We start from the raw sequence: 72089 nt of genomic DNA on the forward strand, positions 1-72089 counted from the left end.
TTACATTGGCTAGGATTTAAGTTTAGCTTTCTTGTTTTTAACCATATGTAAATATTATTTAAAGATAGTTGTAATGAAGTATTTGACTGACTAAAGATTTTAGCATCATATGCAAATAAGCTTAACTCACTTTTAATATCAATGTTTGAACAAATATCATAAATATAAGTTAAAAAAAGAAGGGGACCAACTACACCACCTTGTGGTACTCCACTGTAGATTCTTAAAGAGTCAGAAAGCGTATTATTGATGAGTACTCTTTGTGATCTATTATTCAAAAAGTTATCAAACCTATCAATTAAGTTTTCATATAGCCCATACTAATAGAAATTTTTAATAATCTTTTGTGTTATACTGAATGAAAGGCTTTTTGAATATCCGTATAAACTACTTTAGTAAGTTCATTTTTGAGATAAGGAACTAACCAAGAATGTAAGCATGTTAACAGTTGAATGGTTGATGAGCGGTTTGGGACAAAACAAAACTGAATGTTAGTTAATAACTGTTTATCAAAGATGTAAATTAGAGTTTTACAGATACAATATGTTCATAAATTCTTGAAAAGCCACTTGTTAGAGATATTGGTCTGTAATTCAACGCATCGTGTTTATTACCTTTCTTGCGCACTGGAATAATAAAAGATGTTTGCCATAGTTTAGGAACATCAGATAGTTCTAGAGAGCAATTAAATAACAATGATAGTGGAAAAATTATTGATTAGATAACATGCTTGATATAATAGGGTGGAATGTTTTCTGGCGTTCTAATGATTATTTTAGGTGGTTAATTGAACTTTTAATGTCTTCAAAGGTTATGAAAAAGTTTTGCATTTTACTACAATTCTTTTGGGGTAACTTAAAAACTGGTAACTCTCATCTTTTTTAAAAACTTTTTGAAAATTTATGTTAAAAAGTTTGACTATTTCAAAATCTGAGGTTACTGTTTTGTTTTTATCATTATCATATAAGAGATGTATGGAATTATTTAACTTAAGTTTAGATTTCACGTAGCTATAAAACTTTTTTGAATTCAAGTTTTTGCAGAATTTGTTTTCATATTCAAAGTTGTATTTTTTAACAGCTAATTGATATTCTTAAGACTTGTTTTTGTATTTTATCAAACGTGATTTGTTTGTCTTATTTTTTTTTCTGTATAGATTCGCTTTTTCTTTTAATAACTTTTTAATATGAGATGGATACTTTTTACTTTTGTTATTCTTAGAATGAATTGGAACAAAACGTTTAATTGAGATTTTGATTAAGCCAATGAATTGATCATAGAAATGCTAGAGATTTTCTAAATTTTTAAATAAAGAGGTCCCACTACTTTTTGACAGGAAATCATTGATGCTTTCAAAATCTGCTTTTTTATAGTCATATGAGACTTTTTTAGCAATAGGTACTATTTTATTTTCATTTTTAATTTTTAGTGAAAGCAAGTTATGGTCACAGGTGTTTGTTAATGGAAAATTAGTTGAGTGTGATATGATTTTATCTAGACCAAAATGATTGCAAATTATGAGATCGAGAATGTTACCATTCTTATGGGTTGGACTTTTAATTACTTGGGTTAAAAAATTGTCTGTACAAAAATTAAGTAAACACTCATGGGGTTTATTGAAATCTGTGCTAGGAATTCTCCAATCTATGTTTGGCATATTAAAATCACCAAGAACATAAAAAGTACACTCTTTTGGAAAACCATTTTAATTTTTCCAATTTAATTTTGAACAGTCAGTGCGCATCTCGCAGACAGTGGAGGAAGGTAGACACAACAAAATCTTAGTTTTATCTTTTCTTAAATTACATCTACACATAGGTATTCAAAATTGATGTTGCTAGTAGAGATAGAATCGTTTTTAACTTTAATAGCTTTAAGCGAATTTTTGAAAATGATAGCAACACCTCCACCCCTACTAGACCTACCATTTCGGTAAATGTTATAGTTAGAAAGACACACTGTGGCATCGTTGACCTAATTAGTCAACCATGTTACAGTCAAAAAAAAAATCAATATTGTTCAAACTTACATAGTTCTCTTAAATATAAAATTTATTTTAAACAGATCTTATATTAGCGTAACCAACTTTTAAATAGCTGTTGTTACAATTTATATAGGAAAACTCGTTAGCGTTAAGATTTATGCCTATCAGTTAATAAATTTATATCTGTTAACTCACGATTTCCTCAACAAATCCCGGATATCATGGGATCGGTAACGAAAGGGCTGTTTTGTTAATTCAACTATCTTGTTGTTCCTTATAACATATTTTATGTTCAACTTTTTCTCATCAGCGATGGCTTTCTTATTTTAACTTCTTTTCTCAATGCTCTGAATGCTTCAATTTCCAAGAAAGTTTTGTCAGGATTAATGTAGATTTTAGATTTTGTCAGGGTTAAATATTATGACATTTAAAGCCTTTTTTTTCAGTTTTTGTTCATTTTCAGCCTCTATTTTTTCTGCTATTAAATTTAATTTGGTACTAATGTTTGTGATAATTTCTGTTGGTTCACTTTTCTGCAAAGCATCAGCATATTTTGAGAATTTAGTTTCAAACTTGTCAAATTTAGAAGAAAATTCAGACTTAAATTCTGAGAAACTTTTTTGTAATTCTGTAATTATATTTTCTATATTGTCTAGTCTTTTACTGCTGAATTTATCTTTTTGAGTCTGATCAATGTTATTTTCAATTATTTTACCTTTTTTATTATAATCTTCCTTCAATTTAAGCATCTCAGCTTGAAAACAACTAAATTCATTGTCTTTCTTATTTCCAATAGCAATCAGTTTTTCTTTCAGCTGTTTTCCAATTTTAATGACTCAACCAATGCTTTGATTTTAGCTTCAACAGACATTTCCTTTTTTATATCACATACATGCGTTATATCGTTTTATACATGCGTTATAGCTATAAACTTTTTTACAAGCTTGATTATTTTAAGATTATTTTTCGGAAAAGTCACACTACCATAAACTTTTGTTTAAAATACTAAGTTGAAGATTTATTTAAGACAAGAAATTTTCAGTTTAAATTTTTCTACATTCTGTGTATGTATGGATATATGTATTGCTTATATAAATAATATATTACCCTCTACTATTTTTAGTTTATTTACTATATTTACTTTTTTGTATATTATATCATTTGATAGATTATCTTAGAGGAAAAGAAATGGATATATGTGTAAAGTATAATTCAGAATAACTATTAGAAAAAAATAACAGTTATTCAAGCTTTAATAAAAACTTATTAAACTCGACAACTAGATAAAATATGAATTTAAATTAAAAATGTTTGAAACAAACTTTTTCTACGAAAAAAAAGACCTTTGAACGAAAATAGCTTATCTACAATCAGAAGTGCAAAACATCAACCTGACCGCTATATTGTCAAATTAGATTTTATTGTATATATCTGAAAAATATAGATTATGAAAGTTAACTCTTACCATTATAAAGTGGGAATACTATTTATTTTATACCAAAAATTTAATTGTTTAGTTTTGGACTGGTTCAACTACAAAATTTAAACATAAGTCACTCATTAAAAAAAGGTTTATTAATTGATTTCATTTAGCGCAACATCAGAATAATCTTGCTATTTATTTTATTACTCTTATTATCACTAGTTTATAACTTGTAGTACAGGTGGGGAAACTTATTTAGTCGATAGACCATATTAACCAGAAAAATGTTTTGCAGACTGATTATTTCTAATAACAAACTTCAGCTGACCGCGTCATATACTAAACATTTTACATCAAACGTTTTCTCTAAATTTATACGCAAGTTTTCTTGAAATAATCATTAAAAAGTACAATCCTACTTTATATAGAAATTTTGTTACTTTCACAACTTCTATAATAAGCAGGGATGAAGCTAGTTCAAAAATTTACGAATCTAAATAATACAAAAAAAAAAGGGGCAACGCATGATTACACAACAAGGGGTACAGAGCAGTGGCGTAGCGTGGTATTTTAGTTAGGAGTGCGCTAACTTTATTCTCCAAAAATCCCCTAAATTAAAACTTTTTCAATTAATATAATTGAAATAAATTTATTGAGTAAGATAAGTTTGAAGTAACTGTTTGTTACTTTAAAGTTTTAAAGTTAAAAGTATACTTTTTAAATTCAATTTATCTGATAGTATATGTTTAAAATAAAAATCACAAATAAAGTTTATTTCTCATAGGCCGACACGCTTTTTCTTTTATGTTTATATAAATAAAAATGAGAAAACTAGCAGTATTCTTAACATTTATTGTCAGATAAAAATAAACTTGTAAAATTGTTTAACTTTCCTTGAAGCGTGACGTATTTTTGTAAACTTTTTGTAGAAAAATCTGTCATAAGGTTATACTACTGCGGTGCACTACATTAATTGCGTGCTTTTTAAGTCTAAATTCTTACGAAGTTCATGAAGTTATAAAACTTTTCCTTATTGATGTTTTCATCAACACTTTCGGTTGCGCACCGAATCAGTATATTGTTTAATTTTCCTAACTTGTCACTAATTTGTATTCAAAATTTCGTTTAACTTTTTGAATACTAGATAAACATAGTTGAAAAAAGGAAAATTAAGCAGAAAAAAATAAACAACAAAGGATAAAGTATTACATTCTTTTTTTTTACTTCTTTTTTTGGGTGGCACGCATGCGCTAGTGTCCCTCCCCACGCTACGCCCCTGGTACAGAGTAATTTACGTTTTCTTAATATTTATAACTACTATTTTTCAAACTAAAGCTACTCTGATCCTGCTCGAATTTCCCCTACTTTAGTTGCACCTGCTTAAGTTGTCCCTGCTCTAGTTACTCCTGCTCGAGTTGCCTCTCGTCAAGTTGTCCTTGCTTGAATTTCTCCTGCTTGAGTTGCCCCTGCTCGAATTCAATTTGTTACTACTTGTCCTATTGTTCTCGCATTGTAGTGAATTATAATTATTCAAGATCGTGATTTTTAATTCACACTCTTTTGCATAAAAAAACAAGTAGCTTTCCCCAAACGCTTACTGTAATGCTAACCTATTATCTAACCCATAGTCTTACTTTAACCGTACTCTAACAGTTTTTCCAAAAAAATCTTGTAAATGGAGCTGTTAATTTTTATCCACTAGTAGTGCTGCAAACTTGGTTAACATTTTGAAGTCTTCCTAATTGTTAAATTTTATTGTAACAAAAACAATTTTCTACATACGTTTTAAAAATAAATGTAGGATTATAAACTATTTAATTGTGACAATTAATTTAGTCGAGTTGTTCATTATAAAAATGTGTTAAAAATATTTTTGTTTAATTTTTTATAAACTGTGTTTAAACAAGTTCTTAAATTAAGTATAACGATACTGAATTGAATTTTAAATTGGGAATTTTTCGATGAAGTACTGAATGAATGTGGATGCTGAAACTATATTTAAGACATTTTTTTTCTAAGAAACTTTACTAGTTTTTTTCTTTATTTCTATTTCAAAATATATATTAAGAAATACTCACGGTCATTAAACATAACTTATTGTGTTTCATAGTCTACCTTAATAACTAAGCATACAAAAATTAAAAATACTTAATAAAATTAACTTTCAACTGTTAAAAATTAATTACATTAAATAATGAAATAATAGGTTTAACTCTTTTGGAATTATTTTAGTAGGTTAAATTAAATAAAACAGAAAATAATACATATATGTTTAACAAAATGTAGCAAAAAAAACATGATATCTTTAACACTGAGTAAAATAAATTAAAAACATTTTAATTTACATACTTTAATAAAAACACGTTTATTAGAGTATTTTTGAATCTTTGAGTTCTTTTTTCAACTTTAGATGATGATTTGTAATCCACATTCGATATACAATTAAAAGAAAAAAAAAACAATTATAGAAAATAACGAGAACATGAAAAAAAAAAAGTGTTCAAAAAGGAAAACAAACTATAAAGACAAAATAAACAAATGTAAGTTACTATTTATTTTCAAATAAAATAAACTATATAAAGAAATTTTTCTAAAGTTTTGGTACATTATCTTTATTGTTATTAATTAAAGCTCACAAATAACAAGCAGTTAATGCAACATCTGAATTAGGAAGTTCTACACCTTCTTGGATTTCTAATGTATCGAGGTTAAGAACCTCTGTGGTACTCGTTTTTGACAACATATTACCATATTCAACTGAACCTCCGAGAATCATTATATTATTGTTAACTTTGCAAGCAGAAAACCGACTCCTAGCATGTTTGAGTCCGACGTTCAAAATGTCCACCTTCCCGGCTGACACATCGATTCTTTCAATAATGTCGGTATAACCACCTATAATTTCACCACCAAGCACGTAGATAAACTGTTTGTAGGCAACAGCTTGATGGCGACTTCTTCCAATATTCAACTTAAAGTCTAAAGTCTTCCATTCTTCAGTGGTTCCATCGAATACTTCAATTGAATTCAAATATCCATCTATTGGGTTGTGTCCGCCAATGCAGAAAATCTCGCCTTTGAAGTTAACTAAAGCGTTCCCGTATATTTTGGTATTCAAACTGCCAACATTTCTTATTGCTTTAGCTTTTGTGTCGAACACAAAACAGTTGTTAGTTGTTCCATATTTGCCATCATAGCCACCTGCTATTAGTAGGGAATCTTCTCTAAAAACACTTATACCGAAATCATGACGAGACATTGCGGGTAAAAATAAAGACTTTCTCATTGAACTTACTATATTGGATACTTTAGTAACTACGTTAAATTCTTCAATAGTACTATTTTTGTAGCCTCCCACCAAGAAGACGGAATTTCCAATAACTGCACAGCCGTGGGACTTTCTTTCACTCGGAAGGTTTTGTAATTTCGTCCACTTCTTGGTTGAAAGGGATAATGAGTAACATGATGTTCGGTTGTAGTGCCCTCCAAACAACATTAAAGTATCTGTTTGTAATTAACATAATTATAATACGCTTTCGTATGTAATCTGAAGTTGTTTGAAAAATAGATAAATGTATTAAAAAAAGGTATTGTTTATTGGTTCTGTACTAAAGTAGTAAAAGTAAGAATAATAATGTTTCACTATAGGTCTTTATAAGATTTTAATTTTTTGATGACTCATGTTAAAAGTTTAAAATGTATTTTATTTTACTGCGTTGAATATTCTTTAGATTTTATGTATAGTTAGTTTCAAAACCGTTTTATGTAGTTTTATAGTTTAATTGTTATTGCAAGTTTATTGTCCATGTGATTGACCTAGGCATAAGAACCTAAATTATTTATTTTAAAAAATTTTATTAATTAAGTTTCATTAAAACTTTATGAGCACGATAAAAAACATAACTTTAACAAAATCCGCGTTTTACTCTTTATTTATATATAAAATCAAACGATAAGCTTAAATTGCAGCGAACTTAACATACTTATAAGTTTTTATTTAAAATTATTTTTATACATACTTTTAAGAATTAAGAATACGCTTATTTTTTTAATTAATAAATAAATGACTTTATTGACAAGTAAAAGACAAAAAATAGTACTTTTTAAGATCAATTAATTTTGTAAACTCAAAATTGATTTGATTAAGCAAATTCTTGTTATTTATGTAAAGTATATTTTGCTGCAACTACAAACAGAACTAGTATATAATTTTCTTCAAAATTAGTTTAAAAAGTATTTCTAATAAACTTTTAATGAAATAAATTAGAATATGGAAAAAAAAAATATAATAAATAATTTATATCTTTTAATTAAAATTTCAACAGTTAGTACAATAACAATAGATAAGTAAAACAAAAATAATTAACGTCAAACACTTATTGATTCCATAATAAACTATAAATTACAAATTTTAAATAACCTTGTAGCATATCTGATATAGACATGATCTGATATAAACTGAGAGAATTAGCGAAAAATGAGTTGTTAAACCACTATATATACTACGCATGAGTGATCACGTTAATTTTCTTAGCCTTGTAACGTACAATAAAGTCATTTTTATGTTTAAATAGTTTTCGTTCTTTCTTATTATACTTATTTCTTGTATTTACGTGTTATTAAGTTTTTGATTGTGTTTTTATATTTTATATTGTGAGTTCGATTAATAAATAATTTGTTGTATCGTTGTATCGTTGTATATTCTTATTTTGTTAGTACTTACTTGACCAGTCATTCGCTATTTTATTACAGGTAAGTAGCGCGTACTATAAGTACTAAGGTGTTAAAGAAAGTGGTCAAAATGACCACCCGCTCAAGGTCAGGCAACGAGCCTGACCTTGCTTACATTTTAGATGATAAGTCACGACCGCCGGCTCCGTCTAAGAGTAGCGCAGTAGGGCCAGGCGATCGTCACAGTGGCGTCCTCGGGTCTGTTGAACCCATTATTATAAAAAATAATAGTACCCTAGATATTCGGCGGAATTGCGAATCAGGTATGCAAGCGATCAATGAAGCCTCTGCATACCCACAAAGATTTCATTGCAAGGGAACCCAGGAACGAAAGCAAACAATAACGCTTCTTCGTATCCACAAAACATGTATGATTTATATACAGCAAGCGTATATAATTCGCACTTTTCGCTTTATCAAAGAAACGCTGCTGAAAGTACACAAGTTAGTCCGCATCTTAGAAATTAGCAATACGTTATAGAAAACCTTAGCCAAAGCGAATTAGAAATAAAGATTGCGGAAATAAAAGAAAATCGTCGCATGAACGCTTTACGAAACAAGTTACGTGCGCTAAAGACAGAATCATTGTCATATGATAACAATATTTATAATTTAGAAAACGGCGGTCGATGTGTTGAAACTGAACAAGATCGATTTCGCTGTAAAATTGTCGAAAATGCGAAGTTGTTCACTCAGCTTCGACATATTTCGGAACCACGCGCGGAGTTAGAACTCTTAGAATTGCGCTGTAATTCGTTTCATATCGATAGTGATCGCGAGAATCTAGAATTACTAATTAAAATTTGGCCTCGAAATGATATTATTGATTTTCGTGAGACCAATATTGAAAGTCAGTTTAATTATACTATTATAAAAAACTATCTTATTAGCAAAAAATCGAGACTGCCACATATACTCCGATTTAAACAGAGTACCTTAAAGCAGGCGATTTTCCAGTCAGATAAGGGCCTAGTTGAACAGTTGTCTAAGGCTGATAAAGAAAACACAATTAATATTTTATGTTAGTCTTATGTCCAATTGAACTAAAAAAAAGTTAAAGAAGCTTTCACGCTTAAGTTAGAATTTTTTTTAGTTATAATTGAACTGATTTACTCTGGATCTCACTCAGAGATTCTAGAAAATGATTAAGAATTTCGATATATTTAAGAATCGCAAAACTTTAATAAAATGCGACAATAACAATAAAAATACGCAAGTGCAGCAGTCATTGCGTCGCTCATATAGACATAATCAAAGTAATCAATTTTATTACGATCAACAAAACGGTTACAACAATCAAAACGCGCAATATGATAGTAATGTAAATATCAAGGCTCCGTAGCGAATAATAACATGGGGTTCGACAACGTTTAGCCGAACCAAATGTATTGTCAGAACGTGATGTCACCGAACGGTCAAGTTTTAAACCATAATCCCGTTCAGGTTAATGATAGATATAATAATTCAGGGTATACCTACGGTCCAAGTAATTTCCAGGGATAAGGGCCCCCATTTAATCAAGTTTTTCATAATCAAAGGCCTACGTTTAGTAATCAACCCAACCTGTCAAGTCAAGGGCATCTTCAAAATTTTTTAAAATTAGCCCCTCCTCCCGACAGTTAGAGGTAGGGAGGGGAGGGGAGAGCCACCTCTTGTTAAGACAGTCAGACGTGTATTTAAAACATCTAAGGAAACTGATCTCAACTTAGCGTCACCCGCGTTAACACAGCCTCCTAGCGGCGATATTCACAATCATTGGTCTCCTCTAAAATCGGAAAACGAATTAACAGAGTCAGAAATTTTTAGCAGGACAGACGATGTTCAGGTTGATGCTGAACAACAGTCGACGTATTTCGCCCCGGCTGAAGATAGTAACGAGGTTGAAGCCTATCGTGACGTCATAACAAAGCAACTTTTGACCGCGGATAGGCTAACCGTGCCGACTGTAAAATCTGTTAATATGACAAGTGCAAAAATACATATAGTCAATAACGAACTAGAAAAACAACGTTTCAGAGAACCGTTTCAATATTCTAAATTTATTAACAATACAGATTATATCAGCCCAACAGTGTAGTTACGCTTTAAGTTCTTCACTAGTAAACAATAATTCGTGCAAAAATAAAGCGTTTAAAAGTATACGTCATCTTAAGCGTTACCAGCATAGCAGCGATACATTATTTACAATGAGCTAGTGAATAAAATAAGCCATCCTTATAAATTGAGTAAAACACAAGTTAACGAGTAATTACGCTGACGAACTGAGCGATGACTAATTCTACAAAGCAATTAAACTATTATCAGCGGCACTTTAGTTTTAGCGTTGAGCAATAAAACTAGTTTAGTATATGTTTAGCTATGCGCAGCGAAAAAAAACTCACGTTAAAAGGTCGTGTACTCAAAACCTGCGATTTATCAAACAACGTGTTGATGTTTTTTTTAAATAAAATAGTTTTATATACAAATAACAAGTTTAATATTTTAGCGAAATTAACAGATTTTTTTTCTTAAATGAAGGGTCACGTTTTAATAATAATTTTGAATAAATATTTGTTATTTTCTTTGTTTGTATTTTGTTCTACATTTTTTAAAAATTAGTGTGTTTTCGTTTAAAATTCTTACAAAGTTTTATTTTTTAAAACTTGTATACATTTATATATCATTATTTTGTAGTATTTTTAAAATGCTTAAGTCTAGACTTGTCTTGAATTTTTAACTTGTTATAAATTCTAGTTGTTGTAAGCAGTAAGTTTTCTTTTAAAATGCAAATGGTTAACTATGTTTTTGTTTTAACTCATAGTGAGAAAATACATCTGTTACCTATTTTGAGTATTATTATGTTGAATAATAAATGAAGGAGTAAATTGTTAATTCTGTTCTTGAAATAATTTTTGTCGTTGAGTTTGAAATATTTTATTGTTTACTTTTAAGTTGTTTTGAGAATATTTTTATCTAAAATTATCGAAAGGTGTTGTTGTTTGAAAATCAATACAAAACAATTGATTTTATAAACTGTTAGAAAAAATAATTGTTTTAATTTGTTTTTTTTTTCTCCCAAAACAAAGTTACCAATTGTGTAAACATTAATTGTTATTAATTTTTTTTGTATTGTAATATTATTTTAAAAAAGATAAAGTTGTTTCTACTTAAAATTTTAATTTTTAAAATTATGTAAGGTATATAATGTATGTATTATCAGCTTTTCTTGCTTTACTATTCTGAATAACGCATTTTCATTTCAATTTTTTTTTATTTAAAACTTTAAAAAATTGCAAATTAATGTCAATCATTGTACGTTAACTGCTTTTTGTTAATAACATCACTAAACAACAGCTTTTTTAATAACAGTAAACTAAAATGTTTTTTTTAAACAATTACAAGGTCTAAAAAAATTGTCATTCTCAGTTAAGTAAAACGTTGTTTTCTTAATTGCTTAAAGTTAACGGCGTAAATAATGTAAAGTTGTATTCATGTTTCACCTCAAAACAAAAACAAATCGTAATTTGTACTTTTCTCAGTAAAATACTGAGCATGTTTTCCATATAACTAATTTCCTTGTGAAAATCTATTAACGACAGGCTAATGGTTTTTTTTTTTTTTTTTTCTTTCGCCATTATTTTTATAAATAGAACGTCGTTAACTAGCGTTTATGTTTAGAAAAAAATATAAAAATTTCACTAGATGATAGTCACGACCGCCGGCTCTGTCTAAGATTAGCGCAGTAGGGCCAGGCGATCGTCACAACCTATTAAACCTTCAAGTGTTTAAAAAAATATTTGTTTTTTAATTGATATACTGAGTAAGTTCTGTGCACATGAAAATTGTTTATATGAAACAAAGTGTAATTGAGAATAATAATAAGTGAATTAAAACTTGCAAGAAAACGTAAATAAACAAAATTTAATTAGTGAAACTAGTAAAATGCTTTTAACAATTTATCTAACTGTTATCTAAAATATTTTGATAATACCACCAAAACTTGGTTTGCTTTAAAAATCGCTGTGATTTAGATTTTTTAGTTATATTAGTTCTTTTTTTTTGCGTTCAGTTTGTTACAAACAATTACTTGACAATCTAACTGCAAAAATAAACTAAGAAAACACACAGTTTAGTTTACAAAAACTTTAACCCTTTACATGTACTAAGCGTTCTTTATAAGAAATAAAGGTAGTTTTTTATAATACTGTACGTATCTCGAGATAATACTTTTACGACATTAAAAAATCTTGGATGTAAAATTACACATTATTTGTTTTATCATAGTAAAGAAGACTGCGCAAGTACGCAAACTAGGTGCGAGTTCAATTTTAATATAAAACGAATACGTTATTTGTAAATTAATTTATAAAAATATACGAAAAATGCACCATACAGTGTTTTTCTAGTTTTACAATAGCTACTAATATCTACGCAATGTAAAAAAAAAACTTAAAATGATCAAACAAATTTTATAATAATAAAAGAGTATAAGTGTAAACAGATTCGTAGATATTGTACTGTACCAGTGTAGTATAATTATTTTATTCCTAATTTTTACAATTGCAAAATAACTTTTATTTTTACCTTTTTCTGAGTTTTGCTGTCCATTTCTCAATTGATTAATTTCTGCTACCAATCGTTCATTATCTGTTTATTTTAGTTATATATTCAAATAAAAAATAATATAACAAGAGGTTAGAACTTAGTTCACATCAAAATAGTTATACTTAAAAGAAATAGAAGTTAAACAAAATATTACATCAAACTTTTTAATAAATTCTTAACGAAAATTACTTTTATTTGGAATATAAAGTTCAGCTGGGGTATATTTGTTTGTTCAAAAAATTTAGACAACCAATGAAATCAATAAAAATTGACAGTTTGTGCTCCCAATATAGTTTAACTTTTAAATTTTATTTTATTTTACTTTTAAATACCATTAGTTTTCGTAACTGGAACCTAAGTTTAAAACTAAAACTTAAACTATACAAAAATAACTCAAACTGGATTGTATATCAACTTATTTATACTTAAAAAAAATGTTTGCTAGTGAGCAACCACTTTTGAATTTGATCAGTATTTTTAGGTACTAATTTGGCAAATAATTTTTGATATACGAGTTTTGTAGTACATATTTAGCTTAAAAATAATTTACACATATAAGTAATACACACAACTTATTAAAACACACAAAATAACATAACGGTAATATGTTTTCTTTAAAATTATTCTAAGAGTTTTTAAGTCAAATCTTTGTCTCATAACTATAATAGTAATTCTTATTTATAAAGATAATGTTTTCTGAATACATTTTTTATCGAAAACTTTTTATTATTTTTATAGTGTTTTATTGTTGTAATAATAACAAAAACGGTTATACGATATGTCTAAAACTTTTTAAAAGGTAGTCCAAAAAATAAAATAAGCAATTTAACTAGGTGAAAAATAGTTGTTAGTTAAAACTAAAACTAAATTAAGGCAATTTTATACTAATTTTATAAACATATATGTTTAAAAAATCATTTCTAATTTGATTAAATTTAAATAAGTATGACAAGTGTACACATGTTTATAGAGACTAATGTTTTTTATATTAGTTTATAAACAGAAGTTAACAATAATTCGGCAATAGAAACAAAAAATATTCGATTAACCTTTGCTTTGTTCTTCGTTTAATTTTTGCTGTTCTATTCTTAACTGTTTGATTTCTGCCACCAACTGTTCATTAACTGTTTAGAATATTTAAAAATTTATTTTCACTTTACTGTGAATTATTATCTTTTTTCTAAATACTTTAGCGTATAAGCATAATAAAAAGCTATAAATTTCATATTTATAAAAAATAAAGATAACTGTTGTGTACTCTTCTTAGAGTTAGGACTCTTCTAATCTTAACTTTACTCATATGTTATTAATTATTAAATACCATAGTTTAACAATTTTTTTGTAAATAACTTGACTCATTTTGTTCGTTGACATTAAATATTTTTTGTAAGACAATACGTTGCAATATTTGAAAAAAGCTTAAATAAAATTAGAAAAGCATTTTATGAAAAGTGTTAATGCTCAATTTAAATGAACTTTTCAGGCAAGGTTAAAAGCAGAAATAAAAATAATAAAAGGTGACGATGAAATTTTTTAAATAGTTTAAAATTTAATTTATTCAAGAATAATATTGTAGAATGGTATAAGATAATATAAAGGTTCAAATTTAGTTTTTTTTAGTATTTTACTACCATCAATATTTATATTGTCCAATTCAAATCCTAATAAATATAATATTATTAAATAAGAAGTAATAATTTTAGTGAAATTTTTAAATACCTTTTGTAAGTTCGGAACATACAATTTTCAAGCTTTGGTTTTCTTCAAAAGCATTCGATTTTTCATTCATAAGATTTTCAATATCTACAGTGTTTAATGTAAATTAAATTATAGCACGTTTTTGTTACATGAAAAAAATTGTTTAATTTAATGTTTTAGTAATTCTATAAAATAAGTTAGCTAATCGAGAATTAAAATCCTTATTGAAAGTAACTGAAATTAAACTTTGAAAAACTTTGGTTAAAGCTTCAGGGTGTTAGATTTAGTAGTAATTTTATAAAAAATAACTTTACTACTTTTCTAATTGTACCCTCATTTATTAAGCGTTTTGAGTATCAAGTAAGGTAGTTTTCTTTAGATTAATGATTAAGATTAGATCAGGGATTGAAACAAATTTCAATCAGATAAACTTTCGTTTTTTTGATGTAAAAAGTAGCTTTGCACTATAATAAAATATAACTAATCTTTCACAGTCATCTGATTTTTTTATGAACTTATCATGGTTATATATTTTAAATACTGCTGAAATTTTCACAACAGTTTACTGGATTATATTTTTTTTACTAGTACTTAATAAAAAAGTCTACTTTAATAAAGTAAAAGTATTTTAAAAATTTAATATGTTATACATAAACGTAAAACTAAACTAATTAAATTACATCAAATTACCAAAAAAAAAACTGAAAATATATTTTTGTTCAGCAGGACACTTTTACGAGCTCGCAGGCAGCAGATTTATTTTTCGCGGGCCGCAATCCGTTCAAAGAAAAAGCATGCTCGCGGGCCGGAAATTTACTCTTTTTGGTTTAAGCAGTTAATTTTTTTTTGAAGTTTAAAAATATCATATTTTTTAAAGCTTATTTTTAATTTTCCTAACTGAAAAAGTAAGTAAGCTATATTCTTAGTTTTTATTCAATTTAAATTTTTAAATTACCTCAGCGAGAAACCACTTTTTTTAGTTTAGCAATAACAACAACGAATATATTGACTTAAACTATCTTGTTAAAATTATAACTTTTTTTTGCTATTTAAAACAAACTTTTTTAAAGTTTGTTCAAATAAATAATTATTTATATCATTTGAATTTTGTTTATCATTTAGTTTTATTATTAAAATATTTGTAGTTGTGCTTTAAGTTTAGAAAACATAAATTATAAACTTATTTTAATAGTAATTTATTTTCAATTTATTTGTTTACACAAAAGTATACATTTCTTTATTAAGTTGTTCATTATTTTCAGTCAGTTTTTTTGTTTCTATTTTTGATAGTTTAGTTTAAGTTAGTGTTTGATATTACTAATTTGTACATATATTAAAAAATTAAAAACTTAAAAAATATAAAACTACTTTTTATAAATCTTAATTGCAATATTAAAAATGTTTTTATGCAAATTAAGTACATTACAACAAAACTTTATAACATATATATAACTGTTCAAAATATAGTTTTAATTGTTTGCTAACAAAAGATCCTAGTAAAGTAACTTCACTGGAATATAAATAAAAACAAATTATACAGTAATCTTCCTTTACTAGGAAGTACTACCCAGTTGAAGTGTGTTGATTCGTTGACACACAGAAACATATGTTGGTAGAATAAAGGAAGATTACTGTATAGTTTGTTTTTATAACATATATATATATATATATATATATATGTATATACACATATATTATAAACAGTTTGAGTTTGGTACCTTAATTTTTGCATAAACAAGTTTGTATTTTAAAGCACTGTAAATTAATTACTTGCATTTAGTTAATTATGAATTTATTTCACTATTTCGTTTCGTAATCGTTTTATATTTTTTAATAATGCATATTTAATAAAAAACTTTACAATTTTGATAGTTGAAATTTTAAATATGGACTCATTAACTGACTATAAACATTACATTTAAGGCAAATTAAAAGATTATAAGAATTTCAAGTATAATGACTTACGACTCTTTTGCATGTTTAATAGTTAAATATCTTAAACTTCAAAGTTAAGTTTTATAATTTTACTAGTGATCAGGTTTATTTATTTTTTAGTTTTTACCTTTTTCATTTCTCATATTTTTTCCAACTTTTTTAATTTATCTATAAGTTTTTCATTGTTAATATTCATAAAGTCAGTATGTAAAAAAATAAAAAAAATTTAAAACAATTAAATAGGTTAATCATCAGTATGTAATTTTATACTAAAAAGTTGGTCGTAAGTTTTTCCTATATATATAATTTTGATATTCATCAAAATTAAGACCACGTGAAAAGGCACAAAAAATAACAATTAACTAACTAATCTGAAAGTCTTAAAAGTTTTTAAAGTTTTTGCCTAAAATTTTTTATATTAAACTATTTATTGTAACTTATTTAGTATAATTACAGTTTTGTATATCAGTATTTCTTGAAATTAATAAAAAAATTATTATATTCTTAACAGTATAGTAAATAAATAGCATAAAAAAATTTGAAATATTATTTTTAGTTTGGTTGTAGCGATTTTTGTTCGATAATATTTGTAAACTACGTATTAAACTTAAATCTAGAAATCTAGACTACAACAAAGCTCGTTTTTTATTATCAAAAAAATAACTATTTACAAGAATTTTATTACAAATTTGCTTTTTTTTTTATTGTTTGCCTAGATTATGTTTTTTAAACAGTAACTTATGTATTTGATAAAAAAACTAATGAATATTAACCTTTCTTCAAAGTATCTTTTAATTTTTCAGTCCCTGTTTTCAATAAGATATTATCCGCAGTAAGTTTTTTGTTTTCATCAGTTAGTTTGCGGTTGTCTTCATCTATTTTTCTTTTTTCTAATGTTATTTGTTTATTTTCATCAGCTAATTTTCTCATTTCTGTTTTAAATGACATTTTTGGTTTATATATTTCTTTTTTTCTCAGAAGTAAATCTACTCAAAGCATTTTTATTTTCGTCTAGTAAACCGTTACTGTTAAATTTTCTGTTAAAAATCTATTATAATACTTTAATAGTTTACCATTATAAATATTTCTTGAATATTTTAAATTTTTATATTTAAAGATATAAACTAAGACTCAACAACTTTTATTGCTTTTTTTACATAGTTATTCAGTTTTTTCGAGAAAAATTTTAACTAAAAGCTTGAACAATACTGCAAAAACTGTTTAAATTACTTTTTGTTATGATTTTTTATTAAAGAAGGTTTTTTTTTTACAATAGATAAGTTTTACAAAAGCTCCATGATATTTGTAATTTAATTTCAAAATGTTCATCTAGTGTAAAGGAATACCTAACAGTATAAAATTAACTTATTGTACACGTTATTTTGCATTTTCAAAAATTAAGTTATGACATCTAACTTTACAGTCATTTAAAAAAAGTAAAAATAAACAGGTTAATTTTTGAACATGTGAAAAACTTATTAATTATATTTTTTTCAACAATACTAAACATTATAATTATTTTTTACTAAACTTTAAATAAAATTAACGTCGAAAGTTATAGATTATTCAACAAACACTAAAAGTTTTAGTTTGTTGAATTTTATCCTAGTTTTATTAAAACATCTTATAAAAGTAAAAAACAGGAAAAAGGATGAATATAATATGATGATTTTTCTTCTTAAAAAAAATTAATAATTTTGCAAAACATGTTGATTATCAATCGAAACTGTATATATCTTTTTTTTGATACAGTACTTTTTCTAAAACAAAACTACTTTTGAAATAATACACAATAAAAGTTACCTACAAAATATATTGTTTAGTTATAAAATTTTAGTAGTAAATCACCTCTTAGAATTTAAGTGAAATAAAACTTTCAGAACAAATATTTTTTTAAACAAATAAACACAAACAGTAAAAGATTTCATTATAATTTAGTAGCTGTTTATAAACTTTTTTTTCAACAGTTATCTTATAAGTATTACTTTTGGAATACAACTCGATAATCGGAAGTTTTTTTCATACTCCAGGTCTTTAAAACAAAATTTTTGAATGTTTTTTTTTTGATCTCTCAATAAACAACGATAATTTAGATTGATTTCAGATTTGTTGTTCAACATACATAGTTTATGATTTTAGGAGAAAAAAAATCTTGAAAATGATTTAGGTTCGTTTAGTTATGACATATTAAATTTATACACTTATAAAAATATTATTCGATCTACATAGTTTAGTTCAAGTGTCGGAAACTGCAATACGTAAACTTACATTATACGTCAACTTTTATAGAAACATTGACCTGCGACTTATAAAAGGGCGGTTGAGTTTTAAGAAAACTAACTGTTAAAATAATTCTTTTTAATAATTCTGGTTTTATAATACACTTTTATAAATACGATTGCTAACTTACTTTAAAAAAAAACAATATTTTTTAATTAAAGGAATACATACAAACATGCCGCATATAATTAGGAAACTAGTCAAACTAACAAAAATATAACATTTTACCTACTTCCAATTCCAACTTACAGTATTTTATCTAAAACTTAGCAAAAAAAATAAATCATAACAAAATCCTAAGCAATGTATCTTTTTATATAAAAATATATCTAGCCATTAAATATATCTAATTAAATGATAAGCCTTACCAAATTATATATAAATACAATGTAAAATGCAAAACTAAAAGAAAATAGAACTAAAGCCCGCATTTATTACAATTTAAGACCACCAAAAATGATTTTCCACACAAACTAAATTGTAGACTTTAAAACCCATCCCAACGAATTCACCACAGCTAAACTTGACACAATAATAAGCTGAAAAATTAAACTAATGTAAAAACACAGATAGCGTTATAAACTGATTCAATAAACTAAAAATCACCCTTAAAATCCGATTTATAAAGTTCGATATCACTAAACTTTACCCATCCATAAACTTAGTGGATTAATTAAATTTTGCATAAAAATTCACACCAATCGCAGGTAAACCCAAAAATTAATATTACATTCATGAAAATCAACAATCTTTTACGAAAATAAAACACTGGAAAAAAAAAACAGAACTGACCTTTTTAACGTTAGCATGGGATCTTACAATAAATCCGAAGTGTGCGACATAACAGAAAGATTTATGCTAAACTAAATTAAAAAAATTGACATCTTCAACAACGAAGAATATGGCCTTTATAGGGATGATGGCCTCACAGTTATACAAACAAATTCGCTGAGAACCGCAGAAAATACAGCAAAACCACTACATATAATTTTTAATAAATGGGATTTTAAGATAACGATAGACGTAGGCTTATTTGAAACAGACTTCCTACAGATAAAGTTAAACCTAACCAACAAAACATGCATCCCATTTAGAAAAGAAAATTCGAATATCCTAATTGTGAGTAAATAATCAAACCACTCCAGTCAAATATTATAACAATTTTCCTAACTATTTAACGAAAGACTAAACAACATATCAAGTATAACCAAAAATCATTTAAACAATCGGCCCTCAAGTTTCTCAACCACAAATTCAACTTTATATACCGAAATGAAATTTAACCACAAAAAAGCAAAGAAAAAAAAATTACTTTAACTCGAATTTTTCCCTAACTGTAGCCACTAAAATAGGCAAGGAGTTATACAAAATAGTTGAAAAAGACTTTGACGCAAACCGTCCTTATCAAAAAATTTTTAACAGGAATACATTTAAAACTTTATACAGCTGCATAGTAAATTTCAAAAGAACACTTCTTAAACACAACAATAAAATATTAAACAATCTAAACTTCAAAAAGCAAGTAAAATCTGCAACTGCAGAAAACTAATTCCTTCAGACAATACAATCTACCGAGCTACAATAAAACCAAACAACATAACAAAATTTTACGTTGGTTCGAAAAGCACAACATTCAAAAATAGATACAGTAATCATAAGGTAGGTTTTAATAATAAATTTAATAAACATGATACTGAGTTATCAAACTACTTATGAGAACGAAAAGAAACAAACAAAGACTATAGATTAAAATGTGAAATACTGTGCAGAACTAAAACGAAATCGAAAAACAACAAAATATGTAATTTGTGTAGCCTAAAAACCTACAAATTTGAAAAAAATTAAAAAGAGTCATCACTAAATTAAAGAAAAGAAAGACAGAAATCCTATCTTTGCAAATAAAATATGTAATAAAAAAAACAATAAAAAATAAACAATAACATTTATAGCAACAACAAACTAAAATAAGAAGAAACAAAACAATACATAAATTAACTCGTACTAAAATGTTTTTAAGATCGGCTAATCAAAATTATTCAATTTTTTTACACGTCATAATGTGTAATTTTTTGATTCTTTAAAATTTTTCTATCAGCGTTTTCACGTTCTTTTGAAAAGCCAAACGCGTAGAAACTATAGTAAACAAGTTGAAAATTAGTTATTTTTGTATTATAAATATCTAACCTTGTATATATCTTTGTTTATTATCATTCACCATGAAAGTTAATACATTTGATTTTTCAGTAAGATCAAAAATTTGACCATTAAGGGAATTCGCGATTTCGTTATGTTTTACTGCATCTAAAAATAATTAAAATATTTTATTTGTGTCTATATACATTGAATTACTACTTTTTTTAGTACTATTAGGTGTAGTAGTTTTTATTTAACATAATAAAATTTATACCTAACCTAATTTACAGTTCTGTTTACTTTCTTTTAACTCCAAAGATAAAAAAACTGATTGTTCTTTTAAAGTTTCAACTTGATTTTTGAGTGATTTTATTACTTCAATATATCGCACTTTGTCTAAAAATGTTTAAAATCGTTTTTAAATTTTAAATTGTTTTTTTTTTGAAGTTTAATTACTAAAATGTATTAATTATTCACTTACTTATCATTATATATTTTAAAATTCTTATAAGCAAAAGTAGGTAAAAAACAAAGTTCAACCAGTCTTATACAAACGAATCTTTAAAAAAAGTATATAACTTTTCTAAAATATATTTATGTATAAATTTTATAGGACAAAGTTTAATATAGTTTATTTATCCATTTTCTTCTTTCTAATTTTTAACTATTCTTAGTTTATTTTTACAAAATTATCAAGCCAATTTAAAACAAAACTATATTTTTAAACATTATAATGTTTATAGACTTTAACTGTCGTAAAGTATACGTTTTCCTTATGATATCAATTACACTTTTAAGAAGAACAAAGATTTTTTTAGTTCTATTTGTTTAAAAGCTTTTTATTTTTTATAATAATTATTAATATTTTTTGTGTTTTTAGTTAAAAAATTGAGCAAGTTATACGTAGTATGATATTGAATATATTTATTTTAAGTACAAAATACTTTTTTTTTTTGTAATTGAAAACATATTTCTGTTAATTAATATACTTAAGATGTGTAAACTTTACGGTTTGTTTTTGAGATATTAAAAGTTTTAATTTTGTTTAGTTTTTTTTTCAGTGGTCTTCTACGAGTCGTTTAAGGATAAACAGAAAAAGTACCTCTATTAAATATTTCTTGAATTTCATGTAGCCTCATATTTAAGTTCTTATTCTCTTCTTTCGATAAATTGTTTTCGATTTTTTCTGAGGTATTACTTGTAAAACCTGTACATACACTTTTAACTATAATGATGGTTTAGATTGGTATTTATTTAATTCGTATCATAATTTTGACTATTAACTTGTTGTAAAAGCTAAACATTTTCTGAACGATTGAATTTTATTATTTTATACTTATCACAATTTAAGTTTTAACATAAAAGTTTAAATACTATCTAATTAAAATATTGTTTCTTAAATCTTAATTAAAAATGTTTAATAAAAGTACGGGAAAATATTTGAAAAGAATGCTTTGCTAAACTTTGAGCTACAATTGTAAAAATAATCACTAAGATCCATATACAACATAACAAAAATATAAAAATTGAAACTCACTTTGAGTATTAGAATTTTACGAGTCACTTTCAAGGTATATGCCATCAAGGTAAATACTTTTACTTGTGAATGTTTCATCAGATTTTAAACTACTTGAAAGGTTTTGAGGGTTGTTTTTGAAATCTTAAAAAAAACAGAATTTTATGTTGTATTATCGTTGTATTATTTTGGTTATATTAAAATTTAACAACTCATTTTTTTGATAACATTTATAATGTTTTATAACAAACAAATTAAGTTGTAATTTGATTTCGCTACAATCAAATATATGTTGTGATATATTTGTTATAGTCATATACTGTGTCATTAGTCTATCTAAATCATATGTAAAGTTTTCAAAGTATAGTTTAATGTCTTAGAAATTTAAAAGTGTTGTCTTTAATATTGTACACAAAAATTGAGGATATACACTTAGAGGGTAATAAAATGGTATGTGCTTTAAATCTGTAGTTCTGTGTTTTTATTCGGAAGATAACTGGGCTTAAAACTTAACATCACTTAAGAAAAGTAACGTCAATAAGAACTTACACATAAATATGTTTAAATATTTCTATCTTCATTAAATTCGGAGTATTTATTTTCTAAATTAATATTTAATTCTGAAAGGACATCTACAATTTGCATTAAGATTTCATTTTTTCAAAAGTTTAAATCAGGGACGTGTATAAAGATTTTTGAGGGGGATGGCACAATTTATTTTTGTTTATTAATAGAGTATTCTGTGTAGTATTCTTTGTATATTTAAATCAAATAGTTCCAGTAAAATTAAACAAATTTAAATCTAAAACTAGTTATATTTTTGTAAAAAATGAAATTACACAATTATTTTACGAATTGACGAAAATATTCTAATGTAAAAATACAGTTTTTATATTGTAAACATAAAGCAATATGTGATTTGGTCAAAAGTTTCAGAAGTTAAAAATAAATCCTTTCGAGTTGTACAATCATTAAAAAAAAGTTTTTTTAATTTTTTTGATGGGCTAAATTTGAATAAGAAAAAGTATTTTTAATTTGTGCAACCTCTCTGACTAATAATTTCGATACACTCAACGTTTTTTTTTACTAAAAAAATTATAAAACATTCTTATTTTTGATATAGTTCAGTAAAAATATAAACTAAACTAAATTTGATATCAAAATGTAACATCTAAATATTAATATTTAAAAAAAATAAAAACATTAAAAATCTTTTTTATTAAGTTTGTTTTAATTATTTAGGGGTTGCAAAGAAAGCAGGTCTCCGTTAAAATTACGCCCATGGTTTGAACTTGAGTCAAAAAAGTTCACAATATTAAAAACTATATCGATTTTATATAAATCAGGTATGATATAATAAATCATACAATTTAATAAAACTTAAATTTAAACTAGTTATTCACAACAAATGTTAAGTAAAAATTTTTTTTTAATATGAGCATTAAGTTTTTGTAAGGTATAAATTTTCTTTAAAACCTTTACTAAAGAACTTTATACAAAATATACATAACTTAAACGTATGTTTTTGCAATTAAAAACAAATCATTCTTACTTTAAATTTTAAAATTTTTCGTTTTGTGTATATTTAAACGCTTGTTTTTTTAATTTTTAAGTATTTTTTTTTACGGTTAATAGAAAAATAAAGCAAATTTAAATTTAAAAAGTACCTTTATTAAAGTTTTCTTGAATTTCATGTAACTTCATATTTAAGTTCTTATTCTCTACTTTCAATAAGCTGTTATCGATTTTTTCTGAGGTGATACTTGGTAAACCTATACATATGTATATTACAATAATAACAGTAGTTTAGACTGGTACTAATAAAAGTTAGATTCTGATTAAGCCTATCATATTCACTTAAAAGCTAATGCTTCACTGAATGAGTGAAATTTATCATGAAATACTTATCATAGCTTAAGGTTGAATACCAATACTTGAAAGTTAATAATTTTGAAAGGAATTATTCTAAAACGTTAATCAAACAAGTTGAATAAAAATATGAAAAATATCTCAAAAAGATGATTTGGTAAACGTAGAGAAACACTTATTGAAAAGATTCAAAAAAAAATGATTTTGAGATAACAACAACAACAAGTTATTACTCACTTTGAGTAATAAAGTTTGTCAAATTACTTTGAAAGTCATCATCAAAATTTAAAGGTTTACTAAAGTCTGTTTCATCTGAAAGTGCACTATTTGAAGATGTTTTAGGTTCTTTCATTAATCTCTCCAAATCAGTAGCTAAACCCTGTAAAGAGTTTAAAATTATTTTAACTTAAGTGTAAATATTTCATAATGTACTGGACAAGACATTATACTGTACCAACAATGAAAAAATCGATAACCGTAAGGTTTTTTCGTATACTAGGTTGTTAAACAAAACTTTTTTATCGTATGGTTTTTTATGTCGTCTAATAAAGGAAAACATTTTGACTACCGTACATAATAAGTAAAATTATTAGTTACTTCAAACTCATTGAAAACACTACCATAAGTAAATTAAAATAATGTTTTGTACGTTGTAAAAATATTAAATTTATGTTTATAGATGCTTTTATAAAAACAATCTATAAACACTTGTACTGTTCAACTTAAGTACAGTTTTTTGAAATTCAGTTTTTCAAAACTAACTCCAGTTTCATTTGCTCTAATATTTGTTTTTATGGGATTTCCACCGATATTAACAGAAGCTGTTGGCTGACTTTTAACAAATCGGTTTACCATATCTCCTGTAGTAATCTAAAAAAATATTACAATGTTTTATTCCTTATGACTTTTACTAAACGCGATATGTTTATACTGTTTGAAAAAACATAAAAAACAAACGTCTATATTGTTTAGTTGAAGTTTTTATTTAAATTTGACTAAAAGTGCACGTTGCGTTTTTTTTATTGTTTTTTTTTTCTTATTTTTACTAATTAAGTCAAACTAAAGAATTTTTTAGATTTTAAAAGCTTTTCAGCTGAACTAGTAAGTAAACTCTTATTAGTAAAAATGCATTTTCTATAACTGATATTTTAATATTGTTATTATATTATTCTTTTAAATTTGATTATAAGTATTACTTGTTGTTATTGCTGTTATTATTCTCATTATTATTTACCGAAACAAGTTATATGTAAAAGATAAAAAAGTCGACCATATTTCTCACAATTGAAAAAATATATAAACACAAATACAAAGCTTATAAAGTAGTACATTCTATTTTTAAAATTTTTTTTTAATAATGTTGCTTATGTTAAGATAACTATATAACTTTTAATTTTGTATATTTTAATTTTATTTATAATTCAACTAAAAAGTTTATGTTTTTCGATGATTTATTTAGGTTTAAATATTAGAATCAAATTTAAGCTTTCAAGATAATTTTTTAATTATCAAATTATAAAAACCTTAAAATTTTGCAATTCACTCTCGTCTGCTTCCTCAAACATTCTATAGAAAAATAAATAAATTAAAAACAGTCAAAAGCTAAAGAAGACAAACAATAATAAATTTAATCAGCTCAACAAATTAAAATTTGTTTATCTTTTTGTTTGATTAAAGTTGAAGTTTGAACTTTACTGATAAATAACAATCGTAGATAACAAACTTATAAATTATTGAAGCTGACAAGGTAAATAAACTTGAGCTTTTTTATAAATGTTTAACACAAATTTTGTGTAAAAAACTTCTAGTATATGTTGAAATTCATAAAAAACTAAGCAATGAAACTTTAAACTTTTATACTACATTTTTACAACTCTTACTAATAGTATTAAAGTGTTCTCACAAAATCTGAAAGTTTCTTGATATTTGGTATAATTTGTTCATATACTTTATGCGCTGTTCACAATGTAAACTAGTTAAGTATTGTTTTGATACAAGTTTAGTTTAAATAAAACAGTAATTAAACTACACTAAAATAAGATAAATTTTACTTCGCCTTTAGTTTTAACTAAAAGTTTTAATGTGGATTTAAAAATTAAATTTCAATAACTCAAAAACTTTAATTTTTAATTTGCTAAAAAATGTTTTAATATCGAGTACAAACAACAAATAATAAAATAGAATTCTGAATTTTCAAAATGTATAAACTAAAAATAACACTTGTACTAAACTTTTATACAAACCTAAGTTATTTTAAAACACTTAATTTAATTTAGTAAATTAATAACCTCCTAATGCCACTGAATTCTTTTCTTCTTTGTTTTGTTTCTCTTTGTTTTTGCTTGTTCAGATTTTCAATATATTTTTCTTTGTCATCACCAGCTTAAAACAAATAAGTATATTTAAATATTTTTGACTTCATAAATTTTGGAGTAATCAATTTCTAAATTAATATTTAGTTCTAAAAGGACATTTACAATTTACATTAAGATATCAGTTTTTAAACAATCTAAATCACGGACGTGTTAAGAGATTTTTCAGTGGGTCGGCACAATTTTTTTGTTTAACAATAGAGTATTCTGTGTATTATTTTATAGTAATATACTTTAGAAAACTACATCACTGTTATGATGTAGTAATTTTCACAGCTACATAAAATTGTTTTAACCTAAAAAAATTAAAAATTATCAGTATACATAACGCAAAGTTCTATTAAGAAATCAAGATTTTTAATTTATAGCAAATTAGTTTTAATACAAACCTAAGTTTTATTTTCAAAACAAGCAAACTTTACTTGTCTTAACAATGAAAAAACATATTTAAAATATTAATCAATATTATAAAGAACATATTTTTGATCAAATAGTTTAATCAAAATTTAAATCTAAAACTAGTTATTTTTTTTTTAAATGAAATCACACAATTATTTTACGAATTGACGAAAACATTCTAATATGAAAATACGGTTTTTATATTGTAAACATAAAGCAATATGTGATTTTGTCAAAAGTTTCAGAAGTTGAAAATGAAACTTTTCGAGTTGTACAAACATTTAAAAAAGCATTTTTATTTTTTTTGATGGGCTAAATTTAAATAAGAAAAAGTATTTTTAATTTGTGCAACCTCTCTGACTAATAATTTCGATACACTCAACGTTTTTTTTTCTACTTAAAAAAATATAAAACTACCTCATTTTTGATATAGTTCAGTAAAAATATAAACTAAACTTTATTTTATATCAAAATGTTATATAAATACTAATGTTTTATAAAAAAATAAAAATAAAATTTTAAATCTTTTTTATTACGTTTATTCTAATTTCTTAGGGGTTGCGCAGAAAGCAGGTTTCCATTAGAATTACGCCCATGGTTTGAACTTGAGTCAAAAAAGTTTACAATATTAAAAACTATATCGATTTTATATAAATCAGGTATGATATAATAAATCATACAACTTAATAAAACTTGAACTGAAACTAGTTGTTCACAACAAATGTTAAGTAAAAAATTTTTTTATAAATATGATCATTAAGTTTTTGTAAGATATAAATTTTCTTTAAAACCTTTACGAAAGAACTTTATACAAAATATACATAACTTAAACGTATGTTTGTGTAATCTAAAACATATCATTCTTACTTAATATTTCAAAATTTTTCGTTTTGTGCATATTTAAACGCTTGTTTTTATAATTTTTAAGTATTTCTTATAACGGTTAATAGAAAAATAAAGCAAATTTAAATTTAAAAAATACCTTTATTAAAGTTTTCTTGAATTTCATCTAACTTTATATTTAAGTTCTTATTCTCTACTTTCAACAAAATGTTATCGATTTTTTCTGAGGTGATACTTGGTAAACCTATACATATGTATATTATAATTATAATAGTAGTTTAGACTGGTACTTATTAAAGTTGGATTATGATTAAGCCTTTCATATTTTTTAAAAAGCTAATGCTTTACTGAATGAGTGAAATTTATCATTAAATACTTATCATAGCTTAAGGTTGAATACCAATACTTGAAAGTTAATAATTTTGAAAGGAATTATTCTAAAACGTTAAACAAATGAGTGAAATAAATATATGAAAAATTATCTTAAAAAGATGCTCTGGTAAACGTTGAGAAATACTTACTAAACAATAACAAAAAAAAAACGGTTTTGAGATAACAACAATAACAAGTTATTACTCACTTTGAGTAATAAAGTTTGTCAAATTACTTTGAAAGTCATCATCAAAATTTATTTGAAGATGTTTTAGGTTCTTTCATTAATCTCTCCAAATCAGTAGCTAAACCCTGTAAAGAGTTTAAAATTATTTTAACTTAAGTGTAAATATTTCATAATGTACTGGACAAGACATTATACTGTACCAACAATGAAAAAATCGATAACCGTAAGGTTTTTCGTATACTAGGTTGTTAAACAAAACTTTTTTATCGTATGGTTTTTTATGTCGTCTAATAAAGGAAAACATTTTGACTACCGTACATAATAAGTAAAATTATTAGTTACTTCAAACTCATTGAAAACACTACCATAAGTAAATTAAAATAATGTTTTGTACGTTGTAAAAATATTAAATTTATGTTTATAGATGCTTTTATAAAAACAATCTATAAACACTTGTACAGTTCAACTTAAGTTCAGTTTTTTGAAATTCAGTTTTTCAAAACTAACTCTAGTTTCATTTGCTCTAGCATTTGTATTTATGGGATTTCCACCGAAATTAACAGAAGTTGTTTGCTGACTTATAACAAGTCGGTTTACCATATCTCCTCTAGTAATCTAAAAAAATATTACAATGTTTTATTCCTTATGACTTTTACTAAACGGAATATGTTTATACTGTTTTAAAAAAACACAAAAAACAAACGTTTATATTGTTTAGTTGAAGTTTTTATTTAAATTTGACTAAAAGTGCACGTTGCGTTTTTTTTATTGTTTTTTTTCTTATTTTTACTAATTAAGTCAAACTAAAGAATTTTTTAGATTTTACAAGCTATTCAGCTGAACTAGTAAGTAAACTCTTATTAGTAAAAATGCATTTTCTATAACTGATATTTTATTATTGTTATTATATTATTCTTATAAATTTTTTATGAGTTTTAGTTGTTGGTATTGCTGTTATTATTCTCATTATTTTTTACCGAAACAAATTATATGTAAAAGATAAAAAAGTCGACCATATTGCTGACTATTGAAAAAATATATAAATACAAATACAAAGGTTAAAAAGTAGTACATTGTATATTTAAATTTTTTTTTTAATAATGTTGCTTATGTCAAGATAACTATATAATTTTTAATTTTGTATATTTTAATATTATTTATAATTCAACTAAAAAGTTTATGCTTTTCGATGATTTATTTAGGTTTAAATATTAGAATCAAATTTAAGCTTTCAAGATAATTTTTTAATTATCAAATTATAAAAACCTTAAAATTTAGCAATCCACTCTCGTCTGCTTCCTCAAACATTCTATAGAAAAATAAATAAATTAAAAAATTTAAAGTTAAAGAAGACAAACAATAATAAAATTAATCAGCTCAACAAACTAAAATTTGTTTATGTTTTTTTTTGATTAACGTTGAAGCTTGAACTTTACAGATAAATAACAATCGTAGATAACAAACTTATAAATTATTAAATCTGACAAGGTAAATAAACTTGAGCTTTTTTATGAATGTTTAACACAATTTTTTTGTAAAAAACTTTTAGTATTAGTCGAAATTTTTAAAAAACTAAGCAATGAAATCTTAAACTTTTATACTACATTTTTACAACTCTTACCAATAATATTAAAGTGTTCTCATAATATCTGTAAGTTGGTTGAAATTTGTTATATTTTGATGATATCAAATTTAGTTTTATTCGCTGTTCACAATGTAAACTAGTTAAGTATTGTATTGATACAAGTTTAAATTTAATAAAACCGTAATTAAACTACACTATAGTAAGATAAATTTTACTTTGCCCTTAGTTTTAACTAAAAGTTTTTATGTGGAATGAAAAATTAAAACTCAATAACTCAAAAACCTTAATTTTTAAATTGCTAAAAAACGTTTTAATAACGAGTTTAAACGACAAATAATAAAATAGAATTCTGAATTTTCCAAATGTATAAGTAAAAAAAAAAACTTGTACTAAACTTTTATACAAACCTAAGTTATCTTAAAACATTTAATTTAATTTAGTAAAATAATAACCTCCTAATGCCACTGAATTCTTTTCTTCTTTCTTTTTGCTTGTTCAGATTTTCAATTTATTTTTCCTTGTCATCAGCAGCTTAAAATAAATAATTCTATTACTATATTATAATAATCTAGTAGCTAGCTAATAAAGATTAAATAGGGTGTATATTTCTAAAACTAACTTAGTTATTTTAGATAAAAAATCAAAAAACTTTTGTTTATTCTTTCAATGATAGATTAGCAATTAACTAATTGATATGTATATATTTCTAACCGACATATATCAAAAGCTGAATGTAGTTCTTTTTATTTAAATCATTAAAGTATTAGTCTTTTAATCTTAGTTTTTTGAAAATAATAAAATATTAAAACTATTGCATTAAAAGAAAGTTACTGTAACTTTTTTGTTTAAAGCCTAAAACGTAGCATTGCGTACGTACTATAAAACATGATTAACAAAATTTAAGAACTTTACAGCTAAAGATTTGGTAAGTCGTTTTAAACTGTTTTTTCTACTGTATATTTGTTAATTTTTTTTATTAAAAGATCTGTGTAACGTTAAACTGTTATCGGACGCTAATGATAAATATACCTTAGATTATTTCCTAAAAATACTAAAAAACAACGCCCGTCAAAAGATCAAAACAAACTATTTCTTAAATAGTTATTTTGAAAATAGGCTTTTAAAATATTAATAATATGTATAATACTTATCTGATTTAAATTAGCTACCAATTTCTTCATTTTTCTAGTTGTAATATTAATTAGTTTTATTTCCATACGCTTCCCCCCTGACAGAATATTAATTATTTTTTTTGTACTAGTAGTTTTGTAAGTCTTAAGTTATTTACTTTTATATCAGTCAAATAAATTAAAAATTGTTAATGAGTTTTTACAATCTTATCTATGTTTGATGTTTTGTTTATGTTTATTTTTTGGTGAATACTAACGTTTTTATTTTCGTTATTCTCATTGTGTGTCTTGTTTAAGTTACCCAGGTTTTGGTGCCTGAGTCCAAGATTGCACAACAAACAATATAATAATAATTAAACATTTTAGTAAAGAAAAATAGAAATCACTTAAAACAATGATCAGTTGGTAGAATTAACAACAAATTTAAGTTATCATATAACTTTGCTTATCATTTTTATATTTACTAAAAATATGGTTACATTCTGCATAAATACGCATTATTTAGTAAAGAAGTGCGAAACTTTACGGCCAGACAGTTTCGTTGTTGTAGGTTAAAATTTAACCTTTAAACTAAAGATGGGTAACTATATAGTTATTACCCTTGCTGTAGTATGACATTTTTTAGCCTATCTTATAAAAGTTGTGCTCGCAGAATTTAAAAATTGTAAGCATGTAAAATAACTCTTAAAACGTATACTTATAATTTAAAGGTTTTTAAACATATACCTTAGCAATACTTTTATATAACTTGTTAAATCAAAAACAAGCAAATCAAACTTGGTTTGAGAAGTTCATAAAGATGGGACTGACAGTTTTCTACCATGGCTTTCAGTACATGTCTGGACCATCCTAGGTTGGGAAAATAGTTTTCAGCTTTCGAAATAAGTTCAAGATTCGCATCTTCACTTGATTCACCTCCATATTTTTCGATTAGTTGCGCCTGTTTTCATATTGTGACGTCATAAGCAATGGAAAATCTTACATTGTGAAGTATTTAATGTTACCTAGATTACTATATAACATGGTTTATGTTTTGTTTTGATGTAACAAATAATTATGACGTCATAAGCAGTTGTACGAGGTATTTTTACGTTTTAATTGGTTGACTTAAAATTTAAACAACTTTCTAATTATTGTTCTTAAACAAAATAATTTTTTATCATTTTCTTAATGTCATAAAAATTTACTTTTATGTATTAGTTTTTTGATTGTTTTTTTCATTTATTATGCATGTTTTTAAGCTCTAATAATAAACGAATAAGAAATTGATAATTAATTTAATAAAAAGCTGTCTTTAACGAGACATTGAAGTGTATCTGTGGTGTTTATCGGGTCCTTAGTTAAAACTTTTTGTCTGTTTTTTTTTTTGTGCTTCAATAAATAATAATGCGGAAGTAATAAATAAAAGGAAAATATAGGTAACTTATAGACCTTAAAAATGTACCTAATGGTTTACTTACGATCAGGTTTTGGTATTAACAAAAAAAAAACGTTTAACTTGAAGATAACAACTAAATTAATTAACTTTCGAGTATTTTTTTAGATTTTAGATATTTTTTCCGGTAAGTCTGTTCTATAATAGTTTTCTTTAGACTATAATTTAAAACTTTTAAAAAAATTTATTATAACAAGTATCTGGTTTACTCATAAAAATAAATATATGCCGGAAAAACCTTAAAGTTATTTTTACTGTAGAAAAATATTTTTATGAGTTATACCCTTTATCAATAAATGATATAAAAAAACTTACTTTTTTGAAAAATTTAAAACAATTTTTTTAAGTTAGAAAAAATCCAAAACAAAAGTAACTTTTAAGTCATTAGGCATTCCAATTGGGGACTCATTTTCTAACTAGTCAAAAACTTGAATAAATTTCCACTTCAGCTCCGAAGATGACTTAAGCTTGAAGAGGAAGATGCAATCATGCATTTCGTCAGACCTAATTAAAAAGATATTACTGTTAAAAAATTGAAACAGTAAAGTTTTATTGAATTTATTCTATTTTATTACGGTTTAAACATTTTTTGATGTTTTTTTGTTGTTAAGTATATATAAAACTATTAATCATTAAAGTAAAAAATTGGCAGTAGATTTTTTGATTGAATTTTGAATAAAAGTCTATAACCGATTTACTTTTTAGTTGTTAAATTTTTGTAAATAACTTTAAGACTGTGTGTTCAACAGGTTAAAAAGTATTATCTACGTAGTTATGTTTGTGTACAATAATAAACAAAAGTTTTATAATAGTATACATAACTTTATATAGTTGGTACAAAAATTATTTATTAAAATTTATAAGTAACTAGTATTTTTCTGCTTATTGTAGACAAACAGAAAAAAAATAAAGAATTTTTTTAGTCTCTAAGGAATGTAACTTATAACTGCTTAAAAAAAACTCCATAAACACTGAAATAATAGCTAATGGTATTTTTAATTATTTCTTTTTATGTATACTAAGTCTACTTAAAACAATATATGTCTGAAAGAAAAATGTTTTACTAGCAGTATTTTAAAACAATGTTCCAAAAAGTTGTCGTTTTTAATAAAGTATTCGTCGCGTGCTGTAGTTTTCTGAACCCTTCTTTAAGTCTTGTTTACTAAAATAAAATGAATTTATACATAAAATGATATCGCAAAATCAACTATTATTATTATTGGAGTTTATTGTGCGAAGATAGACTCAGGCATTAAAACCTGAGCTACTTAAACAGTACACATGAAAAAATAAACAAACAAATTACATTCATTTAAAATTAAAAAACTAAACATAACATAGTAAAAAATTACAAACAAATAGTCTTGCATGATCAAATATAACTTAGTACGCATAAAAAACGAAACCAAAAACTTTAATAGATACTGTATTAAATAAAATGTTGTACCTAAAAATCTATTGAAAAAAGTTACATACTTTGATGTATAAGTAGGCTTTATTAAAGTCATACTAAATAATAAAATAAACTATATTTATAAATAAAGTATATTCATATATTTACGTGTTTACAAAAAAATAGTGCATACAGAAGCTTGGTAAAGTAAAAGTTATGTTTTTGAAAAGTATTTCAAAATTAATATATTTATATTAGTTTTTTTGCACAAAGTAAGTAACGATATTTTTAATTTTCAAGAATAAAGGCATACATTAATTCAACAAATGTGAGAAGACGTAAATAAATTTATCTGATTTTTTATTTTTATTTTAACTAGAAATATTTTTTCAAAACATATTTTTTGTATATGCTGTTGCTAAAAAATCAAGTATTTCAACATTATGTGTTAAACAAGTACTGGTTTGAAACCACTTACTATTTGTTTAAACGGCGATTCTATACTTTTCTTTGATGTGATTTTATGTTTTACTACAAATAGTTGTACTTAAAAAAAATAGACTTTTAAAAATTTTCATGGCTAACCAGGTTTGGGAAATATCGTTTGCAGATGATGTCATTCTGTCGATAATGATGTTTGTTTGTATTTACTTTACAAATATATAAGCTCTAAAACAAAAGTTTTTGTTAAATTAGTTATTTCAAACGTATTCTGCTAATAACAATTTCCAAATTATTTGTTTGTGTTTTATTCCAAAAAAAAACTAATTAGTTACAAATGACTAAAAAAACTTATAAAAAATTTATAGAAAAATAATAAAAATAACGGTTTAAAAGTGAGAAAAAGATTAGTTTCTTCTTTTCAAAACTTATATTTTGTTATAAACTTATAAATGAAAAATTTTATTTTAAGCTTCAGCTAACAAACTGCTATTTTAAAATAATAAAAAAAATCTAAAATTTTTTTTTTATATATTATAAATGTGTTCTGCTAATAAAATGTTCTGATTATTTCTATTTGTTTAATTTTCATAAATGAAGTTTTTTATTTATCTACAAAAAACTAAACAAAGTTTTGAGGACAAAACAAAATTATTTTATATAATAATGCTTTTTTTGGAAAACAGCGAAGCAAAATCTAAAAAAAGCTTAACCTTTTAAAAATATTCTTTTTATATATTTTTATATACGCAGCTTTAATTCATACTTTAGCAAACAAACTGCTTACAATTAATTAAAATTTAAAACAAAAAATTATAGCTATACAAAAACAATACTATACTAAAGTTTAAAATTAAACAAGCAATACTGATCTGATCAAAACAAACGAATTATAACACTGAAGCTAAACCAAAAATTTTCTTTGCAAATGATAGTCGCTCGTAATTAGGCAAACAATATAATGCCGAGTTTTAAAGTGATAACTTAATCATTAACTTTTTGTGCCTAGTAAAGTTGTTTATCACTATTATCGCACGTTTATTGTCCATATAATTGAACTATAAATCAACAAGTTTGATTTATGATCTATTGATCAACGATTTATATTTACAAATCTGTGGGTTTTATATTATTTTTAATAGATTTTTTGTAAAACTTATTAAGAAAAAATACAAAATATTCTAATAACTAACATATTAAAAAAAAATGTTATTTACTTTTCTTTTTACATAACTTTTTACATAACTTTTCTGATTTATACGTAAAAATCTTTACAAACACACTTTTTACTACTTATTAAAATTCTCAATTTAAAATTTTTAATAGTTTACCTTTAAAGTTACTACGATAAAGTAGCCGTGTAGTTTTGGTCCTTAAAACAAAAAATAAAAGGTGATTAAAAAAGTATTAGGTTAGAAAAATTAAAGCTCGTTTTATTTTCTAAAATCTATCTAAACAGAACGTCTATTTAACATTGAAAGTCATCATTCTACCAAAACATTGATCGATAACTTATTCATCTGCGCCAACAAGTGTCGAAGCTATAAATTTTACAAAATTCACGTGCTTAAATGGGGGTTTACCAAAACCGAACATTGATGGCATTACAAAGCAGGATTTTCGAATATTAACAAAAACATTAGTTTTTGAAACATATTTTGTAGCACAACTTGTTAAAAATAAATAAAAATTAAGAATTTGGCAAACGAAATAATGTAACCAAGAAGTAATTAATTTTATTTTTATTTAATTTTTAACTTAAAATATTGTCTCACCTAGACTGTCAATTTTATTTCAAATAATATATTTGCTTTTGTACAACATAAAGCGTTTGAATTTTTTCCTATAAGTGTTAATAATAAAATTGTTGAAAAATTTTCACAAAAAGAAAGTGGATTTTCAAAATTTTGTTTGTAAAAATTTACAAAATTTATAAAAACAAGCGTTTAAAACCTAGAAGGGCAGTAGCCAGCTATCTACAAAAAAATTACCAATACAAAACAACCATGTAAACAAAACCTTCTCTGATAGACGTAATTTCTATATATAATCTATGGATAAGTTTTGTTTTTAATTTTTTCGTTCTAATCACAAAAGATTCTGGAGAGATAATATTTGTTTATTTTGTCATTAGCAACGTCAGTTGTAACTTATAAAAAGGTATTTGAAATACAAAAAATGTATATAAAAAATAAACAAACTGAAACTTTACTTTTATAAACGCATCTAGTAAAACTAAAATGTGCAAATAAGATTTAAGTTAACTGGCTGAAGATAAGTCTAATACATTGTTGTTGCTTCAGTGGTTAACACATATTCCGCACAAAATCAACTTTTTAGTGATGTATAACAACGTTCATAAGCTAACTAGAAGTTTAAGAGAAATGTTTATTTTGTTTCAAATAAAAGAAAAGAATTTATTCTTACATGATCAAAAGATACTTGATTTCAAACAGAATGCGTATTTAAACTTTTAAATGAAATGAACGAAATATTGTAAACAAATAAAAGCTGCTTGTTTAGTATGAATTTGTTTTAATAAATTCAGTGTTCGACAACTTTACAATCAAATTACTTGCTAACGGTGAAACTTATTAAAAGTAATACAATTTATCTTGCATGTTTATTTTAATAAATCAGACTTTATAAAAACGTTTTAACAACGTTTACAACAGTTTAAGAGTTTACAAAAGTTTTTTCTTATTTTGTTTTAATAAAGCTACATAATTTGTTTCAAAAAGTTTGATCAGGAGTCGTAATTTTTAAAGCTAAAGGGCTGATTATTCACGTTTTAATCTAAATACTAAAACTAATTCTAAACTTGTAAAGATTTTTTAAATGCTTTAAATTAACTAACTAATGCTAACTAGCTTCAAATCTAACAAAAAATAGCAAAAAACAGAATAGAAACTTTTTTGCTACTTTAAATTAAAAAAATAAATAAAGAATTCAATATAAAATATGAGTGTGATAGTTATAATTAAAAATCTCAAAAGGTTAAACTAGATATGTACCGCCTACTTTTTTCATTAAAACTGATTAAATATCTCTAGCATCTACCAATAAAAATTTGAGGTTAATTTTATAGTCAATTCATGTATTAAAGTTTACCATTATACGACGAACTATTACAGTATAAAATACAGAAAAAAAAACTAACATTTTGATTAAAAGTAGTTGAAAACAGTTAAAAACTTCTAAAAAGTGTTTTTGAAATTCTATTTTTTTTTTATTTACTTAAACTTAGTTTTACTTAGTTTTATAACAACATTCAGAAATATATATTATTATTACACTGTGACTTAAGTACTACGTTTTAAAATATTTTTTTTACGCATCCTAACAATACTAATAAAAAAATCGTACTTGAATGCTACTATACTTTGTTTTTAATAATATCATTTTTAACTACGATAAAGTTTAATTGTGACAATGTTTAAAAAAAAAAATTACCAAAAGTATAATTGAAATAACTTACGATTAAAAAATAATTTCTTTAGCAAATATTATCAGCTATACGGAAGCACTTATCTGGGGGTCGCTTGAGAATTCCACTACTAGATTAGCCAATTAGAGCACGCTTTTTTAAGCCAATCAGAGGCTGTTTTAACAGTAGTAACAGTAGCTTAACAACAACTGATGCTAAGCTGAGAAATGTAAAACCATTCATTGAAATATGAAATAGAATAAATAATAAAAGGAGAATTTAATGAAAAATGTATATTATGATAGATATAGAACTTAATTCATTTTCCTAGGAATATATAGTGATAGTTATAAATTAGCTAGTAATGTCCTAATAAAATTTTGATAATTTATATGTTAGTTTTGTATTAAGGTTAAATATATATCATCATTTTTTATTTGGTTTAGTAATATTTAAATTCGTTGAGGTGCTTCTTATTATTATTCTTTTGTAGCATATAAATAGAAAGAGTTGTAATTTACAAAAAATGGTAAGTGTATTTTTTGTATACTAATTTTTAAGTTAGAATGAATTATCAGTGTTATGTTTGAAACGATTTTAAAACATAAAATAATTTTAGCTCTTGTATTCTACAAGCAACAGAGAAAATAGAAGCCCTTCAGACCAGGTATATTTGTTAGAAAAATCTAACACTAACTTATTAGAAGTTAATAAATTTCTGGAATTTTGTAAACCTAGGGAAAGTTCTTCAAATAAAAACGATAAGACTTCCTCAAACTTCTTTAAAATAGTAAAACAACCTATTAATTTATTAAGTTTTTCTGTTCCGTTATTTGTTCCCGTACAACCAACTTCTACATCCAAAAATTTTCCCACCAAAACCCTTGGTATTAAACAATTTTCTGAACCTTCAGGTTCAATCCTTTTAAACTCTTACCTTTCTCCACCTTCTAAAAAATGACTTTGTTGACTTTACCAACTATTTTACCTAAAAAAACACAAAAACCTCTTTGTGTTAAACAATTTTCTAAACCTTCTGGTTCAATCCTTTTAAACTCTTCCCTTTCTTCTACTTCTCCATTTTATTCTTCTTCACCTTTTTCTTCTTCACCTTCTTATTCTTCACCTTCTTCAAATCCTTTAACATTGTTGACTTTAGGTGACCAATTTTTTACAAATAGCTTATAAACCAACAAACTAAAACCTAAAAAAGCTATGGAATTAATTTTTAATTGTTCAAATTTTCTTTGTATTACTGACATTATAAGCAATGACATATCTATTAAAAAAAATATAACATATAATAATTATGATCATACTCATTATTATTGTAACTGATCACAATTTAAAAAAGACAATAAAAAACATTTATTTGAAAAATATTTTGATATAAATGATAAAAAATATGTGGCAAAACTTGTTAAGAAAAAGTTTTAATCGGTATATATTTCCAAATACAATAACACTATTTAGTAGATTGTTTAAGCCCAAGTGTGGGTCTAACTTCTATATGCAGGTTTTTTTAATAAAGAATTTTAAATGATAAACTTATTAGTCACAAACCAATTAATTGTTTTTGTAACAGTGTAAATGAGCGTTTATCGTTGTAGAAGATTGAGTGAGACTGATCTTTTTCTATTAAAAAATATTGTATGTATTAAAATTATATATAAATAATAACTAAAAGTTTATTATTCACAAATTGTAACATTATTAAGATCATTAACTACAGAATATCATTTAACTTTTGTTTATTTACAGATTTATAATTCATTAAAGTAAATAATGGCTTCATACAAGAGGGAGAAATAGGAATACAGTGCTCAATCTTTGAAAAAGGACATCATACTTCACATTTATGTTAGTATCTATTTATATTATATAAAAAAAATTATTCTATATGATTGATTGTTATATAAACATTCCTTGCAGTAATTAGATTTTTTGTTTATTTCAAATTTTTTAAAATAGCAAATTCAAAAACTTTTAAACTATAAAAGGAACGTTTCCAGAAAGTTTGAGGTACATATGTTTGTATTGGAAACTTTCTACAAAAATTACAATATCTCAAAACTTAAATAAATTTTCAATTATATAAAAACTGGCTAGTAGTTTATACTTGAAGCTTTCTTATAAGCATATAAGAGCCTATTTTATTTTTAGATGGAATTTGAACAGTAGTGCACCCCCAATTCTATGCCTTTGAATCATGGGTAGGTAAGTCAAACAATGTATGTAAGATTTGGGAGAAATAGATTTCTGTAGTAGTCAGAGGAATTGACAAGATAGGTTTGCATACAATTGTTGGTATGTTTCCAACTCGAATTTGACCATTTTTTAATCTTTGTTTTAACTATTAAAAGTTGCTATATTAATTTTTGTAGCAGTCTGAAAAATCATATATAAACAACTTTATCTAAGTTGGTGATCATACTTTTACTGTTTCTGAATTTTATATAATTAGAACAATGAGTGTAAACATGATATATATTAGAAAAATTATTTTTTTTACAAACTCAAAGTTTTTTAATTTTCTAAAAGTTTTTTGTTATATTTTTACTGTTTCTGATTCTATTTATATGTTTTTGATGAAAACACATGATACTTAAGTTATTTTTAGTGCAAAAAAATAAAACTTCATTTTGATCATTATATGTCTATTTATACTACAATATTAATTTTAAAATAAATGATTTTTTAGTGTTTATTTTATGCAACAAAATTTTGTAAAAAATGTCTTAATCAAGAATAGTATAAATTTTTCAATCTGTCCATCTGATCTTCCAGCTATCAGAAAAGAGATGGTGGCAGAGCTGGTCTTAGGTTTTCTTTTTAATTAGAACTATTAGTAAGATAAAATTGTGTTAATTATAGTTTAATCGTTATTAAATTTCAGTGATAGTTATTTTTTGATTATGTTTTGTTTGTATAATTTTACTTTTTATTTACAAACCAAAAAAAAAAAAGATTTTAAATTATGTTAAGTGTACTACTTAGACAAATTAAGTTTGATCCATGTTTTCAATTTTGTGAATTCATATAGTTTTTTTTATTAAAATGTGACCAGGCTTGCATTGATTTTAACTAGTGTATTAGTTAGATTCAAATTAGCTTTTGTATGTTAGTTTAGAAACAGTTTTTATCAATGATTATTAATACAGTTTTTTTTATTAATTATGTAAATATGTCTGCCTTTTTTATTTATTACTTTTTAATTACAATTTAAAAATGTACACAGATTTGCCTTTTTTTAGTTATTTTTTTCATTTTTTGATGAATTTATTAAGTGTCTTAAAAAAAAAGTTACTGTTTAAAGCAGTTTTTTATTAATTGCTTTAAAAGTTTCTTTACATTTTAAGTCAACTTTATATCTACAAAAAATTATTACTGATGTTTATTTTTCTCTTTATATTTACTAAACTATAGCTACTTAAATTTTGTTTATTTTAAAATTCATTGATTTTTAAATGCTCAACTTTGATTGATTTTAATAATTAACTAAAACAAACCAATTTCCAACTAATTTATAGTTAATAAAATGCGTTTAAAAGCTTAGTTTTTTAATTTATTATAAAGCCAGATGGTAGTAAACTATTTGTAAAAGTAACTGTTTTTAATAGTGTAAAAGTTAATAGAGTATATTTTATCAAAAGTTTTTTTTTCAAACAAACTAAAAAATATATAATATTTTACCAGTTTTTTATTATATTTTTACTGTTTCTTATTTTGTTTATTTTCTATACATTTTGATGAAAACATGTTCGTACTTTTGTTATATTTAAATACTTTTGTGCAAAAAATAAAGTTTTAATCAATAAATATTTATTTATCTGTACTATAGTATTAATTATGAAATAAAAAAATAATAATTTTTTAATGTTTGTTTTTTTCAAAAAAATTGTGTGAAAATTATTGAACTTAGTAATATACTTTAAGATAAAATACATCTTTGATTATAGATCATAAATATTTTATTCTAAAGAAATGGTAAATGAGCACATTAAAAAATGTACATCTGGCTGGCTTTGAACCCAGGTACCCTAGACCATAAAAATTTTGGTCTGACACATTAACCCACTACGTTACGGCTCGCTTTCCTGAATCGCGGGTTTTGCATTTATATATCTTACACCTTTTTAAACTTCACAATTTAGCATTTTTCATCGTGTTACTATGTGTTTTACAAACACATATAATTAAAAAATTTTACTTAGTATATTTTTAATCCTAAAACATAGCTTTGTACTTAAAAAAATTATTAGATAAAAAAAAAAAGAAAGTAATTTGAAAAATTAAAAAAAATATCTAGCATTTTGAACAAAAATCAATAAAAAAAATGAAAAGCTGCAGTTTAAAACTTTTACATGTGAAGTACTAAAATTATAATTTGACACAAAAATCTATTGTATAGATAAAAAAAAATTCTTTCATCATAAAATTAAAATAAATTAAACAAAAACATTTAAAAAAGATTTAACATATCTTTTCAGTTTAATAATACTATTTAATACAATTTTTTACCATAAACTTAATTTAAAACCAAAAATAGACCTTTGAACGTGTAGCTTTTTAAAACCTGGAAGATATTTTAATACCGACATTGTCAATTTAAAATAGTTTAAAACTGTTAAAAACTAATTACTATAACAAAATGTATTCCGGTATATAAGTTACTTTTACAAAAATCATTAACTGAAATTTTTTATAATTATTACTACTAACTATACTAGAGCTTGTTAACATTATCCAAAAACTAGCTTTTAAAAAGGAAACTATTTATTTATCCTCACCAATGTTAATAATTTAAATACAATTGATCTAGATGTGAAACGTTATAAAAATAACTAGTTAATTCAAAAATCGCGGCTAAAAAGAATTCTCTTCAGTTTAATTTATAATTTTATTAACTAATGTACGAAACTTAATAAACAGCTATCATATACCATTTACATATAAACTAATTTTGCCCTTGCAAAGTTGGGCAGTTGCGTTTGCAAACGAAAAATATGCTTTGGTTGAATATATAGTGGGTGAGACTATTAAGTCTTAGCATTTCCATGGTTAATGATCTGTTGTTGTTACCAAAATTTATTTTACAGCGAGTTAGTCATTGGCTAACCATGTAGATGACGTATTTAAAATGTTTGCACTAAAAACGTAGACAAGCTGGTTAATGACCGCAATTTGTTTTTTTTTATCAAAATTAAAAAAAAAAAAGATAAAAACAATGGTTTTAAAATATTTTACGTTATTAAGAGTATTCAAAGTATATAGTTTTGTAACAAAACTTTTGTTTCCACTATTAAGAATTTAATTTTTGAAATAGAAATTTAATCTTAGTAATAATTATGAATAAAAGCAACTTTTGAACAAAACTACTGAATTAATAGTCTAATTTAGTTACAATATCATTGGTATTCGAACAAGGTTGCATATTTCAAGTTTATTAAAGTTCTAAAATAAAGGTTAAAATTTGTTTAATTAGATTAATTACAATTAATCAAGATTTATCAGATTCCTTTAATTCAAATTTTTTTTTACAGAAGTACTAATATAAGCAAGATAGTTAGACAAGACGTTAAAAGGTATCCAAGTAGTGTGCAACTCGATAACTGATATTTTGTGCGTATTTTTGTCGTTTGATTAATAATAAACAATTTATAGGACTCAAAAATAAAGTTTGTTAGTGTACATCGCTAGTTAAACAACTTACTAACAAAAATGTTTTTTTTTTGTCTGATTTGTTATTTTACTTTAAAATTAATGTTTGAAATAAAATAAAATATTTTACTCAACTATAGTTTAAAAACACTTAATTATGTTTAAAAAATTTACTAAAATTTCAATAACTAACATCAATTTTGTGTTTAGTTTTATTATTATTATGTATTTTTTTATTATATATTAGTTACTTTCACTAAAAAAAGTATTTTAAGACATATCCCTTTTCGTTTTGTATAAATTAACTTAAGACTAATTGCTTCACTTCAACTTGTATAAACTATTAGTTAAATGTTACCACAAAATTAGTTTTGCAATTTTGTCTGTTCGATTTTTGACATAATAAATTTTTTAAAATAAAGTATTTGTCGTATAATAAGTTATTACGTAAAAAGTAGTTTTCTATTTTATTTTGTTTTATATGTGTACTGTTTATTTTTCGCTCTGGTTATAAAATTTAATTAGTTTTTGTTACTTTGTACCTGAGGGAATTTTGCTAGTAGTGGAAATCTCAAGCGACCCCTTATCTGGTTGGAATTTCTATCAACAGTTTATGAATTAAAAATTCATAAAAAAAGGCGAACTAAAATTGTAACCATCAAAAGTTTAAAATAATATTGCTATATAAATTATATTTTCAAATGAAAGTAACGGAAAATCATACTATACAAATTTCTAAAATAAAAAAGTGAACAAAAATGTACGAAAATATGATTTACTGAGTATATAAACAAAACATGAACAAATAGATTTTGCATCCAAATTGTAACATTTAGCGCGTTAAAGCTTTAATTTGTTAAAAAAATGCATTGCAAAATTGATGCTAATGGAAGCTTTAGCTTCAATAATCAAAATCATACAATTTTATGTTACAAAAATTTGAATAACTTTCTGTTACTATTGACTACATTAAATGTTTAATTTTTAAATGTTTTTGAACTAAATTGTGATTTTTTTATACTTAATTTTAATGAATGTTTTCTGGGTTTACACAAGTGGCAACACATAAAAGTCATGGGGGGTGTGGAGCAAAGTAAACTGCCTTGTATACAGTTATCACTCGTACATCAACATTCCATTTTTGATGTATTAACATAACTGCATAGTTTCAGATTAAATTCAACAACATTAGAAGTAGTCTAAGTTGCTGTGTTCCCGCTAGGACTTATCTGCCGTTATTTCAGATGTTTAAATTTTTGTAGATTCTTTTTTTTTTGAGCTAGCTACGTCCCTGCAACACACTGCAATTTATTTCTACACTACTAATTTATAAAACTACAAACATTAAATAGAAAGTATAATGTAGTTCAAAACAATTAAAACAACAAGTAATTATTATAATTTAAGCGACTAAGTAAAGATACAAGTAAAATTAACTTCGACAACGAATTGAAATAAATGAAACTCACAACACTGAATCTGGACAAAAATGAGACAAAATGTACCGAATTTAGGAGTTGCTGCTAAATCAAGCAAGGGATGAACTTCAACTAGACTTGTTTACTAGAAGATGCGACAACTTGTAATACAACGAACTTGTAAAAGTTAAAACTGTACTGGCTGCTTAGCCAAATCTTGATTGTGGGAAGCGCATTGAAATAAGCGACTCTCCCGTTTTTTACCGAAGCTGACTTGAGAGATTAGCAAAGAACAGACAAAGTACGAAATTTTATTACAAAAACGACTTCAAAAGGATGTTTAAGACTTCTGGTAGTCAATCTCGAGAGAGACAAGAAACTAAAATAATTTATACCGCTCTGTGCAAGAAAAAGGTTGCCCTTCATTATTAATATTGAGGTCCACAACAGCGTCTAATGCACCAATAAAATACCAAGATTTGCGTATCGAAGCAACAAAGTGGGCAAAACCAACTTTAGATTATAGGGTCAAATTGTTTACTTGTTACTTGGCGCAAGATAATCTTAAAAGTGAGGTCCGGGCAAACTTTGGACATAGTATTGAAGAATTTCACCTTAGGATGGCAGCAACCTTTGTAGGTCATGAAGAGCGGCACTTAGATAATACACAAAACAATGACTATGGGGTTCGCGAGCCACGCTTCAGAACAAAAATAGCAAGGCTTGCATGAGAACCAAAACAAATTTTGTTATGATTATGTTAGTAACCAACCTTCAGCAGCATAATAGGCCTGTTCGCGACCAATGCGCAAATTTTCAAAAGGCAAAACTTTGTTACTTGCAATTAACCCATGGGGAAAAGGCATTTAAGTGTAGAAAGCCTGACTCTTTTCCAATGGCCCACCTCATAAAACATCAACCGAAATACGATTTCCCATCTTCTAATCAGTAGGAGGCTACGAAGATGGGAGAAAAAACCTCAAATAACAACTCCCAAGACAGGGAGTGTTGTTCCTAGTTGATACAGACTGCAAAGTCTCAAAGCTGCCCAAGACAAAAAAAACAATAATAAGCCAGCATTTATAGCCTTTCAGCAAGATCATACAAGGAATAGGCGACAGTGAGTTGAATCCTATAGGCAATGCCAATGTCGAAATTATTCTAGGTAGTTTAGAACCTATAAAACACAATTTTTGGTCGACTGAAGAGAGCAGAAACTATGGCATCTTAGGCATAGATATTTCAAAAAAAAAAAAAACTTATTTTTGCATCACACAAATCTAAATTATATGGAAAAACATCTGAAGGCACAGCTAAAATATATACAGCTGTGCCTTCACTTTAACACTCCCGTAGTGGTAAAAATTAGTAAAGGGGAAATTAGAGATCATAACTGCTACGATAGCCTCAAAGAAGAGTACATAGCGCTGTTACAGAGACTCCTAAATATACTCAACTACCTTAAAACGATTATTGTTTAGAAACAATATTAGACTACTATAAACCACGTATGATGAAACAACATAGGTGCAAGGAAGTTTGCAAGCAGCAAATTAACACGAATTTTCAAGAACTCACTAAGAGAGGTAGTTATAGGAAGAGCCGATGTGTGCGCTAGCCCCATTACAGAAGTTGCAAAAAAGGACGGTAAATTACGCATTTGCGTCGACTATACCAGCCTTAACAAAAATACAAATTCTTTATCGTACCCTTTACCACGAATAGATAGACCATTCAGAGAAAATACTAGGTGGCACGCGGTTCTTTACTACTCTGTATCTAAAGGAAGCTTATTATAGTCTCCCCATCCATCCTAATTCTGAAAATCCTGCTGCAATTATTACTCCTTCAGGGACTTATATACCTAGACGTACAATGTTTGGCCTGCGGAATGCGCCATTTCACTTCCAGCAATTCATGAATTATACATTTGAGCGATGTAGCGACTTAACCAAAAGAAAATTTCCAACATGAACTTAAAAAAGACTTTAGAAAAATAGGCAAGACCAAAAGCCTAGTACAGGGGTCGGCAAACTGCAACCCGCAAAGGGTAAATCTGTGGCCCGCAGGGACTTTTATTTTTTGAATTAAATGCGGCCCGCGGAAGAAAATTATGTGGCCCGCGAACATGTAAATGTGGCCCGCTGAGCAAAAATATATTATTAGTTAAAGTTTTTTCGGTAGTTTCATTTAGTTTGATTATTTTCGTTTTTGAGTCCCTGTATAACATTGAAAAAACTAAAAGACTTTACTGCTTTGGCTTAAAAATGTTGAAAAGACAGATTAGCATTCGACTAGTATTTATTTTACAAATTTATAACAACTTTTTTCTTATAACAGCAAGTTATTATCTGAAACAGAGTATAAAGAGTGCTTTGATTTAGTAAGTTACATGTATGATACTTATTTAATAAACAAACTAAATTCAAATGTTTTCTATTATGTACAAGAGAAATGCAAAATAATTGACTAAAATTTCGTTTCTTTACAAATAAAGTGTTTAGTTTAACATGTAATTTATGTTTATGTTTCTCTTATAGATTTATTATAACTATATGTTATTTTTAAGTGTACACAAACACTCCAAAAACTACATATTAATGAAAACTTAGGCTTATTATATTTTGGTTTCAACATATTTTAATTTTTAGAAGTTTTCTGTACACTTTCAATTAATTTCTATGCACACAGATGTACTCAGATGCTCAATTTTTGAATTGATTTTTTATCTAATACTTATTTAGGTTAAGTTTAAGAATAATTATTATTATTTTTATAAGACACACTTAAAATAATATGTTTGACATAAACTAAAATAGCTTTTGTTAGGTATATATTTTTAGTTTTCCAACAACATTTTTTAGAAAATTTTTGTATGTTTTGCCATTTTTTCACTGATTATATTACTCCATAATTTACAAAAAAAAAAAAGTTTCAATCAAGCTATCGCACATATTAAACTTTGGTTGTAAATGTGCGCTACAGTTTAACAAAATACTTTTTATTGAAGTTTGATAGGATCTGAATTTATTTTCTAATTATTGAAGATCAAAAATTCGTGTGAAAAATTTGTCTGATAAGTTTTCAATTGCATTTAAAAATTCAAAATCTGTCTTTAATTTGATATTTTCAAAGGTTGTAGAATTTTGTATAGTTTTTTTTTCCTTTATCTGAAGCCTCTATATAGTCTTAATTTTGTTTCCAAAGTCATAATACTTAACTATATATCATAGAATAACTTTTTTTTCCGTGTAAAACCAAGTTAGGTTTTTGATTTGCGATGTAAGAAATACCAGAAATGCTAATAACAGTACCTAGTTTTTATCTTTGTAATCATTATTATTTAAATATTACTTTAAAAAAAAAAATAAAATTTTATTTTTTTAACTCATACTCGTTATAACATCAAACAAAATCTTAACCAAAGTACATGCCAAAAGTAAAAAAAGTAAACATATTGACTTTTCGTTTTTCTACTACTTTTTGAAACTGTCGGTGGTAAAGTTCGTTGGACAAAAATGGGTTCAGTAGTTAAATTATTAATTTCATAGTTTTCTAAGCTTGTTGTCTTTGCTCTTATTGGTTCCTTGTATATTAAAAAATGAAGTTAATTGATCAACAACATAAGTCCAAGATATGGTTTTTTAACAAAATCATATTACCATCGTGTATCTAGCAATAACTGCAGTAGCAACATTGTGTACAAAAACTTAAAATTAACACCCATTATACTAAACATTGCACCTTTGCAACTCAAATTTCGTTATCTATTTTTGTGCTTTAAATTTGAATTGAACCTAGAAATTTTTCTAAAACTTCAAGATTAGTAAAAACACAACTTATAAAAATTCTCAGATGAGCAGTATCTGTTGTATCAGTGCTCTCATCTTAACATATTGATTAACGTCCTAGTTTGATTTTAATAGCTTTAAAATCTTCAGAAATCTTCTAAACACGAATTCTTGTTGTTATTGAAGAAATAAACGAAAATTTTTTACTACCGCCAAAAAAAAATTCTTGAAAAAGTTTTTAATTCTAAACGGTATCTACTTTTTAGTAATTACTTTTGCTACTTATAACTTGCCTTAACAATTTTTTACTACCGCCAAAAATAATTCTTGAAAAAGTTTTCAATTCTAAACGGTATCTACTTTTTAGTAATTACTTTTGCTACTTATAACTTGCCTTAACAATTTTTTCGGATCATTCTGTAATTACAAGAAGATAATCATGTGCTTTGTTAAAACTGACTTAGGTAGTTTGTTCTTTTTTAATTCGTTTATCGCAATAACTCCTAACTTACGTTTTTTTAAACCTTATTGATCGCTTTATATTTCACATTTACTCTTTTTAAAAACAATTTAAACTTAAGGCATTTAGTTTTTATTTTTAAAGAATAATCTTTAAATTAACAAGTTGTCGTATCCCTAGCCTAAAGCTCATCTATAATTGGTCTGCAGTCTTCTGTCATTTTGAGCAATATTTACTTAAAAGAGTTTTATCTTGCTTCTACTCTAGCTGAATTTTAGAATCAAAGGGGTCTAAACATTTTCGCTTGACAGCTTTCACTTTTAGCATGCGGGTTCAAATAGACGACCCTTAAGTTAAGTAGCAAGATTTTTTTTGATCAAGTCAACTTGTCTTCACTTTATTTATAAAAAAAAAGTATAAAAATAATACTAAGGTCGTTTACAGCATTAAAATATTATTATTTTAAAATTACTTGTTTTTTAAATCTTAAATTCTAGTAGTTTGAGTAGTAAACTTTAGCTAATCTTAATTAAAATAGACTTAAAATGTAAAAGATTGACAAAAGTTTTTATTTCGTTTTTAGTTTATTAGCATATATGTTCAATTTTTCTAGGATTACAAACAAAAACTTCAAATGATAAATCAATTAACATTGTTTTTAAACTTTAAAACAAGCATTACTTGAAATAACATTTTGAAAATTTTACTTGCAATATTATCTTATTTTACTCAGAACAACTTTAAATTTACCAGAATAGCTTTACTTTTACTATTTTTAAAATGCTAAGTTTAATAGAATTGAAACATGAAATACAACACAATAAAGTAATAAAAACACATAAAGTTAAAGCTTTTGAAAAGATTCAAGAGTTTTTGAATTTCAGTTACTTTCTGTTCGGCTTCGATTTTGAGAATTCAACTTTTCGTTTACTACTGTGATTTTGTGAACTACTATGTTTATCGGTTTTCGATCTATCCTTTGCTCTGTCTTGTTCTGTGTGACTTCTTTCAATGTTTTGTGAAACCTTACGACTTAGAACTTCTACTCTGCGTTTACTGATGTGGTTGTGTATCTTTGAGCTTCTATGTCTATCACTTATCCTTCTATTATCTGGTTTGTGGAGTACTTTGTGATTTTTTATATTACTTGGTGAAAGTCTGCGCTCCTTTTTATTCTTTGAGCGAGGCGTATCCTTACAACTATCTTTAAGCTCGCTTATTAAATGTTTTCTTTTCGCAGATCTTATAACAGACCTTAGATCATCGGAGTTACGATTTTCACGACTTCTTCTACGTGTTTTGCTCTTCTCAAGGTTAATTTTATCTCTTGAAACGCGGCTGTTTTCATCACCACGTCTTTTATGGTGTCTGCTTGTGCTCGCATTTCTGGATTCTCCGAGCTCTCTAAATGGTGTCAGTTTTCTTCTTTTGTGATGATGATTCGTGGATGGTGGTCTAAAGATTTCATCATCTTGTTTTTTGTGATGTATGTTTGTCCTTGTCACTCTTGATTGTTCTTTTTGCGGTGCAACCTTTACTCTTTTGTGATCATCATCTGTGGACGGTGAATTACGGATAGTTGAGTTTCTATTTATACCCGATGCAGCTTGCAAGTATGTAGGTGAAGTAGCAACAGCAGAATTTTGATATAAACTGTAGTTATTCATCACGTTCGGTGGATAACTGCTCCTTAAATAACATTGCTGCTGCAAGTAGGCGTTCGACCAATCAGCTGTTTTTTGCACGGTTGAGTGACTAAATGTTGGCGGCTGAGCAGCAAAAATAGATTTCTGGTTGAAGTTGTTCATCAAGTAATTGTATGGAGGAATGTTGTTTTGAGCCGGTTGAAATAAAGTAACCCTTGGCAAATTTAAATTAACTACTGGTTGCACGGTAGGATAACTTATGACGTTGTGATTGTTAAAAGATTCTGAAAGTTGAACTTTGTTTTCAGATACTTTGTTAGTAGTAATTTTTGGCTGAATTTTTCCCGGAACATTTGTCATTTGACTGCAATTGTCATTTACCTGTATTTTTTTAATGTACGAGCTACATTTGAAAAATTATAACTTATTCAAAATATTTATCAACTGTCAAAAGTTTTTCTATATAGCAATATAATCTTAGTCAAAGTAAACAGCACTCTTTATACACTAAAACTTTGCAGTTTTAGTATATTAATATTTTTTAGTAATGGGTTATCATTGATATTGATTTGTAAGATCTATTAAATTACACTTAAAAAAAGTAATACTTACGATTAAACTTTTTTCGTTTTTTTGTTTGACAGAGAATTGTATAAGTTGATTTCCTTTTTCAACTTTTACAGGAGGTGTGTTGTTTGACCGGATTGGATTTTTCTTTCTTGATGCAAGTTCGTATGTATGAACTGCCTGTTAATTATTTTACCATTGATGTATAAAAGCGACAAAAACATAAATTCTATTTTAAAAACTATATAATATAATAAATTAAAGTACGTAAAAAATGTAATTTCAACAAACAGGAGACAAAAATAAACTTTCAAGATTTTTTTGACTTAGAATTCTATAAGTTGATCTAATTATTATAATAAAATATATTTGATTCTTCTCGACAATTTTAATTCATATTTTAAAACTTAGTTTTGTTATATAAACGTTTTTTATTTTTGATAAATTAAAAACATAATGTCCTAAAAAAATATTTATATATATTTTTTTTATAGGAATGGTATAAGAAAAAAAAATACCTGTCGTAAGCCATTTTCAGCGTAAAGATCATCAGGGGAGTTGTGTTTGCCGCATTGAGGACAAGTTTTAGTTTCTAAAAGCTCGTTTCGTATGCATTCATCACAAAACACGTGACCACATTTCGTCAAAACTGCTTCTTTGAGAATTTCATCGCAAGTTGGGCAAATTAAGTGATCTGGAATGTTTTCATGTTCTTTTTCGCACTCACTTTCTTCCTTAACAGGCGTTTTAGACTTTTTGCTTTCTTCACATCCAAACCTTTATTTAAAGTTTTGGTTAGTTCAAGAAACTTTTTAAACTTTATAATTTAATTTACTTTATTTCACTATATTCTTAATATAACATATATACTTTTATATGAAAATGGTAGTTTGTTTTATGAAAGCTGTAATTTTATATATTGAAAACTAGTTTTCTGCTATATTCTTCTACATTATAAAAATTTAAAGTCTCGTTATCATTGATAAAAGTTATATTAAAAACTTTAAAATGTTATTTTATATAAATGTTATTTATATAAATTTTAGGTTATTGTAAAATATATTTTAATTTAAATTTAATGTAAAGATATTCTTTTAAATTTTAAACGTTATAAAAGTTAATAATATAAATAATAAATAGTAACTTTTTCAAAACAACGTAATTTCCGTTTCGATCGAACATAACACCAGGATCATCTTTATTAGCTTTAACTAACATACTATTTGGAATTCCAGTGGCATATTTTGGCATTGGTGGAGCCTAAAAATATTGATTGAAAAAAAAATTATTAACTGTTAAAATTTCGTTTAAACATTAAAAAACAAAATTATAATAAATAAAACACTTTTTGTTAAATACCTTTGGTTCTGTACATTCGTTAGCTCTGTGACCTTCTTTTTGACAATTTTTACACCAAAAGGTTTTTTGAGGCTTTTTCTTATTTCCACTTATAAGCTTCATTTTGTGTAAAGTTTTCTGATCAAAAACATGTGAACATTGTTTCTGCATTTCTTCGATTTTTTCTTTTTCATTAATTTCTGGCTTATTTTTCAATGCCTGTAGAGTTTGGTTAAAGTTAAAATTGATGTATTTGAGGACTAGACAAAAATACAAAACTTTAATAACTTTCGGTTTATAAAATCTAGAACGAAAGTAGAAATTAAAATGAATTTCTAAAACTGTTTGACATATGTTAATGTCTTGTTGAGACTTCGCTTAAAACTCGAATTTTAGATAATTTTTTATTCCATTTAGCTAAAATACAAAGTATAAATAATTTAAAACTTTAAAAAAAAAGCTTTTAGTTCAGTTTTTCTTTTGACTACCAATAGTAATCAAATTCAATCCGTTTTAAATTTAGTACTAATTTTAGGTAATTACACACTGATAAGCTTAAATTTTCGAATATGTAAGATTTTAGTTTTTTGTTTAGATTTTTCATGCATAAATGAGTGTAAAAATAACATTATAGACAAGCATTATTGTTATGTGCAGTTTACTGTTTTATTTTACTTGAAGAGGTCGCAATTTTTATTTGTCACCGAAAACTGGTTGTTAATAAAATATTTTATTTGCACATCTTTATTTAAAACTATTAGTCATAAACACTAATAGGGTTTTAAATTTTTATTATTATACTTTCATAACACATCGATTACTTGATAGAAATTTTATGATATCAAGTGTAAATCAATCAACATAATTAAGTATAAGTTATCAAAAAGTTATTTGAAGAATAAACGTACAGATATTTCTTTTCCAAGTAATGTATTTTCATTTTTTGAAATTCTATATTTCTCATTCTTCCTAACTTTATAGACAGTAGGCCCTTTCCTGTTTGTTAATAAACTAATAAGTTATTATGAATACACCAGTAACCTAGTTTTAATGTTTAATAAGATAAAGCAAATTAAGAAATACAAAAAAGTTTAATTGCAATTTAGATTTATTACTTCTTTTATAGTAAGTTTGATATCTTTACTAATATAATCTTTAGTTATCTTTTAAAACTAAAACTTTTTAACTATTTGTTGATCACAATAATAATGTAAAAACTAATGAAACATGTTTTATACTTAATACTTTTACTTGAAGTAATAACTAACCTTCTATACACAAGCAGTATGGCATTCACTTTAACTTCAGAGCAGTAAGTGTATTCTTAAAAATATTTTTTATTGTAAAGATACTTTGTTTTTGGAAAAGCTCAAAAGACCTATATTTACAAAGTTCTATAATTTTTAAATTTACTCGTCTGTACAAAATGAGACTGTTTTTAATTTTTTTTGTTTATAAAAAGAACCAAAATACTTTAAAATGCGCATCTATGCAATACTGTTATTTAACATCGCATAACACAAAGAAAACTATATTAAAATGCTTTGTTGTTTTTTTATATATCTTTTATAGGCTATTTTTAGTAGTTCTTTGTAAGTTGAATATATTGGTTAGCAGCCTATTATGAAAAATAAGGCAATCCAAAATTAAAAAAAGTCATTTACGCTTCTGATTTAATAATTATAAACTAATATATAGAAATTTAAATTCTTAGAAACAGCAGCTATGTATTGAAATAAACAGGTCGGCTGCAAATAATGAAAATTAAAACTATTTCTTTTAAAAAGCTATTCAAATAGGGTAAACCAATAATACACTGTTACATATATACCATCTAAACCTTAATTCCTAACCCTTTTACCAAAATTTTAAATTTAAGCTTTTACGTACCTCTAACCTACCTTACCTAGCATAAAGCAAATAAATACAATAGTTTGGTTAGTACAAAAATAAATAGGAAGGAATTGATATCAGAAGAGACTATAATTTAAAGCTGAAATGAAGTAAGCATAAAACAGGTAGCATAGTTTATGATTATTTTGTAATTTTACATGCTATATGAACATAAACTTTTTTTACATTGTTTAATTATTAATCTTTTGATTAGAAAATACTTTATGCTTTTAGCTTTAAACATGGCAACACAGCAAAAACTCGCCTACTTAATTAAAATTTACTAGTTTTCACACTTTAAGAACATAGATCTATAAAATTACTTCAAACAAATTAAAATGAACAAAATAAAATATTTTGCTATTGATAAAAACACAAACTAAATAGTTAAATAAAAGTTAAACACTTTTTCTTTTCAAATCCTAAAACTTGGTAAATAGAACACGTAACTTTAGTGAAGTAATATTTAAAGTAAGTAACCTTTAGTTGTGTTAAAATCCAATACAGTTAAACTGCTATGATGTGTTTTTTTTAAGTTCAAGTCTTCAATAATTTTATTCTTTACTTCAACAATAGGCATGCTTAAACCATCTAAAGTAATAGAATGCTTTGTATCATCACCAGCAAACTTGTATTCAATTGTGTTAGACATTTTATTTATTTTAATTATAGCTGAAAAAATAATATTTTTAAATAATTTATTTAACCTATATTTAAAGTTAAAAAGTAAAAGTTGATTAGGAATATTGATTAATAATTGTATTATATTTTACAAAAAAAAAATTATATAGCATGAAAAAATGTTTGTATTAAATATTAAGTTGTAATCGAAAAGTCTAGAAAGTTTAACCGAAAAGTAAAGCATTATGTTTTTCAATAATTTTATTCTTTACTTCAACAATAAGCGTGCTTCGACTAAGTAATAAAGTGCTTTCTATTGCCCCTAACAAACTAATATTCACTTGTGTTAAACATCAATATTTAGTTTCAATTTAAAAGAAAAAGTTCTTCAGAAAACCTAAATTATAATAGTATTAAAATTTACAAAAAAATTACTTCAAATCTAGCACGAAGAAAATGTTTGTACAAATACTGAATTGTTATCGAAAAATCTACAGTACTAAACGTAAAAGTAAAGCTTTAAAATGGCCCCTACATTTCAGTTTTGGCTGAAAGAGCGGTACTTGACTCATTTTAGAAAACTTTTCAGAGACAGAAGAAAGCCTTGGTTTACTTTTTTATGTTCCATTAATAATTCAATAAAAATAAGTATATTAAAACTTCTATAAAACATCACAATCTTTGTGTATTTTAAATAAAAAATATTTGTTAAAATAATTGTAGTAGTTTAAAATTAGTTACTAGATTGTAAAAATATTTATTTTTTAAATGCTAATTCAAAACTCTAAATTTTAAGACCTTTATTTTAATTACTGATATTAAAACCAACATATATTTATTTTTTACTTTGCTGACCAAATTTATAGGCAAGCAATTTGTAAGTTGTAATGAAGAAAGAGCTTTATTATTTCGAAAATAAACAGCACATAATAATGCCTTGTTATCATAGCTTTTATTATAATCTAATAAAATACACATAGTTTTTTAATTAACTATGAAATTATAAAATACCAAAATTTATAGCTATAAAAATGTAATGATATCTTAAAAAGTACTTTAAATAAGTAATGACATAAAATTATTATCTCAATCACTTAGCTGCATAAAATAAAAATTCTTTATACAATAGGATGTATTAAGAAAAAAATTCCTATGATGGCGTACTTTGCAAAATTTAAACCTTTTCAACTACTATACTAACTTCTAGTGTCTTTAAGCCATATAATTTAGACAATATTGTTGTAAACCCTCTTTTTTTGATTATTTTTTTATGCCTGAAAATATTATTTTGTGTTTACCAGCAAAACCTAATAAGTCTGACAAACTATCATAATAAAAATAGTTGAAAAAATTACTTAAAACTATGTAGAAACTCACGACCCTTTGAATAGAGATAAGTTGTTCATCCCTCGACAGTGCAAAACACCTACTGAAGATTTTATTTTTAGTTCTTTATTTTATAATAAAATAATAATGTGATTAACAAATATGTACTTATAAAATAGAATAGATAAGTAGTTATAATCAAATTATATATCTTACTTTTTTTATAATTAGATTAATGACCGTAATTTGATACTACTTAAGGTCACTATTATGACAATTTTTTAAGCATGTCAACAAATACAAAAGTATTAAAAATAAATAGGCTTAAATAATACTTTAATTAGATTAACACTAGTATTATCAAGAGATAAAGCAATGAGAAGCCGTCCACCAAAACCAACCGCGCAAATGAGCTTAGTTTTTAAACTGATTGAGTGAAATTAAACAGGTCAAGTTTTACTAAAAAAACAAGTAACTTCAAATATCAGTAAATATAACATTAAAATCAAAAACCTACTATTTTAAAAATTTCAAGTAAAAATGATAGTACTTTATAGTTTTATTGGTCAATTGTTTGCTAAATCAGGGGTCGGTAAACTGCGGTCAATTGCGGTCCTCAAAGTCAAAATTCTCGGCCCGCGAGCTCCTATACAGCCAAAAATGTACATTTTAAAAAGAATAAAAAATTTAAACTTTTTATTAAAAACTCACAGCTAGGCTCTTAACTTAAAAAATACTCATTACTAGTGCTCTATTGTTACTTAAATTGACATATTTCGGTCTAAAATAATGTTTATCTACTGATTACTAAAAATTCATTTAAACAAATGCGGCTCTCAAATACTTTTATTCTAAATTATTAGGTCCGAGATTAAATTCACCAAAGAAAGCCCGCGAGCTACAACAGGCTGCCAATCCCTGGGCTAATTAAATATTATTAGAAAATTTATTTATTTAAGCTTATTTCTTACACGTAAGAAACAAGTTTTTCCTTTATTAAAACTAAGTGTTATCTTCTTTGATCTAATAAATATTTATAATTTGGTTTGAATTTTGATTTATATTTTATTCTGTTAAATACTATCTCAAAAATTTTTGGGCCTTTTTATTTTTTTTGTAACCATACAAATGACCATATTGTTATTAGTTTATATATAGACTGTTTCAAGTAATATTCATTTGTTTTGTTTGAATTAAAATATTTTAGCAGATGGCTAGTAAACAGTTTATACTATTAACTTTAAAATAAATATGTGTGTTAGCTTGAGTGTTAAACAAATTATATTTAGTTCAATAAATTTCTTTACTTAAGATTTTTTGTATAACTTATATAATTGTACTCAGTTACGAACAAATAAGCAGTTTAGGATAAAAACTATTAACTAACCTTTTGCTTAAAGTTTTCAGAAAAATTTCTGTTAATGATTTGTTTTCTTTATAACATGTATCTTAACTTCCTTAACATCTTAAATGAGATTCTTCATTATCTGATTAAAAAAAACACATTTAGGTAAATAAATTCTAGACTTCTTTGTTATTAGTGAACTTTAAACAATACAGTTTTGTTTGTGCATTTATTTAGTACAATGCGACTTTGTCAATTTCACATAATTTTTTTGTTTTAGCTACCTATAAACATATTTCAAATTTAAAATATTTTTAATATTTGGGTTAATTATACATAATTTTTTAATAAAGCTCAAACTTTCATGTAAGATTTACTGTAGAAGGCTGTAAAATGACTACTTAACTTGGTTTATTTATTAAAAACCACAGCTATAAACGCTTACAAAAACTTAGGTCTTCATGAAATAGTAAATGTGTTTAAGAAACCTTTAAAACTAAAAAAAATTTGTAACTTATTTTTACTTTTATAGCTCTATAAACACTGATCAGGTAAATTTTCAAAATCATTTTTTTTAAGTACTACTGTGACAAGTAATTTATATAACAGAATGTATTGAGAAAACTAATCGTACGATGACATATTTAATATACTTGAAACTTTTTGATATCATATTTTCTTTAAGAAGGACGAAGAAATATCTATGATTCCTCTAAGAACTTTTATATTATACACACTTGTATTGAATTGAATAAATTTTAATACGTAAATTGAATTTTTTTAACTCTAACAAAATCAGCAAAAACATTTCTTAATACATTACGTCTAATGTTTTAGTTTTATTAAAAATAAAACTTGATTTTTAAAGAATTTTATTTTTTTTAAATCTTAAACTAAAACAAGAATTGTATTTACCGTATAAATAAACAAAATACAAGTTTGTTTTAGCTTAAATAAAGATTAAATTAGCTTTATTATATAAAATGTTATGTAACTGATTCATTTAAACAATTTCACTAAAACTATTTTTGACAAAAATAAAGCATATACTATAATCTATAATTACAAAAACTAGAATTAAAAGTTGTTTTCTATTTGAAAACAAAATAATTAGAAAGCTTTAAATCGCTGTACACTAAATAATTTTCTATAACAGGTTTTACTACGTTTATAAGGAAATTTAATTTCGTTTAGTTGTAGTTGTTTAATACAATATTTTGATTAAGTATATATGACAAAAACTTCAAAATAAGATAATAACACATGAACGTTTACGACCTAAAACATAATAAATACAATGCAAGTACTGAAAAAAAGACACTGTTAATAAATGCAGTTCGTATAAGTTAAAATGCTTACTATAAATACAATTGACTTTTTGGTTATTTCAATTGTCTTAAAACTTTCAGTATAAACTTTTTTGAGACATTACTAACTTTCGTTTACTAAAAACAGTTCAATAAATGTTTAGTTAGCTAAAAGGTTTTTTAAAACTCCTGAATAAATAATAATTTATATATATATATATGACGAGTAAATTTATCTTTTTAAACAAAAGCTTATAATCTTGTAACCCGATATATGAATAAACTATTTAGTTTTATAAATAAGGTTTACAGTTTATTGTTCTAATTAACTAATTAGATTTAAATCAAATGACCGTGAAAGATCTATCATACCTCTACCAACTTTTTTATGACATAAGTTCGTATCATATTGCATAACTTTCGTGATAGCTAATTCTAGTTTTTTAAACTCTACATAAACAGCAAAATATAATTTATAATACATGAAGTTAAACGTTTAGAACTTATTAGAAGATTAAACTTTCTTTCTATAAAAAATTAAATTCTAAACATAAAACAAGAAACATATTTTTCGTAAAAATAAGCAAAATTTAAGGTTGTTCTATCTTAAATAAAATTTTTATTACAATTAAAACATAAAAAGCTAAAAATAGGTCCATTTGCACGACTTCACTAAAAAAATGATAAAACTTAAATAGATACCATTTAAAAAAAATTTAAATAGTAAATAAACAAATTTTAACTTATCTGTTTTCGGGAATCAAGAAATAAAAAACCTAAAATTAAGCAAGTTATATAATAAAATGTAATGAATAGTTTTTATTGTTCCAGTAGATCACTTTAGGCTGCTTAAAAATTGTTAAGATCTTTTTGAGTTTATTTAATGAGAATGAAAAAAAGCAAGCATGATTTTATATTTACTCTAGCTATTAATAAAAGTTTTGAAACTTACACTAGATAACACAAAATAATTCTAAAATTTGATAGTTGTGTACGATTCATTAGGCTTACTGATCTTTTGTATCCGCTAGCTAAATAGTAATAAACTTTTATTTTTTTCTTGACCAATTATCCTAAACTTTTATACATGCGTTATAGCTATCAACTTTTACACAATCTTGATTATTTTAAGAGTTTTTTCTAAAAAGTCACATCAAAAACAAATTTTTGCTTAACATATTAAGTTTAAGATTTGTTTAAGACATAACATTTTTAGTTTTAATTTTTATAAATTCTGTGCATGATTGGATATACCTAATGTTTATACAAATAAATTATTATTTTGTTATGTTTAGTATACTTACTATATCACTTTTTTTTGTTTCATATATTACTTAATTTGTTATTTTAGAGGTAAAAAAGTTCATATATGTGTAAGGTTTAATTCAGAATACTATTAGGAAGAATTTAAACTTAATAACAGCTTTATTAAACTAGACAACTAGATAAAATATAAATTTACATCAATATGGTTAAAATAATTTTTACGCACATAATAACAAACCTTAGAACGAAGATAGTTCATCTTCACTCAGAAGTGCAAAACATCAACCTGACCATCTTATATTGTCACTTAAAACTTTTTTTTTATATTACTGAACAATCTAGATTATGAAAGTTAACCCTTAAAATTAAAAAGTATTTAATAGTATTTATTTTAATACTAAAAATGTTAATAAAACTGCATTATCATATAAAAAATTCAATATATAGCTAAAAATCTCTGTACATTAAACAATTTTTAATACTAAGTTTTAATTAGAAACATCTTTATTTAGTTTTCTGTAGTTGTTTAATACAATACTTTTATTTCACAGTACATTAAACTAATCAAGGCTAAATAGAGTAGCCACACATTATTATTTAGATGAACCACATAAATTAATACAATGTATTCATAAAAAACAAAACATCAAAAAATAATTCATGACATAGTTCTTAAAATCATTTAGTATAAAATAGAAACGCTTATTACAAATCTAATTTACTTTTACACATTATAGTTTTCTTTAAACTTTAAAAATAAATTGTAAAAATACTAACGTATTTGTTTACTAATAAAAAGCTTAAAAAATGCTTACTAATCTAAAACTGCTTTCAAAGAAAAATATTTGTCAATGACGAGTAAACACTTGCTTCTTAAATAAATGCTTATAATCTTGTAATACGATATGTATGTAAACCAACTAATTTTATTAAATAAGCTCACAGTTAACTTAACGTAAATTTCATTTTTCTTACTTTTTGAAAACAGCATATATTTTTTAATTATAAATGAAGAAAAATTAAACTCAAACTAAAATGTAGTTTAAGTGTTTTTAAAAGTTAGGTTAGTATTTTCAAAAGTTGGTTAGAAAAAAACTTTAATTTTCTTAATTACTGTTTTAATCAAATGTAGTTGTATTGAAAAATAGATTAGATTGGTGGTTTTAATCTTGTGATATAATTTTTGACCATTTACAATTAGAATAGTAACTATAATTTGGTACCAACATCACAACTTTTAATGCACTTTAATGCATTTACAAATTGCTTAAACTGATTAAGTGAAGTTAAATAAGTCAAATTTTATCAAATTAACAATCAACTTCTAATAGCGATAAGTATAAAAAAAAATTATAATCTTTTATACTTAAAGTAAGAACGATAGTACATGATAGTTTTATTGCGGCAATAGATAGTTTTTTATTGGCAAGTTAACTACTGTCATTAAATATATCCATTTGAGTTTATTTTCTACACCTAAATAAATAAGGTTTTCGTATATGAAGACTAAAATGTTGCTTTCTTTTATCTGATGGGTATTTATAATTAAAAAAAAGAAAAGTTGATATGTTCTAGTTTAACATAGATTATATTTAGTTTAGACTTTTTTGCTATGAAATAGAACGTGATATAGTTTTTTTTTTTCTAATGCAGCAAAAAAGAGCTTAGCTTTAAAAAGTACAAGAAGCCAGTAGACAAAAAACCCTGCGACAAAAAGCCCTAGGGCAAAAATCCCGAGGACATAAATCTTGAAGAAAAGAATCCGGAAGACAAGAAGGCCAAAAAGAACCATTATAGACATTTCAATGACTTTAAAATTTATACTTAGGTTTTACGTAATATTTTATCTTAATTTTTCTAGAGTGTGTAATTTTTGATGAAATAACTATTACAGTTTCTGTTTTTTAGAGTTTTTGATCCGCGCTTTAAAAACCTGTATAAAAGTTTAAAGTTCAACAATATTTTAGCAATATAAACAGCTTTAAACAAGGTCTAACCACTAATTTAGAAGTTTAACTATAATAAAGTTATTAAAACAACGTTTTGTCTTATAATTTTAAAGCGTGTTAATTAATATGAGATTTTTTTTTGTAGAAATTTTTTTCAATTCAATTTAAGAGAGTTGATTTCTTTACAATTTATATATAATATCTGAGAAATTTTCTTGCTTTAAATATAAGATAGACGACATTTTGAAATATTTTGGCATTCGGCAGTAATTGGTGAAGGCGATGAGCTTAGCATGTTTTATTACAAACACTTTAGATTTAACATACTTCTCTGACATAAGCTTAAAGATACTTATGAAAGTTATTTGATCATTTGTGTTCGGTTGTATTTTTTCTAGTTTTAAAGTATTTTGAAGTGGTTATTTATTTTCCTTTGTTGTTTATGTTGCAAATAGAAATAAGTCTTTTGATTTGTATATCGGTCCTAAATATCTTATACACCTTTTCTACTTTTTATTTCATATAAGCGAACAATTTTATTGAAATAAAGCTTTATTGGACAAACTTCAAGGAATTTTAAAACCAGGATAAAAATACATTTACCTGCTTGCTTGTTGAAATTTATAGAAAAGTTACATGAAACTAATACAACAGAAACCAAAACGCAGGTAAAACATCTTCAAATTTTAAAAACTAAATAAATGGTAGAGATTGTGCTAGGAAATATGAGAAATCTAGGTTTAAAATAATCGATCATTGTTATCGTGTTATTTAGCGAGTTCATTTACAAGCAACTCTAATTCATCAGTTTTATATTTAGGCTTTTTAGGTCGTGCTTACTTACATCTTTAATTGCTAGTATGCTTCAGTTTTTTCATTATTTAAATTGTTTAAAATTGATACGGAAACTAAATTTATGGGACTTGTTCTGGTGGCTTATGTCAAACTAGAATTAATTTAGGTTTGAATTTATTTAAAAATATTTTATAGGATTGATACTAACTTAATATGAGTCGGAGTTATCGAATCAGTAATGAAATGAAAATGAGTTGATATAGCGGGCTAGCAACCGACCACTGACCATTTAAATCAAGTATTAAACCAATAATTTTATTTTTGTTGTTTAGATCCGGGTTTTTTCTTTTAAAAACTCGGTATCGTTTTACTCTGCTTCCAAGTTTATTTAAAATTACGTCAGGTTAAATTTAATAAAATTTTGATGTTTTGAAACTTAAAAACAACCCGAGAAATTCTAAAACTGATGTCAAAGTTAATGCTTTCAGCAATTTATAAAAAATACCTAAATTAATATAGACAATTTCTTTCAAGTTGTTTTTTCTTTGTTTAGATAAATAATTCTCATTCAATAAAATGCTTTACTTTTCAAAAATTCATTAGTGTTTTTATGGCAGTAGAGGATTTCTTTAACAGTTGAAAGTTACAAAAACTCAATCGCAGAGATATATTTTTTTGTCTTTTCAATATACAATAAGGAATCCACATGGAGCTTACAACAATATCTGTTTGTTGAAATATGACTGTTTTTTAGTTTTTTTACAAGCGATAATTTTTAAAACTAAAAAAAAATAGTGTTACTTTTAAACTAAATTATGGTGTTTAATGGGTTTAAATATAAAAACATATGAACCGTTTACTACTATAATCGTTTCATTTCACCATGTATTTTCATCAGAGATTAGTTTTGGATTGTTGTAGTTAGTTTAAAAAGATTCTACGTAGTTTCTTTTTAGATTCATACGCATTGCACAGGTCATTTTAGATCTTGGATTAGGTTTTTTTTTTTACTTTCTTACTAAGTTTAAGGCTTTGCAATATTTATTTAAAGTTTATTATAATAGTTTTGGTATCAGCAGTAATTTTTTGATTCAGTTGCAAAATTTTGAATTTTTGTACCTGATTAAAAACTAATTTATGTTTTGTACATATATCACTAAAAATTAAAAAAAAACAAAGTAGCAATATGGATAGTTTAAGTAACATGGAAATTTACGAAGATATCTTTTTGAAGTTTCCAACAAGGCTGTATATAGACAAACAAATCTACGGCTTGCGGGCCAGTTCAGACCTTAAAAATTTACGGCCTGCCAATGTTTACAAAATCCGTAAAAGTTTAATGAAACTACGCTCGCAATAAAATAAATTAAAATTTACAATAAGTGTTTTTGAACTTGAACTGAACAGAAAAAATAAGGGCTATTTGTAACTTTTACAGAAGATTTGAAACTAGATTTATTAGAAAAATATATATATATATGATTCTTAGTAGTTAAAGTACATAGAATAGTTAAACAACTAACGTGAATTAAAATAAATTAAGTTATTTAGGCCCCAGAAAAACTGAATTATTCTACATCTGGCCCGTTGGCTAATTTTTTTTGCCATCTCTATTGAATTTAGTGATTTTTGTAAAGGTATACCTTGTAGGTATTGTACGTAAAACATTAGAATCCTAGAAATTTTTTATTTAAATCTCATTTTATTTCCATTTCTTAAATGTCTTTGGTTAAAAATTAAAACTAGTCTGTTAGGCAACGTATAAGCTCGCAAACAAAAGTCTTATTTAATTTCTAAGATTAAATTTTTCTTGTTTAAAAAACTTTATATTTAAATACTACAATTTTTTTTTATTTAATTTCCGTAAATTTAGTAAGAGTGTATTACGATCAGGATAAAATTAAAAGGCATACAAGAGTAATCGTTTTTAGGATATATTTACTGCAATGACACTTTAGCCAATAAAAACGATGAATTTTATTTCAATATAGTTGATTCAAGGTATCATTATGATTTTAATATTTAGATGTTTAATATGAACTACAGTACAACTGTCAATATGCACAGTGCTCATTGTAGCGTATATCTTGCACAAAAATAAACTGTAAACAATTTTTGTAATGTTAAAAAGAATATTGGCTTACTTTTTTATGTATGATTTAATAAAGTTATGAATATTTATTTAAGTGTTACTAATTATTGCTAATTACTATCCTACCTCTTTATATATATAGTGCTTTATATTGTCGTTTTATTATTGTACCTGAATTTCTTTAAGCAGTGAAACATCGGTAATACTACATAAACGTATATTCTGAACGCATTATCATTTAATAACCCTTCACGATTGTTTTAGCACTTTACTTTTATCTAGCTAGAGACTTTTATAGTCTATTATATTATAAATTCATGTTAAAATCAGTACGTGTTTGTAAGTTAAACTAGCATACAAAACACCTTAAACCAGATGTGTTTTGACTATTGACGTCACTAAAAACCGGGTGCAAAAGCAGAAATTTTTGCACGGAGACATTTTTGCACAGTTTATATTTTTTAGAATTTTATATATTTTCATTTTACCACATTGTTACCTCTGACCCTTATCGTCGCTCGATAGTTTTTTTATTGATAAAAAAAAATTTCTGTTTTTTTTACCAATCACTCTTACCCCTAACCCTTACCCTCGGTCATCAATTTTTTTTTGTTTTTTTTACAATTTTCCTTTTATTTTTTATTCTTTTTTATTCTGATTTTTTATATTTTTTCCTGTTTTTTTACTCTTGTGCAAAACTGTAACTCGTGCGAAATTGACCCTTGGTGCAAAATCGTCTTCCTGCAAATTTGTTACATGTATTCCAAGTGTGTTATGATTATTGACATCACTAAAAACCACACCACAATTTAAAAGCAGAAAATATGATATATTAGTATTTAAGCTTTAACCAACCTAGATAGTCTTAAACGCTTTGTAATTTTAATTTTTGGCAATTAATACTTGAATTGTTAATTTAAATAATAATAATGTTACAATCAATGTGTTTTAATTTCAGTTATCAAATTGTGCTTAAGACATTTAATGTACGTTACTGGATGAACAAAAACAAAAATTACTTCATTCTATTACATTTATAACCGTTTATTATAATATAATACAGTAACCTTTGCTTACACCTAATAATAAATCGTCTAAAAAATTAAAAACTTCTGCTGAATATTTAGAATGTTTATCCAAAGAAAATCCTTAAACATTAAAGTTAAAGAGTGTTCTAGATATGCCTGTATAATATATTATCTTTAATTGTTAATTTACTTAAATTTTAGCTATTCATTTAGTTGAGAGAAAACAAATTTTTATGTTTTATGTAACAACTAATATGATATTAAACTTGTTTTGTTGGTTTAAGTATGAAGGTTTTTTTCAAACAAAATATTTAATTGATATAAAGCTCACTTTAATTCAATTATAAGTTTTAACAATATTTTTAATTCATAACTTAAATTTTATTAATTACTAAACTATTTAAGAAATATAAAACTAAATACTGACATCAAAAGCGAAAATAATGGTATTTTAACTTCAATACAACTAAACACACTTTGTAAAATTCAAACTAAATATTTTTTCTGAAAGTTTAAATTTTAGTGTCGTATTCAATAAACTCACTATTTTTACTACTAAACATACAAACTAAAATAATTTTACTACCAACACAACAAGCACCTATTTTTCTATATTCTGCAAAGTTTTTTTCTATTTTTCCAATACTGACAAACTTTAGTAGATTAGTAATCAATGTAAACTTTCCACTTCTACTATCGAAAACTTCCCAGTTATATTTTTTTAATCCACCGATTGCAAACATTTTGTTGCCTAAAGTAACTAATGAATGACGATATCTTGTTTTTATCATATCAGGCAAGTTAACCCATTTATCATCATAATGATCATACGCTTCTACTGATCTAAAATTATCTTTATCTTGACCACCTGACACAACAATTTTGCCTTCAAAAACTGTACAAGCTGCAAACCTCCTTCTTTTGATCATACTTTCTATGTAACTCCAACATCTTTGTGAAAAATTATACACCAAGCAAGACTTTTTTGAGTTCCAACGATGGCAACCGCCCAATACATAAACTCTTTCATGAAACTGCAAATACAGAAGTAGGAACGTTCATCCGGAAATGATTCCAAAAAGTCAGAAAATTCTTTAATATCAAATCTTTTAGACACTAAGTAGTCTTTAATGTCTGTTTCAGAAACTGCATAGTTCTTTGAAGTGGCCAAAAAATTGTTTTCATCCAATTTATCTTCCGATGGTCGATTTACTTCCAGCTTTAATAATCTTAAACCCGAAAGATTATGATAAAATTAATATTTAATATTTTGAAAAACGAAATTGTGAGCATCATTGTGATCGCAATGTCTGTTTTGGTACAAAACAGGATACTTACTACAAATCATTTAATTTTACCTAGAAATAAATAGTTTTTATTAAGTTTTTTACCATTTGTTTAGTTTTTTGCGTGTATTTACTTAAATCATCAACAGCAAAGACTACAACTCTATATGTAAGTGTTATACTTTTATATTAGTTAAGTTTTAAAAAAAATATTATCAAGTATGTTGATGAGTCAATGTTACAGATATTTCTTAATCACTTGTAACAAACGTTTGGTGACAAACAAAGGTTTGTTAGCTATTATTATGTGTTCATTTAAAATTAACAAATAAAAAATAGACATCTGAATTGAAAAGTAGTTTAAACTACTAACTTTAAATTTTAGATAACTACTTAAGTGATTAATTAGATTCCGGAAAAAAACTTATTTTGAAATTTTTTTTGATTAATGTAAAATAGTAATTTATACAAAAGTAAGCATTTTAGAATATAAAACAGAACAAAATGGTATAAACCATCAAAGAAAAGTTTAAGTTAACAAAATAACCAAAGATACTTTAAAAAATAAAGAAACTTTATAATCAAACTCTCTTTGTTTACATAACTCAGGTTAATTTAAAAACTATTGGGATTGCGTCTAACCAAACTAAATTAATTAAGTCTGTACAAATGTTAATAAACTTAAATCTTGATAAATCATAGTAATTTGCACTATCGACGTTATTAATCAGATGTTCTACTACCGAAGATCTTTTTGTAGCATTCTAACAGTTTTCGTTTTATTATTGGTCTTTTCATTGTTAAAATTTGTTATAAATTTGTGTATATATTCATTTAGTCTCGTTTTTAGATGCCTAGATGTTTTCCCAATACAACTTCTTTAGAAGAAGTAATTAAATCTGTAAAAGTTACAACTTTTATCAAGGTAGGATACTGGGTCTTTGAATTCCGAAAGAACTGATTTTAAATCAAATACTACTCTAGACTTTACTTAGTGATAAGTCGACTGTGTTACTTCTTGCCCTTTTTTTGAAAAAAACGTGATAAGTTACCCAAATATGGTAGTTTAAGAACCGCAGGAAATTTCTACGGTCCAGCAATTTAGTTACAAGTTTGTAGTTGTCGTTTATTGAGTTTGATTTAAAGATATGCTAGATGTCGGGGGTGTTCTGCTAGAAATACTAATTGGTTTCTGCGGTTATTTCTATTTATAGTTTTCTCTATGCTTTGTAAGTGCTTAGGTGCACAATCTTATTTGCTGACGAGCTGAATATTTTCATTTTTAAGTGCAAAATATATAATGCAATATTTTTTTTTTAAATTTTCCTACTAACATAAGTCGTCAGGGGACGCAGTATTTTGATGCACAATTGAAATTTATTGAGTCGCCGTAAAGAGCGCTATTATTATTTCCCAAGCACAGATACATTAATTAAGAAACGCATAAGCATTTGTTAATGTGAGAGCAGAATAACCATACTCGTTATCATCTGAGTTTTTGTTGTTATAACTAACTTTGTAATTTGTTTACTACTACTAGTTGATTGCTTTGACCTGCTGATTGTTTAAAAAAATATATTATCATTTTTAATTCATATATTTTTTTTAATTTCAAAACAAATTTTTATAATTAGTTTCCATCTTTGATAACTCGTAAAATTGAAAGATCCTAGTTTTCATTACTCGTTTCAAGTTAGAGTATAAATTATGTTTAATTGTTCCTATACTTCAGCGACGTAATAGCTAAAAAAAAATAAGAATCTGCAAAAAAAATCAAGAATAACGTGTGATGACGTCATAACGGGAATAGAGTAGTTTAAACTACCGTTAATTTTATATATAAGTTTGCAGTTTGTTAAAAGTTTAAAAACAAATTTAATGTTGAAGTATAATGAATAACTGAATACAAGGCAACTTGTACTGCTCTTGACACCCTATAATTCTTTATAACTTTAGACTTTTAGGAACTTATAAAACCTTTCATTTAAATAAAAAATATTAATTAAGAATTTAACTTTAGTAGTATTACTAATAGTCCTAAAATATATAGCTTTGAAAACAGTTTACCAAATTCAGAAAACATTTGCTAAAATTGTTGCTTTTATTAGACGAAAACTACAAATTTTAAGAGACAAATAAAAAACAAAAGAGATATAAAATAAAAAAAAGTACACAATATTAGATAAATTAAGATTTACAATTACTTTATTTTGTCAAAAATAATTCATAAAGAAAGGAAGAGTACACTTCTTTGTAAATGTTATTATGAGCTTTGGTAGCATAAAGATTTAAGCTGTAAAAAATAATAAAACTTTGTCTTACTAAAAAAAAAAATGTTTAATAAAAGCTGTAAAAAAGAATCAAACTTTTTTTTTTTACAAAAAAAACTTGTTAAATAAAACAACTTAGTTAAATTACCACAAACTTTTAATATTAAACATCATTATTTTTCAGATACAATGTGAAACATATAAATAAATTCAAGCATAAAAATTTTAAAACACAAAATATATTCCTTTTTTTTAATACTTGTTATGAATTAATAATACAACTATACACTTGTTAAAATAAGTAGTATTAACTTATTCTATTTAATCTCAGATTGAAAAAGTTATATAAAACTTTTATCATTTATCAAACATATATTAAAGAATTATACTGATATATTTTATAAATATAATAAACCAATCTATAATTTATAAACTAGTTTTAAAAAAAACAGGTACAATCCATATTCTTGATACATTTAAAAATGAAATAAAATGCAAAAATCTTCATATTGTAAACAACAATGCTGTAGAAAATAAAATTTACAGTAATATTTAAAAACAAGTTGAAACAAACTTTATATTTTACATAGTTGTCTGAATACATCATTCAAAGAGCTTTTTCTTGAAGTACTTATGTGGAAATTTTTGTAACAAACTGAACTTCAGATTAATTGATTTTGTTAATAGCTTTGAGAAATTAGCTCTTAGGGTTAAGATATATCTAAACTTTAAAATGCTACCATTTCAATTTAAAAAAACTGTCCTGAATGACCTTTAACTGTCTTAAAAGTCCTAATTTTTTTCTATATTATTTAATTAAGACTAACTTTTCAAACTCATCAATGTTTTTTTTACAAAATTGGTTATAAAATAAAGATTTATTAAAACTAGCCAGCTAAATCTCATTCAAATCTAGTCTTCTAAAAATATAATCGAATTGAGTTTTTCAGTTTGTCTTCTTCTTGCAAATTATTTGTCTTATTGTGTTATTTTTTCTGATTTAATAGATTCTAATCTTCTTGATAAAACTAATGATATTGTCATCACTGTTTCAAAAGATTTTAATTTTTGTATATTTGTCAACCACATAGATTTAATCTTAAAACATTTAACTCAGGGAGTCAATTCGATTTGAAACAAAAGCTATTTCTTCATGTTAGTTTATTTTGAGGTTCATCTACTTTAAATTCATCTTAGTATTATTCTATCTGTATTTTTGCTCTTTTGTAACACAAGAAAATGTAAATTTCAAAATATGCTAAGTTTTTTTGACTCACGCCAACCCTTTCATTAGTACAAGATCCTCTCTCGAACCTACTTTTTATATTTTCTCACATCACTTAAACCAAATCTACAGCTTTCAAATGGATTTTTTACAATAGTTTGCTACTTAATAACAAAAAGCTACACTAACCTATCTGTATACAATTTAGATGTATTCAGTTTTTTCAAAATTTATGACACTAAAAGTGCTAGAGAGTACCGTAAATGCGTTAAAATTGTAAATATAGTAGTCGCACAGATTTGCAGAAATATACCAGGCTAATAGATTTGCAGAAATGTACCAGGCTACGTGCCTGCTATACAGTGAAAATTTTTTTTTTACTTCTCTTCGTAGTCGCTCAAACAATAAATATTGATGCGTTTGTATATTTTAAACGTTGTTTGGTGCAAAAAGTTGTTTGTCGAGTAATATGCACAGCTTTTTTGCTACTGCTTAAAAATTAGTGTTTAGTTTACAAGTATGATGATAGACAATGAAAAGATGAATATTTTTTATGTAAACAAGTGAGCTTAAGAAACTTTGAATTTGAAGTTTAAAGAAGAACGAGCAGTTTAAAACAATTCCTGCACATTGCAAACTACCATAAAAGAAGCATGTAAAAGGAAGAAGCCGGTAAGAAGCAGCCTGAGGATAAAAAGCCTGTAGACAAGAATCCGAGGACAGAAGCCTAAGGACAAGAAGCCGGAAGACCAGAAACAGCAACTTTTAGTCCTTATGATAGTGCATTTATAGTTCATAGTGTGACAAACTTGTCCACCCATAATTTAGATGAAAAAGAACTAAATACATTATAATGCGGACTAAACTTTGCTGTTCCTACAATAGAAATTAATAAAGATTTGACTTATTTAGGGTTTAAAGCTTTCTTAATCAGGTAAGTTGCCGTCAAACTACGAGTAGCAATTATTTTAATACTTTTAAGGCTAACTTGCTAGCAATTGCTCACAACTATAATAAAACAATGCCGGACAAAAGTCAGTTTATCAATACAAAAGAAATAGTAAACAC

This window comes from Thalia democratica, chromosome 1 (assembly GCF_965202585.1).
Source record: "Thalia democratica chromosome 1, ktThaDemo2.hap1.1, whole genome shotgun sequence".
NCBI lineage: Eukaryota > Metazoa > Chordata > Thaliacea > Salpida > Salpidae > Thalia > Thalia democratica.